The 72089-nt window shown below is 39.4% G+C and overlaps 1 pseudogene; it reads left to right on the top strand.

The window, feature by feature from the left end:
- Positions 1–43936: 43936 nt before the first annotated feature.
- LOC111171790 (inosine-5'-monophosphate dehydrogenase 1 pseudogene) lies at positions 43937–45467 on the top strand (annotated as a pseudogene).
- Positions 45468–72089: the final 26622 nt, after the last annotated feature.

Genomic DNA, 72089 nt, shown 5'->3' with positions numbered 1-72089 from the left:
GGTAGTATCCTAAGAAATATGTTAAATTTGTGATTCAAAATAACATCTATTCAATATAGGAAAAAAAGACACTATTTTTCCTTTCAAGTACAATATTTATAAATGTTTTAAAATTACCGATTAAATGTTCAAATTGCAGCCTTAGAGTTGTGATGTATGTATCCAAACCCATCACAAAAACTGCTTTTTAAAATTAAGTTATACATTCAAATATATCAAATTTCAATGGCTATAACTTCAACCTATAAATATTAAGCTACATGTCAATACATGTTTAAAGGATGTGGAGAAATAAATTTATCTAGGACTTTGAAATAATCATGCAATATATATACTATATTTGTGAAGTCTGGATTATAGGATTATAGTGTTATGTACAGCTTTATAAAAATTTTTATATTTTAAATGAGTGATTTAAGGATATACATAGATTATCTAAAAGTGTTAAAAATGTAATTGGGTTTTATTGTATATAAACCTAATCTTCAAAAATATGGACATTTTAGGGCTTCCCTGGTGGCGCAGTGGTTGAGAGTCCGCCTGCCGATGCAGGGGACACGGGTTTGTGCCCCAGTCCGGGAAGATCCCACATGCCGCGGAGCGGCTGGGCCCGTGAGCCATGGCCGCTGAGCCTGCGCGTCCAGAGCCTGTGCTCTGCAATGGGAGAAGCCACAATAGTGAGGGGCCCGCATACCCCAAAAAAAAAAAAAATGGACATTTTAGCACACGACCAGCAACCTTTAGATTGATATCTTGATGTTTGAGATGTACATGTTTTTCTATGCTATTTAATCAATATATTGGCATGTAGATTAATTTTATGTACTGAAGTGAAACAAATTTCAAGTTTGATGTTTTTTAATATATACTTGCATCTAAAGGTTGTATACATAATGGCTTTGGCTTCTGTATGAGAATATGGTGCTAAAAGTTGCTAGAGTCATGTAAAGATCATGAGAGGAAGGCCATGAGAATCTCAGAGACTTGTGTCTGAGTCCTAACACTGTTGAGCCTGAACCATTTTGGAAAAACTTAACTCCAGACTTCTTGTATTATGAGGTAATGTCTGTCTTAGTTAGTTCACTTTAGTTGGCTATTCTGTTATTTGCAGTGAAAGCCTTCCTAAGTGGTATAACCATATAACCATATAATTTTTTCTTGGAATGTAAGAATTTTTCTACTCAATCATCAATAGGTTAAAAGAGAAAATACTGAAAAGAAGTGACTGACAAAATACATATTCTTAAAGAAAATTCTTAGCCAACTGTAAATAGAAAGAAATTTCTTTAAAGTTAGCTTCTAGAAAACCATTCTTAAAGAAAGATCAGAACTATACTTGTTTTAGTCAAAACCAAAGAGGTATATCCACTCTCACTAGTACTTGCAACATTGCACTGGAGATCCTAGCCTCTGCAGTTACATATACACACATACACACACATAGAGACACACCAAAGAAATGAAGTATAAATAGAAATAAATAGACCAAACTCTCATTATTTGCAGGTGATTTTACAAAATCAAATACTTGGAAAATTCTAGAATACCTGCCAAGACACTGCATGACCACAGGCCTTGCTAATTTAAATACTACATGCCTGACACATACTTTTTTTTCACTCCACAAATATTTATTGACTCTCTACCATGTGTCAGTTACTGTGCTAGATCATGGAGATTCAAGTCAAGCAACACAGCACATTCCCTGACAATTATAAAACTGTATCTACTATGAGAGATAAACAAACATTAATCAAATATTTACACTAACATAAATCACAGAGTGTGTTAAGTCCCCTTAATAAAATGTACAGTGATCTATAGGGAAACCTAACAATCTGGGGAACTGAAGAAAAATCATCAATATAAGAGATTCAAAGAATGATGAAAAGTTAATTAGATGAGGCAGAGGAAGGAGAAGAAAATATTTCCAAAAGAAACACAGCACAAGCCGTGGCACCTGGAGGGAGCATAGCCCATTAGAGAGACTGAAAGATGGGCAGCATTGTTTACGGAAAATTCTCCATGGCGTTTATGGACATCTTGCATCAGCATATCAGCTCTTATGCTGGACCATATTCCCAAGGATGTTTGTTTAGCAACCATCTTGGAATATAGAGATAATATCTCGCTGTCTCTGGGGCAAAAGAGCATATTTTTTTCCTGACCAGAAAAATAAATATAATATCTTCCTCCAGGTCAAAGCTTGGACAAGTTTGCTAACAATGTACTTATAAGATAGAGGGTTTCCTAAGCTCAGGGAAACCCTGTGACACAGACCCACTGCGTGCATGGCATTCAGCTGAGCCTATATCCACATCACCCCCACAGAACTTGGGAGGCAAGAAGAACCAACATGAAACTGAGCTATGCACAGTGATATCCTTTGTCTCTGACCAAGGGATCTTGCGTCTTCTGCTAGCATCTATGAAACTGCTACATTGTTACTTTGTTAGCAGGCTACATTGTTAGCTTTCAAGTACTGTAGCATAAAACCTAAGCCCCTTCGCATTTCATGACAAGGGTGAGTGAAACAACTTGGAATGGCAAAGTATGAATCTGTAAAGAAAAGCAGGATCTTATAAGACATGGTCAGGAGAAATATTGCAATATATTTAACACCATCTGGTATACACACTAGCCAGTCTGAATAAACTCAAGAGAATCAGAAGAGCCATTAATAAACCAATATAGATTTAGTGCTGCATACCAGCTAAATATCAGGTTTAGCTATGGATATTTTATTTTTATCAATGAGATATCACCTCACACTTGTTAGAATGGTGACTATCAACAAAACAAGAGATAACAAGTATTGCCAAGGATGTGGAGAAACAGGAACCCTCATGCACTGTTGGTGGGAATGTAAATTGGTGCAGCCACTATGGAAAACTGTATGGAGGTTCCTGAAAAAATTAAAAATAGAACTACCATACAATCCAGCAATTCCACTCCTGGGTATTTATCTGAAGAAAACAAAAACGCTAATTCAGAAAGATCTAAGAACCCCCATGTTCACTGTAACACAGTTCACAATAGCCAAGATATGGAAGCAACCTAAGTACCCATCAATAGATGAATGGATAAAAGAGAATTTAGTATATATATGCAATGGAATATCACTCGCCATAAAAATAATGAAATCTTGCCATTTGGGACAACCTGGATGGACCTAGAGGGTATCATGCTAAGTGAAATAAGTAAGACCAAAAAGAAAAAAAACAAAAAACTTCATGATTTCACTTATATGTGAAATATTAAAAAACAAAACAAATGAAGAAACATAACAAAACATATACAGAGTTATAGATACAGAGAAAAATAACAGGTGTTTGCCAGAGGGGATGGGGGTAAGGAGAAGAAATAGGTGAAGGAGATTAAGAAGTACAAACTTCCAGTTGCAAAATAAATGAGACATGGATATGAAATGTACAGTGTGGGGAATACAGTCAATAACTATGTAATATCTTTGTATGGTGACATATTGTAACTAGACTTCTCATGATGATCAGTTTGAAATGTACAGAAATATTGAATCACTATGTTGTGTAACAGGAATTAACATGGTGTTGTAGGTCGATTATACATCAACAAACAAACAAACAAACTCATAGAAAAAGAGATCAGATTTGTAGTTACCAGAGGTAGGTGTGGAGTAGAGGGGGAATTGGACAAATGTAGTCAAAAGAGACAAACTTCTGGGGCTTCCTTGGTGGCGCAGTGGTTGAGAGTCCGCCTGCCGATGCAGGGGACGTGGGTCCGTGCCCCGGTCCGGGAGGATCCCGCATGCCACGGAGCGGCTGGGACCGTGAGCCATGGCCACTGATCCTGCGTGTCCGGAGCCTGTGCTCTGCAGCATGAGAGGCCACAGCAGTGAGAGGCCCGCATACCGCAAAAAAAAAAAAAAAAAAAGATACAAACTTCTAGTTATAAGATAAATAAGTATTAGCAGTGCAATGTACAGCATGATAAATATGATTAACACTGCTTATATTATATATGAAGTTAAGAGAGTAAATCCTGAGCTCTCATCACAAAGGAAAAAAATTCTTTCCATTGCTTTAATTTTTTTTCTTTTTTTTTTTTTTTTTACGGTATGCGGGCCTCTCACTGTTGTGACCTCTCCCGTTGCGGAGCACAGGCTCCGGACGCGCAGGCCCAGCGGCCATGGCTCATGGGCCTAGCCGCTCCGTGGCATGCGGGATCTTCCCGGACCGGGGCACGAACCCGTGTCCCCTGCATGACAGGCAGACTCTCAACTATTGTGCCACCAGGGAAGCCCCTATTGCTTTTAATTTTTACCTATATGAAATGTTGGGTGTTCAACTAAACTTATTGTGGCAATGATTTCATGATGTAAGTCAAATCTTTATGCTGTACACCTTAAGGTGCTGTATGTCAATTATATTTTAATAAAACTAGAAGAAAAGGCTTCCCTGGTGGCACAGTGGTTGGGAGTCCGCCTGCCGATGCAGGGGACACGGGTTCGCACCCCGGTCCGGGAGGATCCCACATGCCGCGGAGTGGCTGGGCCCATGAGCCATGGCCGCTGAGCCTGCGCGTCCGGAGCCTTTGCTCCACAACGGGAGAGGCCACAACAGTGAGAGGCCCACGTACCACAAAAAAAAAAAAAAAAAAAAACTAGAAGAAAAAACCAATATGCTTATCTTATTTTCAATAATAAAAACAAACTCCTAATCTGAAAAAAAAAAGACAGTATTAAGTGCTTGCAAGGATGCAGAGTAACTGGAATTCTCATTCATTGCTGGGGGTAATGCAAACGGTACAAACACTTTGGAAAAAAAATTGGCAATTTTTTTATAAAGTTAAACATATACTTAACACATAGTCCAGTAATTCCACTGCTCGTTATTTACACAAGGGAACTGGAAACTTTTGTTCACATAAAAACTTGTACACAAATGTCAATAACTGGAAGCAACCCAAAAGTTCTTTGGCTGGTGAATATATAAGCAAACCGTAGTACATCCAAATACTGGAATATTATTCAGAATGGAATAAAAGGGAACAAATTACTGGTTCATGTGACATGGATGAAGCTCAAATGCCTTGTGCTAAGTGAAAGAAGCCAGACTTAAAAGACTATGTTTTGTATGATTATATGACACTGTGGAAAATGCTAAATTATAGGAACATATCAGCGGTTGCCAGGGGGTGAATGTGGCTTGAGAAGCCAACTAGAAAAGGGCAGCTCAAGGAAATCTTTGGGGGTGAGGGAACTGTTCTGTATGTTGATAATGATGGTCTGACTGCATGCATTTGTCCTACCCATAGAAGTGGACACCAAAAACAGTGAATTTGACTGTATGTAAATTTAAAAAGGCGAATTAAAAAAAAAGAAAAATTCAAAATCATCATAGGATGTTTAACCAGGTAGTGATACTAAAAGATTTGGTCTTTTAAAAGATTACTCTGATGACAACTAAACACAATTTAGTGAACATGGATTGGATTCTGAACCAGAGGAAAAAATTATTGCACCAAAGATATTAGTGGGAAAAATGGAAAATTTGATCAAAGTCTGTAGACCAGATGATAGTATTATGTTATTATTAATCTCTGATTTTGATCATTGTACTGTGGTTATTTAAAATCATTTCTCATTTTTAAGAAATATACACTGAGGTGTTTAGAGGTAAAGAAGTATCGTGAGTGCAGTTTACTTTCAAACCGTTCCCCTCAAAAGGTATAAATATAAAAAGAGATAAAGAGAAAAGGGAGGGAAGGAAGGAAGGAAGGAAGGTGGGAGGTAGGAAGGACAAGAGAGAGAATGATAAATAAATGTGGTAAAATGTTAAGATTTGGGAAATCTCGATGAACATTACATGAGATGTCTTTATTTTTGAAACTTTTTGTAAGTCTAAAATTATTTCAAAATAAAAACCTTAAAAAGAGATTACCTTGTTTACAATATGAGAAATGTTTTAGAGGGAGTTATATAGTAGGCAAGCAAAGCATATGTCTAAATAATAAATTAATATAATCTGACATGTAAATCAAGCACAGTGTTGCCTGATTTAGTTGACTTTTACCTTCCCAACACAAGACGTGATACAGTCATCTGCTTTTAGTTGATGTTTTATTATTCAAACATTCTAAATCATTTTTAGTAGTTTTAATCCAGCCTTATATCTAAAAGGGATAAAGATTTTCCTTGCTCCTTTCTCAATTGTCACTGGAGAATTTTCCTAAAATCTCCATTTCTAAAAATTTATTCCACTTTGTCATTTAAATTTCCTAGCCTTCTCCCTACAGGTTCTTTTTTTTTTTTTGCAGTACGCGGGCCTCTCACTGTTGCGGCCTCTCCCGTTGTGGAGCACAGGCTCCGGACGCGCAGGCTCAGCGGCCACGTCTCATGGGCCCAGCCGCTCCGCGGCATGTGGGATCTTCCCAAACCAGGGCACGGAACCGTGTCCCCTGCATTGGCAGGCAGACTCTCAACCACTGCGCCACCAGGGAAGCCCCTTACATGTTCTTCTATTTCACATTCATGATCTAGCCTGGTTTCCACACTTAGTGACAGTCTCATCTGCTTCTCCATTGCTTTGTGCAGTTCCAAAATTAACTAACGTTATGTCTTGTTAGCTTGCCCAGCATAGTCCCATCTGCAGACTTAATGAGCAATCTCTCCATTCCATCACTGGGGAAGATGCTAATTATTAAATTATATGGTAGAGTATCAAGAATCAATCTCTCTCTCTCTCTCTCTCTCTCACACACACACACACACACACACACACACACACACACACACGCAAATACAGCTACATACAGGCTAATTCTAAACTCTGGAAAGAATAACTGAGAAGAGAATCTCAATAACAGCATGTCTGCTTTCTGAATGCCTTTGTGTTATGCTATTTGTGGTTATTCCACAGAACAAATGATAACAACAATTTTATAGATATACATATTTATGAGAATATATATTATATATGTGTGGACTCTGGACCTCCTGGAGCTATGGGAGAGTCTCACTCACACTTGATCAACAAAGATATTGCCATGTGCAGTCTATTTGCAGCTAGATTGTATCATGCTGAAAACCAGGCCAGCTGTCTAAGTGTCGGAGGCAAAGAGAGCTAAGCTGGCCTTTTTGGATCTCGTGGAGGTTGCAGAGATGCTGGAGGGGCCTGGGTCTTCAGCTCGCTTTCAGTATCACCCAGGAAACTTAAGTCTGGGTGAGGTTTTTCTCAGAAAGAAAAAATGAAGTTGACTCCTAGCTCCCCCTTTGCTTTTCTGCAATTTAAAAAGTATTATCAAGAGCACATTTTTACTGAAAGGAACCAAAAAAAAGGCTGTGAGGTCCAGAAGTCCCGGGTTCCAATTTCCTCCCGAGTCCCTGAGAATCGTTTATATATTGACAGGATACACTCGGCCTTAGGATGTTAGGAAAACTGAAGCAGAGAGGATTAGACAAAGGCCAAATGGATCTTTAGAAAGAAATCAGATAATTGTAGCATCTGACATTTCGATCACAATACCAGGTCATGGTTTTTGTTTTTGTTTTTGCGGTACGCGGGCCTCTCACTGCTGTGGCCTCTCCCGTTGCGGAGCACAGGCTCCGGACGCGCAGGCTCAGCGGCCATGGCTCACGGGCCCAGCCGCTCCGCGGCATGTGGGATCTTCCCGGACCGGGGCACGAACCCGTGTCCCCTGCATCGGCAGGCAGACTCTCAACCGCCGCGCCACCAGGGAAGCCCAGGTCCTGTTTTATTAGATGCCATTTCACCAGCAGTTATCAGTACTCTCAGTGAAACAAATGTCCTGCTATAGAATTTGCAGCTGAGGGACAGAGGCAGGAAATGGCATACAACCAAGCTCAGCAGAATAAGTATAATTAACACGAGTATTACATTTGGGTCACTCATGAACTGCACAGAGGTAGAGGGATAAAGTAGGTGACCTTTCACTCTGCCCTTCAGCCCTATCATTTTCTGATTCTGCAGAATGAGTGACTTCTCAGAAATAAATCTGACTTGAGCCATTAAAATTTGACCTCCAGCTACCATCCCTCTCGTGTCAAGTCCACGTCTAAAGGTAATACTCAAGAAAAGTTAATATGAGAGGCCATGTGTCCACTGACATGTAAGTAACTACAGCCATATTTCATTTTATTGTGCTTCACTTTATTTCACTTTGCAGATATTGTTTTTTATAAATTAAGCTTGTGGCAATCCTATGTTCAGCAAGTATATAGACAACATTTTTCCTACAGCATTTGCTCACTTTGTGTTCCTGTGTCATATTTTGGTAATTCTCACAATATTTCAAACTTTTTCATTATTATTATATTTTTATGGTGATCTATGATCAGTGATCTTTGATATTACCATTGGAATTGTTTTGGGGCACCACAAACTGTGCCCATATAAGATGGCAAACTTAATCGATAAATGTTATGTGTGTCCTGACTGCTCCACTGACCAACTGTTCCTCCAGCTCTCTCACTCTCCTTCGGCCTCCCTATTTCCTGACACACAACAATATTGAGATTAGGCCAAATAATAATTAGGCCTACAGTGGCCTCTAAGTATTCAACGGAAAGGAAGAGTTGCACATCTCTCACTTTAAATCAAAAGCTAGAAATGATTAAGCTTAGTGAGGAAGGCAAGTCAAAAGCTGAGAGAGGACAAAAGCTAAGCCTCTTGTGCTAAACAGCCAAGTGGTGATTGCAAAGGAAAAGTTCTTGAAGGAAATTAAAAGTGCTACTCCGGGGACTTCCCTGGTGGCGCAGTGGTTAAGAATCTGCCCGCCAATGCAGGGGACACGGGTTCGAGCGCTGGTCTGGAAAGATCCCACATGCTGCAGAGCAGCTAAGCCCATGCGCCACAACTACTGAGCCTGTGTGCTGCAACTGCTGAAACCCACGTGCCTAGAGCCCATGCTCTGCAACAAGAGAAGCCACTGCAATGAGAAGCCTGCACACCGCAATGAAGAGTAGCCCCCACTCGCCACAACTAGAGAAAGCCCCCGCACAGCAACAAAGACCCAACAGTTCCAAAAGTAAATAAATAAAATAAATTTTAAAAAACTTTTTTTAAAGTGCTACTCCAGTGAACACACAAATGATAAAAAAGAGAAGCAGCCTTATTGCTGATATGGAGAAAGTTTTAGTGATCTGGATAGAAGATCAAACCAGTCAAAACATTCTCTTAGTCCAACCGCTAATTAGAGCAAGGCCTTAATTCTCTTCAAGTCTATGAAGGCTGAGAAAAGTGAGGAAGCTTCAGAAGAAAAGTTTGAAGCTATCAGAGTTTGGTTCATGAGGTTTAAGGAAAGAAGCTACCTTCATAACATTGAAGTGTAAGGCAAAGCAGCAAGTGCTGATGTAGAAGCTGCAGCAAGTTATCCAGAAGATCTAGTTAAGATAATTAATGAAGGTGGCTACACCAAACAACAGATGTTGTAAGCAGACAAAACAGTCTTATATTGGAAGACGATACCATCTAGGACTTTTATAGCTATAGAGGAGAAGTCAATGTCAGGCTTCAAAGGACAGGCCAACTCTCTCTTGTTAGGATATAACTGATGACTTTAAGTTGAAGCCAATGCTCATTCACCATTCTGGAATTGCTAGGTCTCTTAAGAATTATGCTGAGACTTCCCTGGTGGCACAGTGGTTAAGAATCCGCCTGCCAATGCAGGGGACACAGGTTCGATCCCTGGTCTGGGAAGATCCCACATGCCACAGAGCAACTAAGCCCGTGCACTGAACTACTGAGCCTGCACTCTAGAGCCCGTGAGCCACAACTACTGAAGCCTGTGAGTCACAGCTACTGAAGCCCGCACACCTAGAGCCCGTGCTCCACAATAACAGAAGCCACCGCAGTGAGATGCCTGTGCACAATGAAGAGTAGCCCCCGCTCGCCACAACTAGAGAAAGCCCATGTGCAGCAACGAAGACCCAATGCAGCCAATAAATAAATAAACAAATAAATTTATTTTAAAAAAAAGAATTATGCTAACTCTACTCTGCTTGTGCTCTATAACAGGCCAACAAAACCTAGATGACAGCATATCAGTTTACAATATGGTTTAGTGACTATTTTAGCTGAATGTTGAGACTTACTGCTCAGAAAAAAATTCCTTTCAAAATATTACTTCTCATAGACAATGAACCTCATGAGCCAAGAGCTCTGATGGAGATGTACAATGAGATTACTGTGTTTTTCATGTCTGCTAACACAGTATCCATTCTGAAGCCCATGGATAAGGAGTCATTTCAACTTTAAAGTCTTAGTATTTAAGAAATATATTTTGTAAGGCTGTAACTGCCATAGATAGTGATTCCTCTGCTGGGTCTGGGAAAAGTAAATTGAAAACCTTCTGGAAAGGAGTCACCATTTTAGATGCCATTAAGAACACTTATGCTTCATTGGAAAAGGTCAAAATATCAGTATTAACAGGAGTTTGGAAGAAGCTGATTCCAAACCTCATGGGTGCTTTTGAGGGGTTCAAGACTCCTGTGGAGGAAGTACCTGCAGATGTGGTGAAAAGAGCAAGAGAATTAGACTTAGAAGTGGAGCCTGAAGATGTGACTGAATTTCTTCAATCTCATGATAAAACCTGAATAGATGAGGAGTCACTTCCTACAGAGCAAAGAAAGTGGTTTCTTGAGATGGAATCTACTCCCAGTGAAGACGTTGTGAAGATTACTGAAATGACAACAAAGGATTTATAATATGACATAAACTTAGTTGATAAAGGAGAAGCAGGGTTTGAGAGGATCGACTCCAATTCTGAAAGAAGATCAACTGTAGGTAAAACACTATCAAACAGCATGACAAACTACAAAGAAATCATTCATGAAAGGAAGAGTCAATCAATGTGGCAAACTTCATTGCTGCTTTAAGAAATGGCCATGGCCACCCCAACCTTCAGCAACTACCACCCTGATCAGTCAGCAACCATCAACACTGAAGCAAAACCCTCCCCCAGCAAAAGGATTATGACTAGCTAAAGCTCAGATGATAGTTAGCATTTTTTAGCAATAAAATATTTTTAGTCAAGGTGTATACATTGTTTTTTAGAAATAATGCTATTGCCCACTTAATAGACTACAGCGCAGCATAACTTTAATATGCACTAGGAAACCAAAGAATTTGTGTGACTTGCTTTATTGCCATACTTGCTCTATTGTGGTGGTCTGGAACTGAACCTGCAATATCTCTGAGATATGCCTATACTTCTAATAGATTATTATTATTTGCGGGTAAAAACCTGTCCATACCTGACAGCTGTTGGGCACTTAGTAAATTAATTAATTAATTAAATAGAAGAGAGCTTCTGAGTATCTCAGATCTACCTTTGTTAGTTGGATATTTTAGCCAAGGGCCTAACCAGTCAGCAAGGAGAACTTATGAAGCAGGAAAACTGATAAAATCTTGGGTTTTTGTTAGGATCCCAGAAATGTAAAAATTATTCCATAAATTATCTTACTTTTGGACCTTCGTGTTACCAGTGATGAGGAGGGGGTATTTTCTCCAAGCTGCCAAGTCGTCCCACCCCCATTTATCCCAAAGACTCCTTCTAGCCATAGGTAGCAGAATCATGTTCTAGGATTGTTTCCCTTCTAACACTGCAATTAACTACCGACCTCTGGTTTTCTAATCCTCTTTAACTAGATCAAGGGAAAACTGGAGTTCCGGGTACTGGACAACCTGGATTTCAAAAAGGCCATCATCTCTTCTTTTTTTTTTTAATTTACTTATTATTTTATTTTTGGCTGTGTTGGGTCTTCGCTGCTGTGCACAGGCTTTTCTCCGGTTGCAGTGAGCGGGGGCTACTCTTCGTTGCGGTGCGTGGGGGTCTCATTGCAGTGGCTTCTTTTGTTGCAAAGCACGGGCTGTAGGCACACAGGCTTCAGTAGTTGTGGCGCACGGGCTTAGCTGCTCGGTGGCATGTGGGGTCTTACTGGACCAGGGCTCAAACCTGTGTCCCCTGCATTGGCAGGTGGATCCTTAACTACTGCACCACCAGGGAAGCCCCATCATCTTTTCTTTAAATTCACGGCAGGCACTGATAAGCACAGTGGACATGGGAAATTCACATGCAATCCCTGTTCCTAACTCATCTTGCCAGTGGTCAGTGTCTGGACACATCTGTGCAGAAAACCCATGGCTGGTACACAAGAAACAGGGATTTCCCACTTATACCTTCATTTAAATAATTACAAACCAATTTTATTTATTTATTTATTCATTCATTCATTTATTTATTTCTTTAAGCCACACCCCATGATTTGTGGGATCTTAGTTCCCCTACCAGGCATTGAACCTGGGCCCTCGGCAATGAGAGCACAGGGTCCAACCATTGGACCACTAGGGAATTCCCCAAACCAATTTTAAATTGCAGAACATTGATCTCTGTTTGCAAGAAAATGACCATTCATCAAAGGAGTTCTCTGTCTCTCTGTTTAGATCCTTTTTCATTTTAACCTTTGTTTTCAATTTTTTTCCCTGCTACCTGTTGCTGAAGTTTTTTCACATTTCCAGTCCTGATTTAGCCACATTTAGTGCCTCTAACCTGAGCAGCCCCAACCCACAGGCTGCTCTTCATTAGCATCAATCATGTTCTCCAAGGCTTTCCTCCCAGCCTCCCCAATCTCACCTTTCTATTTCTGCCTGATTTTCCACTAACCTGGACCAGATGCTCCAACTCAGGGGCAGGTGTAGATTGAGGAGGCTTGATACCTTTTATATGTGAAGACTGAGAATACCGCCAAATTCTCAAAGTCAGGGAAATTGCACTGAGGACTGTGCTAAGCTCTTTCCAACTATATCTTATTTGTCTCCCCAACAGTGCTATGAAGTAGATGAAGATTATTAGTCTTGTTTCAAGATGAGAAAAACTGCAGCTCGGAGAAGTTAAGTGTCTTCCTCTAAAGCACATGGCTAGTTAAGAGACAAATCTAGTTCCCAGATGCCAAACTGCATGCTTGCCTTATCTCACTAAGTTGTCAGTTTGTTCTGTAGGACTGGAGATATCTCCCTTCAATAGTTAGGCCACAAATCAAAAGCTGTTTTCTAGAAGATTTTTGTGATTAACCAAGATCGCTAACTATACTATCAAATCTCATTTCCAAAGCAGTTCACTCTCCACTACGTCAGCATTCATGGATTTGATCCTTCTCACTATGCTATAAATCCTTTGAGAACAAAAGTCTTATTTAAACTATAACAACTTCTGTGTCCTTCAAACAGGGCCCAGCTCAGGATAGCCAGGGACTCAATGGATAACAAGAATGTCACGTTCTCAAGCAGACTTTTCTGTCATTAGGTGTGTCAAGCACGTTTTCATGTTTATTTCCACTATAACATCAAATAAAAGGGTTCTTATTTTTTAATTGCTCTATAATTGGCAGTGGATTCCTAATTCTTTAATTTTCTCTGCCCTGTTTTCTCTGACAAATAGTTAATCATGCGTAAAATAAGCAGATGTACTTTTAGAGCTGGCTTTTGGAAGCAATCCCTCGGCAAATCCATTCAGTAAACTAATAATCACTTATGAAAAAAATCCTTCAATTTCATTTTTGCATGTAGATTTTCTTATACTGGTTTTCATAAACCAGGGAACTCCCATGGTCTAGATAAACTTTGGTGCCCAGAAAGGATCACTTATCTTATCAGCACAGAACTCAGTGGAAAATGAAAGAAAATGGAAATCTGAATTTCCACAAAGTCTAACAAAAACACTTCAGAAAATTAAATTCTGTTTACTGGTGTTTTCCACTCCCATGGCAGATTATGGTGCTAGAAAAGTATCATCATGAAATTATATTTACTTCATACAGTTGGTTTAGAACAAAGCAAGGTAAATAAGGAAATGCTATGACACATTGACAACAGCAAAGGATATATCATATGTGCCAGAGAAGTATGAGAGAAACATTATCAAGATGGAACATAATAGTCAAAAAACTACTTTGGGAGGGACCTTAAAGATGGCGGAGGAGTAAGACTTGGAGATCACCTTCCTTCCCACAAATACATCAAAAATATATCTACACGTGGAACAACCCCTGCAGAACATCTACTGAATGCTGGCAGAAGACCTCAGACCTCCCAAAAGGCAAGAAACTCCCCATGTACCTGGGTAGGGCAAAAGAAAAAAGAAAAAACAGAGACAAAAGGATAGGGATGGGACCTGCACCAGTGGGAGGGAGCCGTGAAGGAGGAAAGGTTTCCACACACTAGGAAGCTCCTTCGCAGGCGGAGGTTGCGGGTGGCGGAGGGGGGAAGCTTCGGAGCCACGGAGGAGACAACAGCAACAGAGGTGCGGAGGGCAAAGCGGAGAGATTCTCACACAGATGATCAGTGCCGACCAGCACTCACCAGCCCGAGAGGCTTGTCTGCTCACTCGCAGGGGCGGGCGGGGGCTGGGAGCTGAGGCTCTGGCTTCAGAGGTCAGAACCCAGGGAGAGGACTGGGGTTGGCTGCGTGAACACAGCCTGAAGGGGGCTAGTGCACCACAGCTAGCCGGGAGAGAGTCCAGGAAAAAGTCTGGACCTGCAGAAGAGGCAAGAGACCATTGTTTCAGGGTACGCAAGGAGAGGGGATTAAGAGCACTGCCTAAACGAGCTCCAGAGACAGGCGCGAGCCACGGCTATCAGTGCAGACACCAGAGATGGGCATGAGACGCTAAGGCTGCTGCTGCTGCCACCAAGAAGCCTGTGTGCGAGCACAGGTCACTATCCACACCACCCCTCCCAGGAGCCTGTGCAGCCTGCCACTGCCAGGGTCCCGTGATCCAGGGACAACTCCAGGAAGAACACACGGCACGCCTCAGGCTGGTGCAACGTCACTCCAGCCTCTGCCACCACAGGCTCGCCCCGCATACCATACCCCTCCCTCCCCCCAGCCTGAGTGAGCCAGAGCCCCCAAATCAGCTGCTCCTTTAACCACTTCCTGTCTGAGCAAAGAACAGATGCCCTCAGGTGACCTACACACAGAGGCGGGGCCAAGTCCAAAGCTGAACCCCAGGAGCTGTGCGAACAAAGAAGAGAAAGAGAAATTGCTCACAGTAGCCTCATGAGCAGCGGATTAAATCTCCACAATCACCTTGATGTACCCTGCAACTGTGGAATACCTGAAAAGACAAGGATTCATCCCAAAATTGAGGCAGTAGACTTTGGGAGCAACTGTAGACTTGGGGTTTGCTTTCTGGATCTAATTTGTTTCTGGTTTTATGTTTATTTTAGTTTCATATTTAGAGCTTATTATCATTGGTAGATTTGTTTATTGATTTGGTTGCTTGCTTCCTATTTTTTTTAATATATATATTTTTTCCTTTTCCTCTTTTTGTGAGTGTGTATGTATAGGCTTGTGTGGTTTTGTCTATATAGCCCTGCTGTTACCATTTGTCCTAATGTTCTGTCTGTCCTTATTTATGTTCGTTTTGTATACCTTTTAGCACTTGTTATCATTGGTGGATTTGTTTTTTGGTTTGGTTGTTCTTACTTTCTCTTTTTTTTTATTACATTTTTATTTTTAGTAACATTCTTTAAATTTTAATTATTTTATTTATTTCCTTCATTCTTTCTCTTTTTATCTCCATTTTATTCTGAGCTGAGTGCCTGACAGGGTATTGGTGCTCTGGCCGGCTGTCAGGCATGGGCCTCTGAGGTGGGAGACCCGAGTTCAGGACATTAGTCCACCAGAGACCTCCCAGCCCCACGTAATGCCAAACGGCGAAAGCTCTCACAAAGATCTCTATCTCAATGCTAAGACTCAGCTTCACTCAACAACTAGCAAGCTACAGTATTGGAAACCCTATGCCAAACAACTAGCAAGACAGGAACACAACCCCACCAATTAGCAGAGAGGCTGCCTAAAATCATAACAAGTCCACAGACACCCCAAAATACACCACCGGACACGGTCCTGCCCATCAGAAGGACAAGATCCAGTCTCAACCACCAGAACACAGGCACTAGTCCCCTCCACCAGGAAGCCTACACAACACACTGAACCAACCTTACCCACTGGGGGCAGACACCAAAAACAATAGGAACTACAAACCTGCAGCCGGTAAAAAGGAAACACTAAACACAATAAGTTAAGCAAAATGAGAAGACAGAGAAACACACAGCAGATGAAGGAGCAAGGTAAAAACCCACCACAATAAACAAATGAAGAGGGAATAGGCAGTCTACCTGAAAAAGAACTCAGAGTAATGATAGTAAAGATGATCCAAAATCTTGGAAATAGAATGGAAAAAACAGAAGAAATGTTTAACAAGGATCTAGAAGAACTAAAGAGCAAACAGACAATGATGAACAACACAATAAAAGAAATTAAAAATTCTCTACAAGAAATCAAAGCAGAATAACTGAGTCAGAAAAATGGATAAGTGACCTGGAATATAAAATAGTGGAAATAACTACCACAGAGCTGATTAAAGAAAAAAGAATGAAAAGATTTGAGAACAGTCTCAGATACCTCTGGGACAACATTGAATGCACCAGCATTCGAATTATAGGGGCCTCAGAAGAAGAAGAGAAAAACGGAAGGTTCTGAGAAAATATTTGAAGAGATTATAGTTGAAAACTTCCCTCACATGGGAAAGGAAACAGTCAATCAAGTCCAGGAAGCACAGAGATTCCCATACAGGATAAACCCAAGGAGAAACACACCAAGACACATATTAATCAAACTATCAAAAATTAAATACAAAGAAAAAATATTAAAGTAGCAAGGGAAAAAAAACAAATAACATAGAAGGGAATCCCCATAAACTAAACAGCTGATCTTTCAGCAGAAGCTCTGCAAGCCAGAATGCAGTGTCAGGACATATTTAAAGTGATGAAAAGGAAAATTTTACAACCAAGATTACTCTACCCAGCAAGGATCTCATTCAGATTCGACGGAGCAATTAAAACCCTTACAGACAGGCAAAAGCTAAGAGAATTCAGCATCACCAAACCAGCTTTACAACAAACGCTAAAGGAACTTCTCTAGGCAGGAAACACAAGAGAAGGAAAAGACCTACAATAACAAACCCAAAACAATTAAGAAAATGGTAATAGGAACAAACATATTGATAACTACCTTAAATGTACATGGATTAAGTGTTCCAACCAAAAGACACAGACTGGCTGAATGGATACAAAAACAAGACGCGTATATATGCTGTCTACAAGAGACCCCCTTCAGACCTAGGGATACATACAGACTGAAAGTGAGAGGATGGAAAAAGATACTCCATGCAAATGGAAACCAAAAGAAAGCTGGAGAAGCAATTCTCATATCGGACAAAATAGACTGTAAAATAAAGACTATTACAAGAGACAAAGAAGGACTCTTAAGGTAAATGCTAGCAAACATAAAAGGGGAAATCGACAGTAACAAAACCATAGTAGGGGACTTTAACACCCCACTTTCACCAATGGACAGATCATCCAAAATGAAAATAAATAAGGAAATACAAGCTTTAAATGATACATTAAACAAGATGGGCTTAATTGATATTTATAGGACATTCCTTCCAATAACAACAGAATATACTTTCTTCTCAAGTGCTCATGGAACATTCTCCAGGATAGGTCATACCTTGGGTCACAAATCAAGCCTGGGTATTTTAAGAAAACTGAAATCATATCAAGTATCTTGTCTGACCACAATGCTATGAGACTAGATATCAATTACAGAAAAAGAATCTGTAAAAAATACAAACACATGGAGGAAACAATACACTACTAAATAACCAAGATATCATGGAAGAAATAAGAGAAGAAATCAAAAAATACCTAGAAACTAATGGCAATGAAAACACGACGACCCAAAACCTATGGGATGCAGCAAAAGCAGTTCTAAGAGGGAAGTTTATAGCAATATAATCCTACCTCAAGAAACAAGAAATATCTCAAGTAAACAACCTAAACTTACACCTAAAGCAATTAGAGAAAGAAGAACAAAACAACCCCAAAGTTAGCAGAAGGAAAGAAATCATAAAGATCAGATCAGAAATAAATGAAAAAGATATGAAGGAAAATAGGGCAAAGGTCAAAAAAACTAAAACCTGCTCCTTTGAGAAGATAAATAAAATTGATAAACCATTAGCCAGATTTATCAAAAAAAAAGGGAGAAGACTCAAATAGAATTAGTAAGGAAAAAGGAGAAGTAACAACTGACACTTCAGAAATACACAGGATCATGAGAGATTACTACAAGCAACTATATGCCAATAAAATGGACAACCTGCAAGAAATGGACAAATTCTTAGAAAAGCACAACCTTCCGAGACTGAACCAGGAAGAAACTGAAAATATAAACAGGCCAATCACAAGCACTGAAATTGAGACTGTGATTAAAAATCTTTCAACAAACAAAAGCCCAGGACCAGATGGCTTCACAGGTGAATTCTATCAAATACTCAGAGAAGACCTAACACCTATCCTTCTCAACCTCTTCCAAAATATAACAGAGGGAGGAATACTCCCAAACTCATTTTGCAAGGCCACCATCAAAATAAAGAAAACTAAAGGCCAATATCACTGATGAACATAGATGCAAAAATCCTCAACAAAATACTAGCAAACAGAATCCAACAGCACATTAAAGGGATCATACACCACGATCAAGTGGAGTTTATTCCAGGAATGCAAGGATTCTTCAATATACGCAAATCAATCAATGTGATACACCATATTAACAAATTAAAGGATAAAAACCATACGATCATCTCAACAGATTCAGAAAAAGCTTTCGAGAAAATTCAACACCAATTTATGATAAAAACCCTCCAGAAAGTAGGCATAGAGGGAACTTACCTCAATATAATAAAGGTCATGTATGACAAACTCACAGCCAGCATTGTTCTCAATGGTGAAAAACTGAAACCATTTCCTCTAAGGTCAGAATCAAGACAAGGTTGTACACTCTCACCACTATTACTCAACATAGTTTTGGAAGTTTTAGCCACAGCAATCAGAGAAGAAAAAGAAATAAAAGGAATCCAAATCGGAAAAGAAGTAAAGTTGTCACTGTTTGCAGATGACATGATACTATACATAGAGCATCCTAAAGATGCCACCAGAAAACTACTAGAGCTAATCAATGAATTTGGTAAAATAGCAGGATACAAAAGTAATGCACAGAAATCTCTTGCATTCCTATACACTAATGATGAAAAATCAGAAAATCAGGAAACGCTCCCATTTGCCATTGCAACAACAACAAAAAATACCTAGGAATAAACCTACTTGAAGAGGTAAGAGATCTGTATGTAGAAAACTATAAGACACTGATGAAAGAAATAAAAGATGATACAAATGGATGGAGAGATATACCATGTTCTTGGATTGGAAGAATCAACATTGTTAAAATGACTATACTCCCCAAAGCAACCTACAGATTCAGTGCAATCCCTATCAAACTACCAATGGCATTTTTCACAGAACTAGAACAAAACATTTCAGAATTTGAATGGAAACACAAAACACCCCAAATAGCCATTGCAATCTTGAGAAAGAAAAGCGGAGCTGGAGCAATCAGGCTCCCAGACTTCAGACTATACTACAAAGCTACAGTAATCAAGACAGTATGGTACTGGCACAAAAATAGAAATATAGATCAATGGAACAGAATAGAAAACCCAGAGGTAAACCCATGCACATATAGTCATATTATCTTTGATAAAGGAGGCAAAATATACAATGGAGAAAGACACTCTCTTCAATAAGTGGTGCTGGGGAAACTGGACAGCTACATGAAAAAGAATGAAATTAGAACACTCCCTAACACCATACACAAAAATAAACTCAAAATGGATTAAAGACCTAAATGTAAGGCCAGACTATAAAACTCTTAGAGGAAAGCATAGGCAGAACACTCCCTGACATAAATCACGGCAAGATCTTTTTTGACCCACGTCCTAGAGAAATGGAAATAAAAACAAAAATAAACAAATGGGACCTAATGAAACTTAAAAGCATTTGAACAGCAAAGGAAAATAAACAATATGAAAAGACAACCCTCAGAATGGGAGAACATATTTGCAAACAAAGCAACTACAAAGGATTAATCTCCAAAATATATAAGCATCTCATGCAGCTAAATATTAAAAAAACAAACAACCCAATCCAAAAATGGGCAGAAGACCTAAATAGACATTTCTCCAAAGAAGATATACAGATTGCCAACAAACACATAAATGGATGCTCAACATCACTGATCATTAGAGAAATGCAAATCAAAACTACAGTGAGGTATCACCTCATATGGGTCAGAATGGCCATCATCAAAAAATCTACAAACAACTAATGCGGGAGAGGGTGTGGAGAAAAGGAAACCCTCTTGCACTGTTGGTGGGAATGTAAATTGTTACAGCCACTATGGAGAACAGTATAGAGGTTCCTTCAAAAACTAAAAATAGTTTTACCATATGACCCAGCAATCCCACTATTGGGCATATACCCAGAGAAAATCATAATTCAAAAAGACACACGCACCCCAATGTTCATTGCCGCACTATTTACAATAGCCATGTCAGGAAAGCAACCTAAATGCCCATCAACAGACGAATGGATAAAGAAGATGTGCTACATATATACAATGGAATATTACTCAGCCATAAAAAGGAGTGAAATTGGGTCATTTGTAGGTATGTGGATGAATCTAGAGACCATCGTACAGAGTAAAGTAAATCAGAAAGAGTAAAACATATATTGTATATTAACGCATATATGTGGAACCTAGAAAAATGGTACAGATGAACCGGTTTGCAGGGCAGAAATTGAGACACAGATGAAGAGAACAAACATATGGACACCAAGCATGGAAAGTGGCGGGGTGGTGGGTGGTGGTGTGATGAATTGGGAGATTGAGATTGACATATATACACTAATATGTATAAAATGGATAACTAATAAGAACCTGCTGTCTAAAAAAATAAATAAAATTTAAAAAAAAAACCCAGGCAGACTCCAAGTATAATATTCATAATCTCATTATATTCACTATAAAGATAAAGATTAACAGATTATTAAGAAACTATTTCTTCCTTGAGGGATTCTGGTGGGCGGGGGGGTAGGTAAGGGAGACAGACAGAAATGCAAATAAGTGCAGCAGCCTTGCAAATGGTAGAATAGAGATGGTTTAAAACGCTAGGGGAGACAAGAAAAACCATATGGTGCCTGGGAAGGCACACCTGAATAAAGTCAGATGGATTGGAGTTTACCAAGTCAGCATGATTTGTAGGGGAGAGAAGGGAGAGAAGGTCAATCTAGGAAGAGCTAAAAGCATTGCGAAAAAAAAAAATCTACAAACAATAAATGCTGGAGAGGGTGTGGAGAAAAGGGAACCCTCTTACACTGTTGGTGGGAATGTAAATTGATACAGCCACTATGGAGAACAGTATAGAGGTTCCTTCAAAAACTAAAAATAGTTTTACCATATGACCCAGCAATCCCACTACTGGGCATATACCCTGAGAAAACCACAATTCAAAAAGAGTCATGGGGCTTCCCTGGTGGCACAGTGGTTGAGAGTCTGCCTGCCGATGCAGGGGACACGGGTTCGTGCCCCAGTCTGGGAAGATCCCACATGCCGCAGAGTGGCTGGGCCCGTAAGCCATGGCCGCTGAGCCTGCGCGTCCAGAGCCTGTGCTCCGCAATGGGAGAGGCCACAGCAGTGGGAGGCCCACATACCGCAAAAAAAAAAAAAAAAGAGTCATGTACCAAAATGTTCATTGCAGCTCTATTTACAATAGCCAGGACATTGAAGCAACCTAAGTGTCCATCTACAGATGAATGGATAAAGATGTGGCACATATATACAATGGAATATTACTCAGCCATAAAAAGAAATGAAACTGAGTTATTTGCAGTGAGGTGGATGGACCTAGAGAATGTCATACAGAGTGAAGTAAGTCAGAAAGAGAAAAACAAATACCGTATGCTAACACATATACATGGAATAAAAAAAAAATAGTTCTTAAGAACCTAGGAGCAGGACTGGAATAAAGACGCAGATGCAGAGAATGGACTTGAGGACACAAGGGGGAAGGGTAAACTGGGACCAAGTGAGAGAGTATCATTGACATATATACACTACCAAATATAAAATAGATAGCTAGTGGGAAGCAGCCGCATGGCACAGGGGGATTGGCTCGGTGCTTTGTGTCCACCTAGAGTGATGGGATAGGGAGGGTAGGAGGGAGACGCAAGAGGGAGGAGAAATGGGGATAAGTGTATATGTATAGCTGATTCACTTTGTTATACAGCAGAAACTAACACACCATTGTAAAGCAATTATACTCCAATAAAGATGTTAAAAAAAAAAAGAAAAGCAAGGGAATGGTATCACAAAAGTTAGATAGTGTTTGCCTGTGGAAAGACAGGGGCTGTGATGGGAGGGGATACAGGAGGCTTTCAATCACAGGCTCTGATCTGTTTCTTAACTTGGGCGGAGGTCTTCAGGGGTCAATTTTCTACTTCTTCTTTAAATTGTGTGTGTGTGTGTGTGGGTGTGTGTGTGTGTGTTTGTAGCCTCCATACTCTTTGACATATTTTACAATATATATAGCAATACACAGTGTGTAATAAAATGTTTCCATACAAACTACAAAAAAAAAAAAACTATTTTGCTACATTTAAAGTTGTCAGAGTGGATGAAATGGGAAGATATTTGACGTTTGATCTTCTTTTTCCCTTCCTAAATGAAAAACCAACCTGTAATAGTAAACACCTAATTTATTGGATTATGTTTTACTCTTACACAACTTCCAGAAAATTGAAAAGGCATTTATCACCCCAGTTTCCTGCAGTGTACATTACTGAACTGTTTCTCTTTTGCTGTGTTGTAGCAAAAAGTATTTAAATATTGACATTTGCATTTTGATTATGTCTGACAGGCAGCTTTATACTGATAGCTCAACTGGTTGCATTTTTTTTTTCCGCAACTTCCGATATTATTAAACTTTGTGGCTGTTGGCCTGCTTTGAAAGAGAGCATCTTGTCAGTAAATCTTTTGGATTTGCTCTATGTGAAATTAGGAGGACAAGGGAAGGGCTGAAGGAGAGATAATATATGAAAATACTTAGTATAAGTTTCCTGCACTAATAACCACTCAATAAATGGTAGCTACTAATACTATCAATTTCATTACTTTAGGGAAATAAACATCTTATTCCGGGAGACCAGCAATGAGCCTGATTAAGCCTGCAGTGTTACGGCTGGAGAGAAAGGGACAATTTTGCCAGCAGTAGTCTCTTCAAGTCCTTTAGAAAGGATAATCTGATTCAGTCTTTGAATTTAACCTCTAATTCTCAATGAATAGCAAAAATTGAGAGTAACGTTTCCTGGGTAATAAAAAGGAGTTGCTTTTTAAGTACAAATGACAAGAGTGGTGACTGAAATCTAAAAAATATCTATATACTAATTATGTATTTGCTACATACCTTAACCTTGGGAGGCACTTAGCGTTATTGAGGCACTACGTAATTGTCTTTAAAGGAAAACATAAAAGCTACTCAACCTCATGCACTACATGATTGATTTTTTTACCAATACCCAGAAAAAAACAGCTTCTAGTTTGAAGCTATTGCGTAAGTCTACTTAAATGTTAAAATAGTGGGCTTGCTTGCTGTTCCATTCTTGACGAAAGCTAATTGTTATTAACAAATAGCATTACCTAAAATTTTAGAGGTGTATCTGTTATAATTTTAAAATGTTTTTAAATCAGGGAAAATCTAAAGTCTTCAAGTGAGAAAATTAGGGAATATGTTGAAAATTGATCATAAATTCATTTATGTTTTACTTATATATGTTTTAATCTGAGAAAAATTAGTATCAAAAGTTATTCCTTTCCCTTAAAAAATTTGCTAAGTGCATGCTATGTGGTAGGCTTGGCAAAAAAAAAAAAAAGTGAAAAAGACAGTCCCAACTCTTAAAATGTTTATAATCTGATAGCATATTTAGCAGTAAATTTACATTTTCACATAGTTATGTGATGTTTTACAAATTTTTTTTTGAAAATTCAGGTAGTCAGTTTGGAAATATCTCTGTTTTCCCTGAATAATAAAGTGCTGAATTATAAAATGTAGGTCCATCTTATTGTGTGACACTTACCTACAATGTTCAGTGTGTAACTCTTGATTTTAACTTGACACTGTACTCTCATTCCTAAAGCCTATTCAAGTGATCAGAATGTTTTTTGTAAAAGAACAAATAGAATAAGAAATTTCATTGGTAACAGCAGAGGTGGAAACACATAATACAGCCTAGAAACATGGTCATGGAAACATGAGTTTTAAATAATTCTTCCTCAGCATTAAAAATGGAGTCAACTCATAGAAATCACATAAGTAAGTAATTATTTGTACCAAAGGCCATAGAAGGTATTGATTTTATTGAGCTTTATATGAAATGTGGGCACTAGTTTCTTTAGAACTCAATTGTCATAACCTGACTCTCCAGAGTTCTGTCTTAGACCATATGTTAAATTTCAAATTGAAGAAACGCCAAACACTGAGTTTCAAATGTGCAAGAGGAGCAAGAGGTGGGCGACAGGAGAGGGAAGATGGGCTTAGGAAGGAGCAGAGAGTCCAGGTAACAATGACCAAGAGAATTTGTGTTCATTTCAGCTATCATCTCACCACTAACAGGAGTCTAGCTCAACCTATAACACTTCCAGTCTACAAAGTATAACACAGAAATATAGTTTATAAGGAAACCTGGTTGCTGGGTAGTTTGTTCTTATATATGGCTTCATAGAGGGATGCATTAAATACCAACATAAATACTGACCAATTTACAAACTGCTGCTAATTTAGTATAGATTCCAATGTCACTCTGTATATCCTAAAGTATATTAATTAGTAAATTGCAGTGCGATTCATGTGAAAATATTCATTTTCTCTCAGTAAATACATTAGAATTAGCCCACCATACCAGAAAATTCCTCCCAATTCTAATTAAGGCATATTAGATATGCATGAATTAACATGGGCATGATAAATGCCAAATAAATTAATAACTATCGACCACTAATATATGAAGAGACAGCAGAAAAATTGAAAAAGATTAAAATACACTTTGGGAAGAGGCAGTTCCCACCTTGTTTATTCAACCATGGAGAGCTGAGTTGTTTTTCCTCATATTTTTGAGATTCACATAAATTTATATCATCCATATGTTCAACAGCTCACCATCAGCTTTAAGTACAAATGACAAGAGTGGTGACTGAAATCTAAAATCAGTTTCTTCTTTACTTGATTCTCCTTTATTCTTTTTGAAATTGAAGCTTGAGACATACCAAAGTATGGATGTAAACCCTTCAAAAATATTTTTTTAATTATTATATCTCTAGGAGCATAAATAACTCTCCCATGATGATTATTTGCCAGTGTTAAAGTGTATTTGCCAATAGTGGTATTAAAAACAAAACCAGAAAACACATAAAAAGGCTGTGTAGATATTAGAAACAGTCCTGGGGGTGAGTGGAAGATATAAAGTGAACATTTGAATATCAAATAAGGTTTCATGACAGTATATCTACATATAAATTTTAGGCCTTAGAAAGCAATAAATATTGCACTTAAGATTCCCAACAGGGCTTCCCTGGTGGCGCAGTGGTTGAGAGTCCGCCTGCCGATGCAGGGGACACGGGTTCGTGCCTGGGTCCAGGAGGATCCCACATGCCGCGGAGCGGCTGGGCCCGTGAGCCATGGCCACTGAGCCTGCGCGTCCGGAGCCTGTGCTCCGCAATGGGAGAGGCTGCAACAGAGAGGCCCGCGTACCGCAAAAAAAATAAAAAAAGATTCCCAACATGAGCTTCAAAGACAATTTTGCTTTTGGCTGGATGCTGTCTCCACACATACAAAGTCCCAGTGAACTTCCTGAAAAAGGCGGATCCAAGGAACGACCTATATTTGTTTTTGCACACTGAAGTAAAAACTCACACGTTTTTTAAATATACCATTTTATTGGTAATTTTTTACCAACCGCAAGAATATGAATGTGTTTAAGCACCCACACACTGAGTATAATTCATACTAAGAATTAGCTTAAATCTCAAGATCCATGAAAGAGATGTTTTTAAGCTCCAATCTCCTCAATTCTCTAATTGCATTTGTAATAAAGCTGTTATCATGCTTTTAAGTTGCAATTATAGCTATAAGATACATACTTATTGATTGATCTTGATAATTAAGGGGCACTAAACCATGAGACACTCACAGAGTTGACCTGGTTCAGAGTTTTTTAAATTATTTATACTATAGGCTGCACAAAAGAAGACACCACGTTTACAAATATGTGCACCAAAACTAGGGCCACTGACTGGGACTTATAAAAAGTAATTATCCCTACGCAGACTATTATGCACAAATCTAGTATCTCTTAGCACTGTTAATAAAATATTAGTTTATTTTAAACTCTTACTTAGATATTTCATTGTAAATACAAATGCTCAAATTTTTTTCTTTTCTGATGCAATGTTCATGAGTCTAGTGATAGAACTTTGAAAGAGCCATGTGCCCGTGGCTAACTACAAATTTTGGAATATAAAAGCAGATTCTATCAAAAGTTTGTCCTTCGGACAGACTCAGTAAAATGTTCAATTTGTAAACTTCTGCTCATCGTATAAATTACTGAAAAGGTGACACAGAGTTAACATTACATGGTGGCAGAAATTCTAAAACTTATTTTCAAAATATAAGAATGTAACTGGGCAGAATTGCCTATAATTCTTATAAAAAGTCATTAGCTTCCTGCCACTTTCAGTGTCACCTTAATAAACTAACAGTTTCCATGTGATCACAGATGCTTACATGTTTATGTGCTGGAGCAAACTCACACCAACCACAGAGAAGCTTGAAATGTACCTTCCCTTTTTTTAAAATTAATTTACTTATTTATTTTTGGCTGCACTGGGTCTTCATTGCTATGCATGGGCTTTCTCTAGTTGCAGCGAGCAGGGGCTACTCTTCGTTGCGGTGCACGGGCTTCTCATTGCGGTGGCTTCTCTTGTTGCGGAGCACGGGCCCTAGGCATGTGGGCTTCAGTAGTTGTAGCACACAGGGCTCAGTAGTTGTGGCTTGTGGGCTCCAGAGCGCGGGCTCAGCAGCTGTGGTGCGTGGGCCCAGCTGCTTCGCGGCATGTGGGATCTTCCCGGACCAGGGTTTGAACCGGTGTCCCCTGCTTTGGCAGGCAGACTCTCAACCACTGTGCCACCAGGGAAGCACTACCTTCCTTTTAAAGCAAACAAAAGGTGGCTTTCCAGGAGTTCTGAGGGATCACAGCACACTCCCCAGAATGCACACACACACCTTTCTGAATGACTTGGACAGCAAAACACCCCTTCCTCCACCATAAGTCCTACTTGTGGCTAAGAAGCTTTAAATCCCATGGCCCCCTTTCCACATGCGACTTCATGCAGTAAGGGCCTGTATAAAGCTGCACCATCATTTGGTCTAAGCAAGCTGGACATTTAGGTCACACTGCATGAGTTTAAGTCACCACTGTGCTATTTATTGGCTGCATAATCTTCGATATGTCACTTCAACTCCCTGAACCTCAGTTTCCTCTCTCTACAAAAATATATAATATTAACTATCTCATAAATATGTTATGAGAATTACATAACCTTAAATATGAAAAATTCTTGGCACTAGGTAAATGATAAATAAATGCTAATTATTGCCTTTTCTCCCTCTCTGTATGTATGTGCATATAAATACTGTTGTTAAAATATGTATGTTTATTTAAATATGAATCTATATATTTATATATCTTTATACATGTATAGATATGATACACAGACATATATGCATACATGTGTGTGTATATATATATATATATATATATATATAGTATATCAGTGATCAGCAAACTTTTCTGTAAAGAGCCAGATTGTAACTAGTTTAGGATTTGAGGGCTACGCATTCTTCATGGCACCTACTCAACTCGGCTACTGTTGTGCAAAGGCAACCATAGATAAAACATAAGCAAAGGACAGGGCCTCCCTGGTGGGACAGTGGTTGAGAGACCGCCTGCCGATGCAGGGGACACGGGTTCGTGCCCCGGTCCGGGAGGATCCCACATGCCGCGGAGCTGCTGGGCCCGTGAGCCATGGCTGCTGAGCCTGCGCGTCCATAGCCTGTGCTCTGCAACAGCAGAGGCCACAACGGTGAGAGGCCCGTGTACCGCAAAAAAAAAAAAAAAACAAAAACATAAGCAAAGGAGTTTGGTTGTGTTGCAATAAAACTTTATTTACAAAAATAGGTGGAGACTAGATTTGGCTGATAGATTGCAAACCCCAATACAGACAATATGTGTAGTGCGGATGCTGCATATATTGTGCATGTACTTATGGGTATACAGATAGATAGATACAGATTAAATATGGTTTTTCTAAAATTTGATTTAGTATATTTTTATGGGCTTGTTGGATATCTGTATGTTTGTGTGAGAGGGTCTTGTGAATATTTCCCCAAATGAACCTTGGAGAAATGTGTCTGAGTATTTTATTTATAATGGAAATTTCTTTCACAAAGCACAAGTTCTCTGCTACATAATTTGCCAAGTACAAATATTTTTTATAGTCCTCTGAAGATGCAAAACTTCCCCACATTGGTAATGATAATAAAATGTGAGTAATAATCATAACCATAATTTTTTAGCATGTACTATATGCTAGATGCTGTATTAAGACTGACGTACATTACATAGATGCTAACACCTACAGTGCAACTAGACACTGTCCCAATTTTACAACAGGAAATAACAGCTACTCCAACAAAGAATTGATGCAAGGAGCAGCTCTGTTTTCTGTTTACACAGTCACAGGGTTTTAGAGCTCTAAAATACTTAGCTTATTCTCTAGATCAAAATTTGCTTTCTTCTCCCCTACTCCATTACTCCATTTTGCACATGAGGAAACTGCAGCCAAGAGAGGTAAAGTGATTAGTCCAAGATTCCTAGGCTAGTGAAAGGAAGATCTGGGACTTAAGTTCATTGCAAGTTTTACATGTAATTGCAATGGACTGAGCTTTTAGTCAAATGTAATGAATGAGAATTCTTCATTTCATATCAAAACTACAAGGTCTGGTGCCTAGCTTGATTTCACTTATCCAAAGTTATAGAAAGTTTAAAGCCATACAAACATGCAAGGAAAAAAAAATCGGTCTTCATCAGATTTTAAGATTTCTTTGGAAGCCACAGCACCTATTTGAAAGAATATTCCTTTAGGCCCTCTTTTAAATTCTCACTGTATTTATTTCTTCTTCATTCAATAGCTGATCTTCTATAGGACCTTGTATAGAATTAATGCAGCCTCTTGGCCTGACTGTAGACCCAGGTCCCACTACTCTGATAAGAGCATCTCTTTGAAGGCATTAGTGTCCTCTCTCAGAACCTGCCACTGCCCCCAAGCAGCATAATGAACCCAGGCCTATTTACACTCGCGTCTCTGATCTTTGCAGCTACGCAACAAGAGTATTTCTCAACAATTAGCCTGCAGCCCATTAGCACTCTGTCTTTAGAAAATCCCTGCAGAGAAAGAAAAAAATCACTCTGTTGAAGAAACTGGAATATTGAACTTGTTGCCTCTTTCTTTACCTACTGATTGAGAGTCATTCATTTCCTTGATGTTCATTGTACTACTGTTAATTCAAATATATCAAAAATAGTTTAATTAAAAGTGTGAGAACCGGCGGACCTTCAAGACGGCAGAGGAGTAAGACGTGGAGACCACCTTCCTCCCCACAAATACAGCAGAAATACATCTACATGTGGAACAACTACTACAGAACACCTACTGAACGCTGGCAGAAGAAATCAAACTGCCCAAAAGGCAAGAAAACACCATGTACCTGGGTAGGGCAAAAGAAGAAAGAAAAAACAGAGACAAAAGAACAGGGACAGGATCTGCCCCTCTGGGAGGGAGCTGTGAAGGAGGAAAAGTTCCCACACACTAGGAAGCCCCTTCACTGGCAGACATGGGGTGTGGCAGGGGAGAAGCTTCGGAGCCATGGAAGAGAGCACAGCAACAGGGGTGCAGAGGGCAAAGCTGAGAGAATCCCGCACAGAGGATCAGTGACGACCAGCACTCACCAGCCCGAGAGGCTTGTCCGCTCACCCACCGGGACAGGCGGGGCCTGAGAGCTGAGGCTCCAGCTTCGGAGGTCAGATCCCAGGGAGAAGACTGGGATTGGCTGCGTGAACACAGCCTGAATGGGGCTAGTGCGCCACAGCTAGCCGGGAGGGAGTCCGGGAGAAGGTCTGGACCTGCAAAAGAGGCAAGAGACCATTGCTTCAGGGTGCGCAAGGAGAGGGGATTAATAGCACCGCCTAAAGGAGCTCCAGGGACAGGCGCCAGCCACGGCTATCAGCGCGGACACCAGAGACAGGCATGAGATGCTAAGGCTGCTGCTGCAGCCACCAAGAAACCTGTGTGCAAGCACAGGTCACTATCCACACCTCCCCTCCTGGGATCCTGTGCAGCCCGCCACTGCAAGGGTCCTGTGATCCAGGGACAACTTCCCCAGGAGAACACACGGCGCTCCTCAGACTGGTGCAACGTCGTGCCGGCCTCTACAGCAGCAGGCTTGCCCCGCACTCCGTACCCCTCCCTCCCCCAGCCTGAGTGAGCCAGAGCCCCCTAATCAGCGGCTCCTTTAACCCCGTCCTGTCTGAGAGAAGAACAGACACCCTCAGGTGACCTACACGCAGAGGCAGGGCCAAATCCAAAGCTGAACCCCAGGAGCTGTGCTAACAAAGAAGAGAAAGGGAAATCTCTCCCAGCAGCCTCAGGAGCAGCAGATTAAATCTCCACAGTCAACTTGACACTTGATGTACCCTGCATCTCTGGAATACCTGAAAAGACAATGAATCATCCCAAAACTGAGGCGGTGGACTTTGGAGGAACTGTAGACTTGGGGTTTGCTTTCTGCATCTAATTTGTTTCTGGTTTCTGGTTATCTTAGTTTAGTGTTTAGAGTTTATTATCATTGGTAGATTTGTTTATTGATTTGATTACTCTCTTCCTTTTTTTTAATATATAGATATATTTTTTTTTTCATTTTTCTCTTTTTGTGAGTGTGTGATTTGGTCTGTATAGCTTTGCTTTTACCATTTGCCCCAGAGTTCTGTCTGTCTGTCTTTTTGGTTATTTATTTTAGCATAGTTTTTAGCACTTGTTATCACTGGTGGATTTGTTTATTGGTTTCGTTGCTCTCTTCTTTCTTTCTTTATCTTTTTTATGACTTTTTAATTTTTTTAATAATATATATATTTATTATTTTAATAAATTTATTTTATTATTTTTTTCGGTCATTTTTTTTTCTCCCTTTTCTTCTGAGCCATGTGGCTGGCAGGGTCTTGGTGCTCCAGCTGGGTGTCACACATGTGCCTATGAGGTGGGAGAGCTGAGTTCAGGACACTAGTCCACCGGAGACCTCCTTGTTCCACATAATATCAAACGGCAAAAGTTCTCCCAAAGATCTCCATTGCAACACAAAGACCCAGCTCCACTCAACGACCAGCAAGATATAGTGCTCGACACCCTACGCCAAACAACTAGCAAGACAGGAACACAACCCCACCCATTAGCAGAGAGGCTGCCTAAAGCATAATAAGGTCACAGACCCCCAAAACACACCACCAGACATGGGCTTGCCCACCAGAAAGACAAGATCCAGGCTCATCCACCAGAACACAGGCACCAGTACCCTCCACCAGGAAGCCTACACAACACACTGAACCAACCTTACCCAGTGGGGGCAGACACCAAAAAGAACGGGAACTATGAACCTGCAGCCTGCAAAAAGGAAACCCCAAACACAGTAAGTTTAGCAAAATGAGAAGACAGAGAAACACACTACAGATGAAGGATCAAGGTAAAAACCCACCAGACCAAACAAATGAAGAGGAAATAGGCAGCCTACCTGAGAAAGAATTCAGAATAATGATAGTACAGTTGACCCAAAATCTTGGAAACAGAATGGACAAAATAGAAGAAACATTTAACAAGGACCTAGAAGAACTAAAGAGCAAACAGACAATGATGAACAACACAATAAAAGAAGTTAAAAATTCTCTAGAAGAAATCAATAGCAGAATAACTGAGGCAGAAGAACAGATAAGTGACCTGGAAGATAAAATAGTGGAAATAACTACCACAGAGCAGAATAAAAAAAAAAAGAATGAAAAGAATTGAGGACAGTCTCAGAGACTTCTGGACAACAATAAACGTACCAACATTCGAATTATAGGGGTCCCAGAAGAAGAAGAGAAAAAGAAAGGGACTGAGAAAATATTTGAAGAGATTATAGTTGAAAACTTCCCTAATATGGGAAAGGAAATAGTCAATCAAGTCCAGGAAGCGCACAGAGTCCCATACAGGATAAATCCAAGGAGAGACACACCAAGACCCATATTATTCAAACTGTCAAAAATTAAATACAAAGAAAAAATATTAAAAGCAGCCAGGGAAAACAACAAATAACATACAAGGGAATCCCCATAAGGTAAACAGCTGATCTTTCAGCAGAAGCTCTGCAAGCCAGAAGGCAGTGGCAGGACATATTTAAAGTGATAAAAGGGGAAAACCTACAACCAAGATTACTCTACCCAGCAAGGATCTCATTCAGATTCGAAGGAGAAATTAAAACCTTTACAGACAAGTGAAAGCTAAGAGAATTAAACATCACCAAACCAGCTTTAAAACAAAGGCTAAAGGAACTTCTCTAGGCCTACAAGACTTACAATAACAAACCCAAAGACCTATAATAACAAGAGAAGTAAAACACCTACAATAAATAAAACCCAAAACAATTAAGAAAATGGTAAAAGGAACATACATATTGATAACTACCTTAAATGTAAATGGATTAAATGCTCCAACCCAAAGACACAGACTGGCTGAATGGATACAAAAACAAGACCCATATATGTGCTGTCTACAAGAGGCCCACTTCAGACCTAGGGACACATACAGACTGAAAGTGAGACAATGGAAAAAGATATTCCGTGCAAATGGAAATCAAAACACAGCTAGACTAGCAATTCTCATATAAGACAAAATAGACTTTAAAATAAAGACTATTAGAAGAGACAAAGAAGGAAACTACATAATGATCAAGGGATCGATCCAAGAAGAAGATATAACAATTGTAAATATTTATGCACCCAACATAGGAGCACCTCAATAACATAAGGCAAACGCTAACAACCATACAAGGGGAAATCGACAGTAACACAATCTTAACAGGGGACTTTAACACCCCACTTTCACCAATGGACAGATCATCCAAAATGAAAATAAATAAGGAAACACAAGCTTTAAATGACACATTAAACAAGATGGACTTAATTGATATTTATAGGATATTCCTATCAAAAATAGTAGAATACACTTTCTTCTCAAGTGCTCATGGAACATTCTCCAGGATAGATCATATCTTGGGTTACAAATCAAGCCTTGGTAAAATTAAGAAAATTGAAATTGTATCAAGTATATATATATATTTTTTAATATATTTATTTATTTATTTATTTTTGCCTACATTGGTTCTTCATTGCTGTGCGTAGGTTTTCTCTGGTTGCGGTTAGCAGGGGCTACTCTCCGTTGTGGTGCGCAGGCTACTCACTGAAATGGCTTCTCTTGGTGTGGAGCATGGGCTCTAGGCTCATGGGCTTTGGTAGTTGCATCACGTAGGCTCAGTAGTTGTGGTGCAAGGGCTTAGTTTCTCTGTGGCATGTGGGATCTTCCCGGACCAGCGCTTGAAACCATGCCCCCTGCATTGGCAGGCAGATTCTTAACCACTGGGTCAACAGGGATGTCCCAATCAAGTATCTTTTCCGACCACAATGCTAAAAGACAAGATGACACTTACAGGAAAAAAATCTGTAAAAAATATAAATACATAGAGGCTAAACAATACACTACTAAATAACCAAGAGATCACTGAAGAAATCAAAGAGGAAATCAAAAAATACCTAGAAACAAATGACAACGAAAACACGATGACCTTGGGCTTCCCTGGTGGCGCAGTGGTTGAGAGTCCACCTGCCGATGCAGGGGACACGGGTTCGTGCCCCGGTCCGGGAAGATCCCACATGCCGCGGAGCAGCTGGGCCCGTGAGCCATGGCCACTAAGCCTGCGCATCCGGAGCCTGTGCTCCGCAACGGGAGAGGCCACAACAGTGAGAGGCCGCGTACCGCAAAAAAAAAAGAAAACACGATGACCCAAAACATATGAGATGAAACATAAGCAGTTCTACGATGGAAGTTTATAGCAATACAATCCTACCTCAACAAACAAGAAATATCTCAAATCAACAACCTAACTTTACATCTAAAGCAATTAGAGAAACAAGAAAAAAAAACCCAAAGTTAGCAGAAGGAAAGAAATCATAAAGATCAGATCAGAAATAAATGAAAAAGAAATGAAGGGAACAATAGCAAAGATCAATAAAACTAAAACCTGGATCTTAGAGAAGATAAACAAAATTGATAAACCATTAGCCAGACTCATCAAGAAAAAAAGGGAGAAAAATCAAATCAATAGCATTAGAAATGAAAAAGGAGAAGGGAAAACTGACACTGCAGAAATGCAAAGGATCATGAGAGATTACTACAAGCAACTATATGCCAATAAAATGGACAACCTGGAAGAAATGGACAAATTCTTAGAAAAGCACAACCTTCCAAGACTGAACCAGGAAGAAATAGAAAATATAAACAGACCAATCACAAGCACTGAAATTGAAACTGTGATTAAAAATCTTCCAACAAACAAAAGTCCAGGACCAGATGGCTTTACAGATGAATCCTATCAAACATTTAGAGAAGAGCTGAAACCTATCCTTCTAAAACTCATCCAAAATATAACAGAGGGAGGAACACTCCCAAGCTCATTCTACGAGGCCACCATCACCCAGATCCCAAAACCAGACAAAGGTGTCACAAAGAAAGAAAACTACAGGCCAGTATCAATGATGAACATAGATGCAAAAATCCTCAACAAAATACTAGCAAACAGAATCCAACAGCACATTAAAAGGATCATACACCATAATCAAGTGGGGTTTATCCCAGGAGTGCAAGGATTCCTCAATATACCCAAAACAATCAATATAATAAACCATATTAACAAGTTGAAGGAGAAAAACCATATGATCATCTCAACAGATGCAGAAAAAGCTTTCAACAAAATTCAACACCCAATTATGGCAAAAACCCTCTGGAAAGTAGGCATAGAGGGAACTTACCTCAGCATAATAAAGCCCATATATGACAAACCCACAGCCAGCATCATTCTCAATGGTGAAAAACTGAAATCATTTCCTCTAAGATCAGGAAAAAGACAAGGTTGTCCACCCTCACCATTATTATTCAACATTTCTTTGGAAGTTTTAGCCACAGCAATCAGAGAAGAAAAAGAAATAAAAGGAATCCAAATTGGAAAAGAAGAAGTAAAGCTGTCACTGTTTGCAGATGACATTACACCATACGTAGAGAATCCTAAAGATGCTACCAGAAAACTACTAGAGCTACTCAATGAATTTGGTAAAGTAGCAGGATACAAAATTAATGCACAGAAATCTCTTGCATTCCTATACACTAATGATGAAAACTCTGAAAGAGAAATCAAGAAAACACTCCCATTTACCACTGCATCAAAAAGAATAAAGTACCTAGGAATAAACCTACCTAAGGAGACAAAAGACTTGTATGCAGAAAATTATAAGACACTGATGAAAGAAAGTGAAGACGATACAAACAGATGGAGAGAAATACCATGTTCTTGGACTGGAAAAATCAACATTGTGAAAATGACTATACTACCCACAGCAATCTACAGAGTCAATGCAATACCTATCAAACTACCAATGGCATTTTTCAAAGAACTAGAACAAAAAATTTCACAATTTGGGTGGAAACACAGACGACCCCGAATAGCCAAAGCAATCTTGAGAAAGAAAAACAGAGCTGGAGGAATCAAGCTCCCTGACTTCAGACTATAATACAAAGCTACAGTAATCAAGACAGTATGGTACTGGCACAAAAACAGAAATATAGAACAATGGAACAGGACAGAAAGCCCAGAGATAAACCCACGCACATATGGTCACTTTATCTTTGAAACACAGGAGGCAAGAATATACAATGGAGAAAAGAGAGCCTATTCAATAAGTGGTCCTGGGGAAACTGGACAGCTACATGTAAAAGAATGAAATTAGAACACTCCCTAACACCATACACAAAAATAAACTCAAAATGGATTAAAGACCTAAATGTAAGGCCAGACACTAACAAACTCTTAGAGGAAAACATAGGCAGAACACTCTATGATATAAATCACAGTAAGATTCTTTTTGACCCACCTCCTACAGAAATGGATATAAAAATATATATATAAGCACATGGGAACTAATGAAAGTTAAAAGCTTTTGCACAGCAAAGGAAACCATAAACAAGACGAAAAAACAACCCTCAGAATGGTAGAAAGTATTTGCAAATGAAGCAACTGACAAAGGATTAATCTCCAAAATTTACAAGCAACTCATGCAGCTCAATATCAAACAAACAAACAACCCAACCCAAAAATTGGCAGAAGACCTAAATAGACCTTTCTCCAAAGACGATATACAGATTGCCAACAAACACATGAAAGAATGCTCAACATCACTAATCATTAGAGAAATGCAAATCAAAATTACAATGAGGTATCACCTCACACCAGTCAGAATGGCCACCATCAAAAAATCTACAAACGATAAATGCTGGAGAGGGTGTGGAGAAAAGGGTACCCTCTTGTACCATTGGTGGGAATGTAAATTGATATGGTCACTATGGAGAACAGTATGGATGTTCCTTGAAAAATTAAAAATAGAACTACCATACAACCCAGCAATCCCACTACCGGGCATATACCCTGAGAAATCCATATTTCAAAAAGAGTCATGTACCACAATGTTCATTGCAGCTCTATTTACAATAGCCAGGACATGGAAGCAACCTAAGTGTCCATCGACAGGTGAATGGATATAGAAGATGTGGCACATATATACAATGGAATATTACCCAACCATAAAAGGGAATGAAGCTGGGGCATTTGTAGAGACGTGGATGGGCCTAGAGACTGTCATACAGAGTGAAGTAAGTCAGAAAGAGAAAAGCAAATATCGTATATTAACACATGTATGTGGAACCTAGAAAAATGGTACAGATGAACCGGTTTGCAGGGCAAAAATAGAGACACAGATGGAGAGAACAAACGTATCAACACCAATGGGGGAAAGTGGTGGCGGCGTGGTGGTGTGATGAATTGGGAGATTGGGATTGACATGTATACACTGATGTGTGTAAAATGTATAACTAGTAGGAACCTGCTGTATAAAAAAATAAATTAAATTCTAAAATTAAAAAAAAAATCATTCTGAAGAACCTAAGGGCAGGACAGTAATAAAGATGCAGACATAGAGAATGGACTTGAGGACACGGGGAGAGGAAGGGTAAGCTGGGACGAAGTGAGAGAGTGGCATGGACATATATACACTGCCAAATGTAAAATAGATAGCTAGTGGGAAGCAGCTGCATAGCACAGGGAGATCAGCTCAGTGCTTTGTGACCACCTAGAGTGGTCGGATAGGGAGGGTGGGAGGGAGACAAAAGAGGGAGGAGATATGGGGATATATGTATATGTATAGCTGATTCACTTTGATATAATGCAGAAACTAACACACCACTGTAAAGCAATTATACTCCAATAAAGATGTTAAAAAAAAAAAAAAAATGAGCCACCAAGATAGTTCATGCCGTAAATAAAAAGTAAGAGAACCCATAGGATAAAACCAATGGACCAATGCATTTTTTAATTAGTAAGAAATAAATATTCCCATAAGAATTTCAGTATGTTTAGCTATTAAATGTACACTCCATTAAGAAACACACAAACATATTATATAGTCTTTGAACATTAAAATGATACTTAGAATTTAAGTTTTTATATGCTTTATGTTTCACATTTATTAAAGAATAAAGTCAACTTTTTCTATATTTCTCTCCTGAAGTAACTTTCACTTTGTCAGAAGTTCAATTATTATGGCACACAGTCCCTACTTTTGGTGTTATAAACTGGGCTTTTCAATCTATATTCCAGCTCTAGTTTGACCTTAAGCTATAGTAAAGTTTTTCCCTCCGTACACAAGGATTTGTTTCTATTATATACCAGTAGCACCCAGGCCTCTAACTGCCTTCCTGAAGACGACTTATAATACCCTAAAAATCACCCCTACTAAAATAATCAGGAGACCAAAGCAAACTAAGCACATTTGCCATTGTTTTTCAATATTATTGAATCCTTAACATAGCCCTGAAAAAGTTTTAGTAAACATGCTTTTTTTGCAGTAGTTGACAATTTTAGAGAAAAAGAAGTGCTCCCCACCCCACTACCATCCTCCTTTGTTAATAGAGAGCTTTTGGTTTTGCTTTTGTTTCTTTTACTTGCTTATGTTATTTATTTGCTTTGTTTTGATTTTCTTATAAGCATTTTGAATATCTTTCATTTTGGTTATACATTAGATCTTAACTTTCTCAAATTTTAATCAAAATGCTATTTTCGGTGTTATTTTAATTATAAACAAACTCTTACTCCTTGGCCTGTTTTCTACCAAAGTGAAACAAGTTGTGGCATTTAATATTTAATTAAAAAGTACTTTGGGGCTTCCCTGGTGGCACAGTGGTTGAGAGTCCGCCTGCCGATGCAGGGGACACAGTTCGTGCTCTGGTCTGGGAAGATCCCACATGCTGCAGAGCGGCTGGGCCCATGAGCCATGGCCGCTGAGCCTGCGCGGCCGGAGCCTGTGCTCCACAACGGGAGAGGCCACAACAGTGAGAGGCCCACGTACCACAGAAGAAAGTACCTTGAACTACATTGTATACCTTTAAACTGGTTTCTCACTCTCCCAGTTAGCAACACATCTTGCTTGAACACTGTGATTCTCAACTCACAAAAATAAAGTCCTAAAAAGATATTTTACCAGTTACCCAAATATTTATTCTATATTTAATTCATTTTTTCAACAAATATTTCTTGAATAATTATCATATGCAAGGCACCATGCTAAGCACCAGTCATTCTGGGAATAAAATAAACGTGGTACCCTCCTCTCAGAGTTTACAAGCCAATGAGAAAGAGAAAGAATAGTCAAGATAACTAATAAATAAATATAAATTTTCAAACTGTAAAAATTTCCGTGGGGGGAATTTCAGTGACAGAAAAGTGGGGACTTAACACAAATGAAAGTATTAGAAAGTGGTGCTGATCAGGTATCACTTGAACTGAAACTGAAGGGATGGAAAGGAGTTAGTCATTGAAAACAGGAAGTAAAAGAGCTTCAGGAAAAGAGAGTCACCTGTACAAATAGATGTCCCCAGTGTGGATTACAGCTGGGCATCTCTGAAACATTAAAGATGTCCAGGTTGATAGGGACATGGTAGTCAAGGAACGAGGAGATAAGGTTGAAGAGGTCAGCAGGGAGTCTGTAGTTTATTATAAAGGATTCAGATTTTTTTTTCCCCTAAGTACAAAGTAAACCTTCGGAAAATGTTTTAAGTTGGGAAGTGACATAACCAGATTCACACATCCAGATATAAAGTTGTAGATATGTACACATACATACATATATTAAATTTTTAATCACTATACTTGTTCTTTGGAAATGGATTGGAGATAGACAACTATGGAAGCAGAGAGGCCTTTTGGGAGACTATTCTAGAAGTTCTGCTGAGAGATCATGGGCACTTGGACAAGGATGGTGGCAGCAGGGATGGGAGGAATAGACCAAATTCAATAGATATTTTGGAGGCAAAAATTAAAGAAATTTCTGAGAGATTGGATGTGGAAGATGAGGGAGAGAAAGGAAACAAGGGACACTGTATCTTTCATCCACTTGGATCGGAAGAGATTGAGTGACTATGAGGCTGAGACTTAAAAATTTAAAAAGAAGTATGTAGAGTTTGGAGTTGTAGAAGGAAAAGCAGCTGTCCTTTAGCAAAAGAAATGTTCTCCTAATGTCTGCATTAAATACAAGGTGAAAATCAGTAACAAGAGCCTTCTTAGTTTGAATTTGCACCTTAGCACCCAAGTTTGCAGTTCCTTCAGCCACTCTTAATGATTTAAAGAACCTTGGGAATTCCCTGGTGGTCCAGTGGTCAGGACTCGGCACTTTCACTGCCAGGCCCAGGTTCAATCTCTGGTTGGGGAACTAACATCTCACAAGCCACGGGGTGCAGCCACAAAACTAAAAAAAAAATAAAGAACGTTTACACAACTCTGATATCAAGAGTCACGGCTACCCAAAAGGTAAGGAAGTGCTTAAAAAAGGTTGGGGACAAAAAAAAAAAAAAAGGATGGGGACATGTCAAAAGAACAAATGAGGCTCTGCAGCAAATGTGTCCTTTCTTTTTTTAAGTTAGAGTTGATATGGCTAACATAATATGGGTTCCCAAGGATGCCCACATCCTAATCCCTGTGAATATGTTGCTTTACACGATAAAAGTGATTTTTCAGATGTGATTAAGTTAAACATTTTGACAGTGGGAGATTATCCTGGATTATGCATGTGGGCCCAACATAATCACAAAGGCTTCTTAAGAGGAAGGCAGGAGGGTCAGGATCAGAGAGGAGATATGACAACAGAGGCAGAGGTAGGATTGATGCAGGGCCACAAGCCAAGGAATGTGGTCAGCCTTTAGAAGCTAGAAAAGACAATAAAACCAATTCTCCCCAAGAGCATCCAGAAGGAACGCAAGCCTCCTGATGCCTTGATTTTAGCCCAAGATTAATTTTTGGACATCTGACCTCCCGAACTGTAAGAGAATAAATGTGTGTTGCTTTAAGCCACTGAGTTTGGGATACTTTGTTACAGAAGCAATAGGAAAGAAAGCAGTTAGCTTTCTGGCACATGACTGAAAGCCTCCTAATCCTATGAACAATTCAAAACCAGGTATGCAGTAAGCAGATCGACCTCCTGGATAGATCCCCACGCTCACGAAAAAATACAGAGCCTCTGGAGTGAGGTTATTAAAAATGTGATTGCAGTTTCAAATTTGATTTTTAAATGGAATCGAGATTGACTTTTTTTTTTTTGGGTTCGCGGGCCCCTCACTGTTGTGGCCTCTCCCGTTGCGGAGCACAGGCTCTGGACGCGCAGGCTCAGCGGCCACGGCTCACGGGCCCAGTCACTCTGCGGCATGTGGGACCTTCCCAGACCGGGGCACGAACCCGTATCCCCTGCATCGGCAGGTGGACTCTCAACCACTGCGCCACCAGGGAAGCCCGAGATTGACTTTTGATGGTATAGTTATTTTGAGTATATTTGACCACCACAGAACAATTGTTCTTCCAAACAAAATAAAGGTGCTCCTATTGGAACCAATATAGATTTCCTGCAGATCTTGTTAAATATCTACATTGATAATCACCACAAAGTCAAAAAAGTACAGAAGAAAACTCCTATAGGGCATTTACTAAAAATGTTAAGTTGATTAGAGGAATGTTTTAAGAGTATGAGGTCAATCAAGAATGTAAACTTTAGGGGCCTTGCCTGGTGGCACAGTGGTTGAGAATCCGCCTGCCGATGCAGGGGACACGGAGTCGTGCCCCGGTCCAGGAAGATCCCACATGCCGCGGAGCGGCTGGGCCCGGTGAGCCATGGCCGCTGAGCCTGCGCGTCCGGAGCCTGTGCTCCGCAACGGGAGAGGCCACAGCAGTGAGAGGCCCGCGTAATGCAAAAAAAAAAAAAAAAAAAAAAAGAATGTAAACTTTATAATGAATGACCTCAAGGTTGACTTCTAGTTTTCTTTTATGTTGACCTGTCATTCAAAGGAAAGTAAGACAATTTTTTAGAGTAGAAAGAGGCAAGTGTTGGGAATATTGGGGAACAGTCTTCTAATAGAAAGAACATGAAGGGAAAAGTCAGTCATGTATCCATGGCTTGAAGGGAAAAGAGAGTAAATTAGAGAGAGAAGGACTGGAGTTGTATACCTCACAACCCTGCCCATGAGTCCTCTGCTTGGCCATCTGTCCCCTTCCTCAACTCTTATCTCAAATTTAATGTGGAAAATAAGAAAAAAAGACCAAGAGGTAAAGAAGAAAAAAATAGCATGATGGAAGGATAATTCTATTTATTTTCAGCAACTTCAATTTGGACAAGGCTGCCCTACCAAAGCACTCAATTGGTTGAAGGGAAAAAGTGAACAAAGGAAGAATCTAAAGGACAGTAGAAGCATAAAAGATCAATTAACTTCCTCATACAGTCTAGAAACAATGAATCTCAAAGGAATAATCCAGAAATACTCTTTTATTTGTTCATTTAGCAGTATGTCCAGTTGTTACTATCCCAGAGGCTGGGGACATGGGGAGGGGGAAGATTGAGATTAGGGAGTAGACAAGCTAGCCCTTCCCTGTGGGAACAGGGACCTGATCATTCTTATTCACCGTTGCATACCCAGCACCGAGACATAACAGGTGCTCAAGAAACATGGGCTAAATGAAGAAGAAATACAGTGAAGTCAAGGCTAGCCATTCTTACAGAGAAAAGACAGAAAATGAAAGAGTTGATACAACACATGATACTGATCAAGTCAATGATACAGGTAATATTTATCTTGGGGTAAGAGAGCAGAGAATTTTGTTGTTTCACACCTGAAATAGCAGTGTTTAGTAGCCATTCCCCTACAATACATGTTAACCTAGCAGTTCTCACTGTATTGGGAGCACTGCTGGTATGTCAGTGCCTAAAATGGCACTGTCCAATACAGTAGCCATTAGTCACAGATGGCTATTCAGATTTAAACTAATTAACATTTAATTTAATTTAAAATTCTGTTACTCATTTGCATTAGCCACAGTTCAATAGCCACAGGAGCCTAGTGGCTACTATCATCATAGAAAATTCGATTGTACAGCTCTCTTCCATACCATGCTACATTAAAACATAAAAGTAGCCAGAATTTTATAAATGAGAGAAATAAGACATGATGCATACATACATACACACACACACAGAGAGAGAGAGAGAGAGAGAGAGAGAGAGCGCTAAATCGTTCCATATCAACTCAGCATCTAGAGGAGGCAAATCAACTTTGTTTCTGATAAATCTCACTTCCTCCCAAATACAGCTGAACCTTGAACCACCCAGGTTTGAACAGCATGGGCTTACTTATATACAGATTTTTTTCAATAAATATATTGGAAAATTTCTTGGATATTTGAGACAATTTGAAAAAAATTCATAGACAAACTATATAGCCTAAAATATCAAAAAATTAAGAAAAAATTAAGTATGTCACAAATGCATAAAATATATGTAGGAACTAGCCTATTTTATCATTTACTGCCATAAAATATACACATATCCATTATTAAAAAGTTAAATTTATCAAAACTTATGCACATAAACACTTACAGATTATTAATTCATTAGTGTATGTGCTAGGCTACCATGAAGCAACTGTGTAAATTACTAGGCTACCATAAAGCAATCATGTAGCTGCTTCTTCATTATCAATGCAAGAATCATTATACCTGTAAATAAATATGAATTTCTTTTTCACATTATTTTTTTTTCATTGTTTTTTTTTTGGTCGTGCCACACAGCATGCCTAATCTTAGCTCCCCGACCAGGGATCAAAAAAGTGCCCCTTGCAGTGGAAGCTCGGAGTCCTGACCACTCGACCACCAGGGAATTCCAATTTATTTCATTTCTGATGTCTAGTGTTAGTAGTACATATAACATCTACAGTTTTTTGTATCATTTAAGACAATAACGGGAGCTACAGTCGACAAGATGCTAGCAGGGGGCATGAGGATGGTTCAGTCCTCTCCCCACCCCCTGTGATGCTTCCCCTGGAGTGGCAGACCCTTCCCTTTTCAGGAACCCCTCCTCACCCAGTAATATTCACTTTCCTCTCTTCCCAGAGATTTCCTGATTCTCCGAGGATTCATAGACTTCACAGCTGATGAGGTGGACCTGATTTCAGCCCTGACTTGGAAGATCATGCTGAAGACGCCACTCATCTCCTCCCCCATGGACACTGTGACAGAGGCTGACATGACCATCGCAATGGCTCTGATGGGCAGTATCGGTTTCATTCACCACAACTGCACTCCAGAGTTCCAGGCCAACGAGGTCCAGAAGGTCAAGAAGTTTGAACAGAGCTTCATCACGCCTGTGGTGCTGAGTCCCTCACACACCGTGGGCGAGGCGCTGGAGGCCAAGATCCAGCATGGCTTCTCCGGCATCCCCATCACTGAGACGGGCACCAGCAAGCTGGTGGGCCTCGTCACCTCCCAAGACATCGACTCCCTCACCGAGAAGGACCACACACCCTCCTCAGTGAGGTGATGACACTGTGGAATGAGCTGGTGGTGGCTCTAGTGGGTATGACACGGAAAGAGGCAAATGAGATCCTGCAGCACAGCAAGAAAGGGAAGCTGCCCATTGTCAATGATCAAGACGAACTAGTGGCCATCATTGCCCGCACCGACCTGAAGAAGAACCAGGACTACCCTCTGGCTTCCAAGGATTCCCACAAGCAGGTGCTGTGTGGGGCGGCCATGGGTACCCATGAGGATGACAAATACCACCTGGACCTGCTCACCCAGGCGAGTGCCGACATCATAGTGCTGAACTCATCCCAAGGGGACTCTGTGTATCAGATCGCCATGGTGCACCACATCAAGCAGAAGTACCCCCACCTCCAGGTGACTGGGGGAAATGTGACAGCAGCTCAGGCCAAGAACCTGATTGACGCTGGTGTGGATGGGCTGCGTGTGGGCATGGGCTGTGGCTCCATCTGCATCACCCAAGAAGTGATGTCCTGTCGTCGGCCCCAGGGCACTGCCACATACAAGGTGGCTGAGTACACCCGGCGCTTCGGGGTGCCAGTCATAGCCGATGGTGGCATCCAGACCGTGGAGCATGTGGTCAAGGCCCTGGCCCCTGGAGCTTCCACAGTGATGATGGGCTCCCTGCTTGCCGCCACCACGGAGGCCCCTGGAGAGTACTTCTTCTCGGATGGCGTGAGGCTCAAGAAGTACCGGGGTATGGGCTCGCTGGACGCCATGGAGAAGAGCAGCAGCAGCCAGAAGCGCTACTTCAGCGAGGGAGATAAGGTGAAGGTCACGCAGGGCATCGCACGCTCCATCCAGGACAAAGCCTCCATTCAGAAGTTCGTGCCCTACCTCACAGTGGGATCCAGCACGGCTGCCACGATTTTGGTGCCCGTAGCCTGTCTGTGCTGAGGTCCATGTACTCAGGAGAGCTCAAGTTTGAGAAGCAGGCCATGTCAGCTCAGATGAAGGGTGGTGTCCACGGCCTGCACTCTTACAAGAAGCGGCTGTACTGAGGACGGTGGTGGAGGCCAAGGCGGCAGAGGGCTTGTGTCCCAGGGTCCCTCTTTGGGCACAGCCTCCCTCCATAACTGAGATGTCCACAGATTTGCACTACTGGTTACCCAGCACCTTTCCAGGGAGACAGGAGGGGAGGCCCTGAGGCTCTGTGGCCCCTCTCTGGGCTTCCGCCACAGGTTCAGGACTGCTCCCAGGCCGGGCTGCCCTGGGAGCCCCCCCAGGTTCCTCCTTCTTCAGTTCCCCTGAGCCCAGCCAGCCTAGGCTCTCAAGCCCTGCGCCTGCCTCAGGTCTTTCTCATTGCAGTCTGCTCCAGCTCGGCTCCCACCCCGGGACAGGTGGCCCCCCCGGCTTCTCCTATAGGGCACCTCCCTCCCTAGCCCCACCCCAGAAATGGTGCTCTCCTGGCCCTGCCTCTGGCCCCTTCCTGGGCTGCTGCCCCCTCAGCCATGTGGCACTTCTGGGTTCCTGACCTAGGCCAGAGGAAGGTCTCTGCCCCCTTCCCCTGGCCCTGGACTATCCAGGCCCTGCTCCTCAGGCCGCCCCATCCCTGGCCCTGATTCACCCCCGTGCCCAGGTGTACCATTCCTGTCCTCTCCTCTCAGCTGCAGCTGAAGGTTTTAACTTTGCACACTTTGGGGTCACAGTTGCATCATTGTATGTTAAATAATCTGAATAAATCAAGAGGTTTCAATGCCTCCACAAAAAAAAAATAATAATAATAATGAGGTAGGTACTAACAGATGATTCATCTTGTAAACAGATGACATAAACCTATGGTATCGCTAAATACAGTACAGTACAATAAGGGCATTTTCTATTCCTTATAATTTTCTTAATAACATTTCCTTCTCTCTAGCTTACTTTATTGTAAGAATACTGTATATAATACATGTAACATACAAAACATGTGTTCACAGACTGTTTATCAGTAAGGCTTCCGGTCAACAGTTGGCTATTAGTAGTCAAGTTTTGGGGGAGTCAAGTTATATATGGATTTTCGACTGCACAAGGGGTCGGTCCCTCTCACACCCACATTGTTCAAGGGTCAAATGTATTTTTATTTATTAAGTTAGTAAAGATAATTTTGTACACATAGGTCTAGCAACCACTGGGAAACACCAGAACTATATATTATCACGTATTTTTACCCAGTCTTTCAAAACCCAATACCATCTTGTTTTTAAACATCATCTGTCATTCTTTTTTTAAAAAATTTTATTTATTTATTTGGCTGCATCAGGTCTTAGTTGCAGCAAGCGGGATCTTCATTGCAGTATGTGGGATCTTTCTTTGCAGTGCACAGGCTTCTCTCTAGTTGTGGCACGCAAGCTCAGTAGCTGCGGTGCGTGGGCTTAGTTGCCCTACAGCATGTTGGATCTTAGTTCCCTGACCAGGGATCGAACCCACGTCCCCTGCATTGGAAGGTGGATTCTTAACCACTGCACCACCAGGGAAGTCTCCCAATACAATCTTATCAAGCAATATCTGCCAAATCCTGACATTTGTGGACTTGCATACACCTGTTATGGACCCTGGTTGAAAACCTTGTAGCAAGTTGACAATTCACCTTTAGAATTCCCTGTGTGCTGGAATTTAGTAACTGATCTGTCAAGCTACAATTACCAAGCCAAAGTTGCATTTTATTTCCAAATGCCCATAGAAGCATTTTTATTCAAACTGGCAAGTCTCTGGTTTAAAAAAGTTATTCCTTAGATTCTGCACTTCATGAGGTTATCTAATAAACAGACATTGGTTCACCAATTAGATGAAATCTGCATTTTTCCTAAACCATAAAATGAGCTGACTGAGGTTTCGTTAGCTGGAAATCCCTTGGTAAATTATAAAAAGTGAGACATAAACAGGACAAGCACCATTGCATAATGACTAATTACAAAAGTGAATGACTTTATGACAAAATGAGAGGTTAATTTGAAAACGCACCTGGAAATGAAAAACAAAACAAAGCTTAAAATAAAAAGAAATATAATACACTAACTTGGATATATGTGTGTGTATATATATATATATGATTTAATAGCTGTATTTGTTAAATACAAAAGGAAAAGAGGATCAGACTATGAGTAAATCTGGAAATACTTGCATATCCTCTTTGCCTTAATTAACTCATCCCTACAATGGATATCAGTGAGTTCTCTCTTCTTAATAAGGATTAAATAAGACCACCATGGAAATAAACTTGGGAAAGGATATAACCTTTGGAGAAAGTAGCACTAAATTATTTACAAACTGTCCAAGTTAAAAACAGTAGAAGATAAAGAACTCTAATTATGCAAGAGGTCAGTAGCTCTTTTGCAAACATGAACATAAAAGGACTTCCACAGGGACTGGCAAATCCTGGACCATTAAACATTCTCCTAAAAACCTAAAACCCTCACTTTGCAGAGGGAACACCAAGTGACCATTCTTTTTTTTTTTAAAAATAGATCTTTATTGGAGTATAATTGCTTCACAATACCATGTTAGTTTCTGTTGCACAGCAAAGCAAATCAGCCATATGCATAAGAAAGCACAAGAGATCATATTTTCAAATGGGCAATGTAATGAATGATATGATAAAGGTTTTTCATGCCTTACTAATTTTGATAATACACGTCACATTTGATTAGCCTGGTTAAGTGTCCATTGTCAAGAGCAGCTTAGGTAGAGAGAAATGTCCTGTCTTACTGTCAAATTGTCACTTAGATTTATTTAGAATTTCATCCCTATTTAAAGTTCTCAGATCAGGGTAAAAATTAAAGGCCTTCCCGGGCTTCCCTGGTGGCGCAGTGGTTGGGAGTCCGCCTGCTGATGCAGGGGACACGGGCTCGTGCCCCGGTCCAGGAGGATCCCACATGCCGCGGAGGGGCTGGGCCCGTGAGCCATGGCCGCGGAGCCTGTGCGTCCGGAGCCTGTGCTCCGTCCGCAACGGGACAGGCCACAACAGTGAGAGGCCCACATACCGCAAAAAAATAAATAAATAAAATAAAGGCCTTCCCCCAAATGCTTTAAATACTGGAAGGGAACTCCAATATATAGTTATTGAAGGCAAAAAGGAATTTTAGTAACTTATTTTATAAAAATTTGACTTCGCATTTCTATCAAGAGGTAGAAGCAAGAACCTTGCCCCAAAGATTTGTTGTTAAAATACAGAACATGATACTTTCCTGCCAATGGACCTGCCTAGATGGCAGGGGGAAAAGAAACAACTAGAGTTCCTGCTATCCAATATTTGAGGCTAACTTAAATAAATCTCACTGGCATATAATAAAACAGTTTGTTTTATGCTCAACCACTATAACTCAAAAATAATAATAACTATCATTCATTGAGCAGTTAGTTTATGCCAGGCACAAGATTGAGTGCATTGCAAATATAATTAATGGCTGTATTAGATGGTTATTATTATCCCAATATTCAGATAAAAATATTGAGACTCAGAGTTTAAAACATACAGCATGGCCAAATCACTGGAAACCAGCAGAGATGGGATTTATCTAACACAGTCAAATCCCGACTCTAAAGTTTGGTTGTTCCTATATTGTTTCTTAAATTGTCCACAAAACATGTTTATGCATTTTTTTTTAATTTAGGAGGAAAACAGATTTTTATTCCCCAGTTTCCTTGCTGTAAAGATGATATTGGGAGAATTCCCTGGCAGTCCAGTGGTTAGGACTCCACAATTCCACTGCAGGGGGCCTGGGTTTGATCCCTGGCCAGGGAACTAAGATCCCATAGGCCACCTGGGGTGCAGCCAAAAAAAGAAAAGAAAAGAAAAAAGAAAACTTCAAAAATAAAATGGTATTGGTACTGTCTTCTTCGATTGATTCTCATGTAGGTTAAAATTGAAGTAGATATGTAAACCTGCTTTAAAAATTAACTTTTTGGGCTTCCTTGGTGGCACAATGGTTGAGAATCTGCCTGCCAATGCAGGGGACACGGGTTCGAGCCCTGGTCCAGGAAGATCCCACATGCCCCAGAGCAGCTAAGCCCGTGCGCCACAACTGCCGAGCCTGCGCTCTAGATCCCACGAGCCACAACTACTGAAGCCCACGCACCTAGAGCCTGTGCTCTGCAACAAGAGAAGCCACTGCAATAAGAAGCCCGCTCACCGCAAGGAACGGTGGCCCCCCGCTCGCCACAACTAGAGAAAGCCTGCACACAGCAACACAGCCAAAAATAAATAAGTAAAATAAATTAATTTAGTTAAAAAAAATTAACTTTTTCACAGGTCCTACGAAGGTCTTCTGCCCATCTCAATTCCCCTACAAAAAATGGTAAGGTTTGTTACCTCCAAGACGGAAAACAGCTGGATGTTAAGAAAGGGTAGAAAGGAAGATTTTCATTACATGCCCTTTTACTCTTCTGAACTACTTTAATCAAAAAAATAAATAAAATTTAATTAAAAATAATTTCTTCAAATGATCCATGTAGTAATAGATTATAGCTTGAGACATCAGTATGAATTCATGCCTGGCTTAATATAGGTACAGATGGTTACATATAGAAATATTCACAGATATGTGTATATACACAGCTTAGTATGCACGCATATATTTTTTGCTCTGTCAACTTAGAGGGCCTAAAAAAAGTAAAGATACCCCTGTAGCAACAAGCATACCTAGTGCCCAGGTCTTGGTTTCTGATATGATTTTGCAATAAAAAGAAAGGGCTCCTTCGAGAAATGGCTGATTCTAAGACTGGGGCAAGAATTACAGAAGATGAGCCTAGAGCATTTTGTACTGTCAGAAAGTAGGGAAGTACTCAAAAAACCCAAAAAGCCACATAGATGGGTGTATATCGAATTAGTACAGAAACGAGTTCCCAGTGGCCAAAGCTGAAACAATTGGTAAAGAAAATAAAGTAGTACTGGATTATAAAGCAAAGTATAAAATAAATATCCAAGAGTCTACACTAACATAAATAAATGACAGAATAAAGTAACAAATGAGGGAGAAGAGACAAGTCTTTTGTGCAGAAGAATTCCAAATAATTTATGTAGATATTCTGCCCTGAAGGAGGGGGAATACACCTCCCCGTTCCTTAGGTGAGGACTGCAAATAGTGGCTTCCTTCCAAAGAGTACAGCATGGAAAGTGGGGAAAAGAATAACTTTACAGTAGAAAAACCTGAGAAACAAACACTACTTCAGCCAGGTGATCAAGCTCAACATCAACAGTCACAAATCATGTCAATAGTATGTAGCCTTGCTATGGTGAGATGACCACTTTACCTCTGTGGTCTTTCTCCCAGTAACCCACAATCCCAGTCTTATCATGAAAAAAATATCAAAGTCCAATAGTAGAACATCCTACAAAACATCTAACCAGAATTTCTCAAAAGTGTCAAGGTAATTGAAAACAAGGAAAATTTGAAAAGCTGCCATAACCAAGAGGAGTCTAAAGAGATATGACAACTAAATGTATGTAGAATCCTGAATGGGGTCCTAGAAAAGGGACATCAGGTTAAAAACTAAAGCAATATAAATGAACTATGAACAACAGTTAGTAGTCATGTATTGATATTGGTTCATTAATTATGACAAGTGTATTGTACTAATGAACAATAGTAATAACAGGGGAAACAAGGTGTGGGGTATTGGACTATCTACAATATCTACTATCATCTCAATTTTTTCTGTAAATCGAAAACTATTCTAAAAAATAAAATCTGTATTTAAAAATGAGAAAACATAAAACAATGGTTTTCAGATATTGGAAAACAGGCGTCACAGGGCAGTGACACTTGAGAGAAGGTAGACAAACAATGTAAACCCTAAGATTTCCCACCGCTCTTCCTACAGAGTATGTGCAAGCTGCAGCTCAGGAAGGGAGACCCTAACAAAAGCCACAGGTCCCTTGAGTCAAAGAGACTAAGTTCAGAGACTGGGGACTCCAAGATAGCTAGAATGTACAGAGCAGATCAGAGGGAGCTTCAGAGATCTGTAGAAAATTGCCCTTGATTTATCAGTTGTGTACTGATTAGAACATGTGTGGAAGAAGACTATCCAGAGCAAGGGAAAGAATACCAGAAGGAACAGGTAAAACAATACTACTCAAAACCATCTAAAGATTCAATGCAATCACTATCAAAATTCCTATAGCATTTTTTACAGAAATAGAAAAAACAATCTAAAAACATCTAAAATTCATATGAAACCAAAAGACCCTGAATAGCCAAAGCATCCTGAGAAAGAAGAACAAAGCTGAAGGCATCAGATTTCTTGATTTCAAACTATATTACAAAACTATAGTAACACTATGATATAGGAGTAAAACAATATGATAATGGAGTAAAAAGGGACACAAAGACCAATGGAACAGAATTAAGAACCTCAAAATAAACCATGTATTTACAGTCAACTAATATTTGACAAGGAAGCCAGGAATACTCAATGGAGAAATAATGGTCTCTTCAATAAATGGTGTTGGAATAAATGGATAATCACATGCAGAAAATAAAATTGGATCCCTGTCTTATACCCGTCATAAAAAAAATTAACTCAAAATATATTAAACACTTTTTTATAAGAAAATGGTTTAATTTTTATTTTATTTTTTATACAGCAGGTTCTTACTAGTTATCCATTTTATACATATTAGTGTATATATGTCAATCCGAATCTCCCAATTCATCACAACACCACCACCACCACTCTCCCCCCTGGGTGTCCATACGTTTGTTCTCTACATCTGTGTCTCACTTTCGGCCCTGCAAACCAGTTCACTTGTACCATTTTTCTAGGTTCCACATACATGCATTAATATATGATATTTGTTTTTCTCTTTCTGACTTACTTCACTCTGTATGACTCTCTCTAGATTCATTCACGTCTCTACAAATGACTCAATTTCGTTCCTTTTTATGGCTGAGTAATATTCCATTGTATATACGTACCACTTCTTCTCTATCCATTCGTTTGTCAATGAGCATTTAGGTTACTTCCACATCCTGGCTACTGTAAATAGTGCTGCAATGAACACTGAGGTGCATGTGTCTTTTTGAATTATGGTTTTCTCTGTGTATATGCCCAGTAGTGGGGTGGCTGGGTCATATCGTAATTCTATTTTTAGTTTTTAAGAAATCTCCATACTGTTCTCCATAGTGGCTGTATCAATTTACATTCCCACCAACAGTGCAAGAGGGTTCCCTTTTCTCCACACCTTCTCCAGCATTAGTTATTTGTAGATTTTCTGATGATGCCCATTCTAACTGGTGTGAGGTGATACCTCATTGTAGTTTTGATTTGCATTTCTCTAATAATTAGTGATGTTGAGCAGCTTTTCAGGTGCTTCTTGGCCATCTGTATCTCTTCCTTGGAGAAATGTCTATTTAGGTCTTCTGCCCATTTTTGGATTGGGTTGTTTATCTTTAATATTGAGCTACATGAGCTGTTTATATATTTTGGAGATTAATCCTTTGTCTGTTGATTCGTTACAAATATTTTCTCCCATTTTGAGGGTTGTCTCTTCGTCTTGTTTATAGTTTCCTTTGTTATGCAAAAGCTTTTAAGTTTAATTAGGTCCTTTTTTTTCTTTTTTTTTTTTTTTGTAGTACGCGGGCCTCTCACTGTTGTGGCCTCTCCCGTTGCGGAGCACAGGCTCCGGACGCGCAGGCTCAGCGGCCATGGCTCACGGGCCTAGCCACTCCATGGCATGTGGGATCTTCCCAGACCGGGGCACGAACCCGTGTCCCCTGCATCAGCAGGCGGACTCTCAACCACTGCACCACCAGGGAAGCCCAAGGTCCTATTTTTTTATTTTTGTTTTTATTTCCATTACTCTAGGAGGTGGATCAAAAAAGATCTTGCTGTGATTTATGTCAAAGAGTGTTCTTCCTATGTTTTCCTCTACGAGTTTTATAGTGTCCAGTCTTATATTTAGGTTTCTAATCAATTTTGAGTTTATTTTTGTGTATGGTGTTAGGGAGTTTTCTAATTACATTCTTTTACATGTAGCTGTCCAGTTTTCACAGCACACTTAGTGAAGAAACTGACCTCCATTGTATATCCTTGCCTCCTTTGTCATAGATTAGTTGACCATAGGTGCGTGGGTTTATCTCTGGGCTTTCTATCCTACTCCATTGATCAAAATTTCTGTTTTTCTGCCAGTACCATACTGTTTGATTACTTTACATTTGCAGGATACTCTTGAAGTCATGGAGTCTGATTCCTCCAGCTCCGTTTTTTCCCCTCAAGACCGTTTTGGCTATTCAGTCTCTGGTGTCTCTACACAAATTTTAAGACTTTTTGTTCTGGTTCTATAAAAATGCCATTGGTAATTTGATACGGATTGCATTGAATCTGTAGATGGCTTTGGGTAGTATAGTCATTTCCACAATGTTGAGTCTTCCAATCCAAGAACATGGTATATCTCTCCATCTATTTGTATCATCTTTTATTTCTTTCATCAGTGTCTTATAGTTTTCTGCATACAGGTCTTTTACCTCTTTGGGTAGGTTTATTCCTAGGTATTTCGTTGTTGTTGTTGCAATGGCAAATGGGAGTGTTTCCTGATTTTCTTTTTCAGATTTTTCATCATTAGTGTATAGGAATGCAAGAGATTTCTGTGCATTACTTTTGTATCCTGCAACTTTACCAAATTCATTGATTAGCTCTAGTAGTTTTCTGGTGGCATCTTTAGGATTCTCTATGTATGGTATCATGTCATCTGCAAACAGTGACAGTTTTACTTCTTCTTTTCCACTTTGTATTCCTTTTACTTCTTTACCTTTGATTGCCGTGAATAGGACTTTGAAAACTATGTTGAATAATAGAGGTGAGAGTGGACATCCTTGTCTTGGTCCTGATCTTGGAAGAAATGCTTTCAGTTTTTCACCATTGAGAATGATGTTTGCTGTGGGTTTGTCGTTTATGGCTTTTAATATGTTGAGGTAGGTTCCTTCCATGCCCACTTTCTGGAGAGTTTTTATCATAAATTGGTGTTGAATTTTGTCAAAAGCTTTCTCTGCATCTATCGAGATGATCATATGGTTTTTATTCTTCAATTTGTTAATATGGTGTATCACACTGATTGATTTATGTACATTGAAGAATCCTTGCATCCCTGGGATAAATCCCACTTGATCATGGTGTATGATCCTTTTAATGTGTTGAGGATTTTCGCATCTATATTCATCAGTGATATTGGTCTGTAGTTTTCTTTTTTTGTTCTATCTTTGTCTGGTTTTGGTATCAGGGTGATGGTGTCCTCATAGAATGAGTTTGGGGGTGTCCCTTCCTCTGCAATTTTTTGGACGAGTTTGAGAAGAATGGGTGTTAGCTCTTCTCTAATTGTTTGACAGAATTCATCTGTGAAGCCATCTGTTCCTGGACTTTTGTTTGTTGGAAGACTGTTAATCACAGTTGCAATTTCATTCCTTGTGATTGGTCTGTTCATATTTTCTAATTCTTCCTGGTTCAGTCTTGGAAGGTTATACCTTTGTGAGAATTTGTCCATTTCTTCCAGGTTGTCCATTTTATTGGCATAGAGTTGTTTCCAGTAATCTCTTAGGATGCTTTGTATTTCTGCAATGTCTATTGTAACTTTTCTTTTTCATTTCTAATTTTATTGACTTGAATCCTCTCCCTCTTTTTTTTGAAGCATCTGGCTAATGGATTATCACTTTTGTTTATCTTCTCAAAGAACCAGCTTTCAGTTTTATTGATCGTTGCTATTGTTTTCTTTGTTTCTATTTGATTTATATCTGCTCTGATATTTATGACTTCTTTCTTTCTACTAACTTTGGGTTTTGTTTGTTCTTATTTCTCTAGTTCCTTTAGGTGAAAGGTAAGATTATTTATTCGAGATGTTTGTTGTTTCTTGAGGTAGGATTGCATTGCTATAAACTTCCCTCACAGAACTGCTTTTGCTGCATCCCATAGGTTTTGGATCATCATGTTTTCATTGTGATTTGTCTCTAGGTATGTTTTAATTTCCTCTTTGATTTCTTCAGTGATCTCTTGGTTAATTAGTAACGTATTATTTAGCCTCCATGTGTTTGTGTTTTTTATGTTTTTTTCCCTGTAATTGATTTTCTAATCTAATAGTGTTCTGGTCAGAAAAGATGTTGCTATGATTTCAATTTTCTTAATTTAATGAGGCCTGATTTGTGACCCAAGATGTGATCTATCCTGGAGAATGTTCCATGCACACTTTAGAAGACAGTGTAATCTGCTGTTTTTGGATGGAATGTTCTATAAATGTCAATTAAATCTATCTGGTCTATTGTGCCATTTAAAGCTTCTGTTTCCTTATTAATTTTCTGTTTGGATGATCTGTCAATTGGTGTAAGTGACGTGTTAAAGTCCCCCACTATTATTGTTACTGTCGACTTCCTCTTTTATAGCTGTTAGCAGTTGCCTTGTGTATTGAGGTGATCTTTTGTTGGGTGCATATATATTTAAAATTGTTATATCTTCTTGGATTGATCCCTTGATCATTATGTAGTGTCCTTCCTTGTCTCTTGCAACTTTCTTTACTTTAAAGTCTATTTTATCTGACATGAGTATTGGTACTCCAACTTTCTTTTGATTACCATTTGCATGGAATATCTTTTTCCATCCCCTCACTTTCAGTCTGTATGTGTTCCTAGGTCTGAAGTGGGTCTTTTGTAGACAGCATATATATGGGTCTTGTTTTTGTATCCGTTCAGCCACCCTGTGTATTTTGGTTGGAGCATTTAATCTATTCATATTTAAGGTAATTATCAATAATTAATATGTTCCTATGACCATTTTTTAACTGTTTTGGGTTTATTTTTGTAGGTCCTTTACTTCCCTTGTGTTTCCCACTTAGAGAAGTTCCTTTAGCATTTGTTGTAGAGCTGGTTTGGTGGTGCTCAATTCTCTTAGCTTTTGCTTGTCTGTAAAGCTTGTGATTTCTCCATTGAATCTGAATGAGATCCTTGCTGGGTAGAGTAATCTTGGTTGTAGGTTCTTCCTTTTCATCACTTTAAATATGTCATGCCACTCCCTTCTGGCTTGTAGGGTTTCTGCTGAGAAATCAGCTGTTAAACTTATGGGAGTTCCCTTGTATGTTATTTGTTGTTTTTCCCTTGCTGCTGTGAATAATTTTCCTTTGTCTTTATTTTTTGTCAGTTTGATTACTATGTGTCTCAGCGTGCTTCTCCTTGGGTTTATCCTGTATGGGACTCTCTGCACTTCCTGAACTTGGGTGGCTATTTCCTTTCCCATGTTAGGTAACTTTTCGACTATAATCTCTTCAAATATTTTTTCGGGTCCTTTCTCTCTTCTCCTTCTGGGACTCTTATAATGTGAATGTTGTTGTGTTTAATGTTGTCTCAGATGTCTCTTAGGCTGTCTTCATTTCTTTTCATTCTTTTTTCTTTATTCTGTTCCACAGCTGTGAATTCCACCATTCTGTCTTCCAGGTCACTTACCCGTTCTTCTGCCTCAGTTATTCTGCTATTGATTCCTTCTAGTATAGTTTTCATTTCAGTTATTTTATTGTTCATCTTCTTCTTTCTTCTTTAATTCTTCTAGGTCTTTGTTAAACATTTCTTGCATCTTCTCGATCTTTGCCTCCATTCTTTTCCCTGAGGTCCTGGATCATCTTCACTATCATCATTCTGAATTCTTTATCTGGAAGGTTGCAATCTCCACTTCATTTAGTTGTTATTCTAGGGTTTTATCTTGTTCCTTCATCTGGTACATAGCCCTCTGTCTTTTCATCTTGTCTGTCTTTCTGTGAATGTGGTTTTTGTTCCACAGGCTGCAGGATTGTAGTTTTTCTCGCTTCTGCTCTCTGCCCTCTGGTGGATGAGGCTATCTAAGAGGCTTGTCCAAGTTTCCTGATGGGAGGGACTGGTGGTGGGTAGAGCAGGCTGTTGCTCTGGCGGGCAGAGCTCTGTAAAACTTTAATCTGGTTGTCTGCTGATGGGGGGTGGAGGGCTGTGTTCCCTCCCTGTTTGTTGTTTGGTCTGAGGCAAGCCAACACTGGAACCTACCTGGGCTCTTTGGTGGGGCTAATGGCGGATTCTGGGAGGGCGCACGCCAAGGAATACTTCCCAGAACTTCTGCTGACGGTGTCCTTGTCCTCACGGTGAGACACAGCCACCCCACACTTCTGCAGCAGACACTCCAACACAAGCAGGTAGGTGTCCTTCAGTCTCCTATGGGGTCACTGCTCCTTCCTCTGGGTCCCGATGCCCACACTGCTTTGTGTGTGCCCTCCAAGAGTGGAGTCTCTGTTTCCCCCAGTCCTGTGGATGATTGTTCAGAAGTTAGCTGTGATTCCACTGTTCTCACAAGAGGGAGTGAGAGCATATCCTTCTACTCCACCATCAAATCAGAATTTGCATTTTAACAAGATCCCCTGGTGACTGGGGTTATTCACATAATCATGAAAGTTTGAGAAGCCCTGCTTACAACTGCCATCCATAAACCAAGCAGCTCTTCGTTGGTCAGTTGAGGACTGTTTATAAGGCACTGTCCAAATGATGACAGAATGTGGTGGCTCCTCACAAAGACTCAAAGTCAGTCCAGACACCAAATCTGCTGACACCTTGATCTTGCACTTCCCAGGCTTCTGAAATTCGCTTATTGTTTCTGTTATCTCTTGTCTGGTTGGTGATGGCCATTCTAATAGATGTGAGTTGATATCTCATTATGGTTTTCCTTTGCATTTCCCTGATGATTAGTGATGTTAATCACCTTTTCATATACCTGTGGATATCTGCATGTCTTCTTTGGCAATATGTTTCTTCAGTTCCCTTGCCCATTTTTCAATCAGATTGTTTGGATTTTGCTATTGAGTTGTATGAATTACTTATATATTTTGGATATTGATCTCTTATCGGATAGGTAGCTTGCAAATATTTTCTCTCATTCCATTGGTTGTCTTTTCATTTTTCTGATTGTTTCTTTTGCTGTGCAGATACATTTTACGTTGATGTAGTCCAACTTGCTGATTTTTGCTTTTGTTACTTTTGCTTTTTATGTCATACCCAAAAAATCTTTGCCAAGACCAATGTCAAGGAAATTTTTCCTTATGTGTTCTTCCAGGAGTTTTATTGTTTCAGGTCTTACGTATAAGTTTTTAATTTGATTGGTTCAAGATGGCGGAGCAGAAGGATATGCTCTCATTCCCTCTTGCAAGAGCACCGGAATCACAACTGACTGCTGAACAATCATCGACAGGAAGACACAGGAACTCACCAAAAAAGATACCCCACATCCAAAGACAAAGGAGAAGCCGCAATGAGATGGTATGAGGGGTGCAATCACAATAAAATCAAATCCCATAACTGCTGGGTGGGTGACTCACAGACTGGAGAACACATACCACAGAAGTCCACCCACTGGAATGAAGGTTCTGAGCCCCACGTCAGGCTTCCCACCCTGGGGGTCCATTAATGGGAGGAGGAATTCCTAGAGAATCAGACTTTGAAGGCTAGCGGGATTTGATTGCAGGACTTCGAAAGGACTGGGGGAAACAGAGACTCCACTCTTGGAGGGCACACACAAAGTAGTGTGCACATCGGGACCCAGGGGAAGGAGCAGTGACCACAGGGGAGACTGAACCAGACATACCTGCTAGTGTTGGATGGTCACCTGCAGAGGTGGGGGGTGGCTGTGGCTCACCATGGGGACAAGGACACTGGCAGCAGAAGTTCTGGGAAGTACTCCTTGGCGTGGGCCCTCCCAGAGTCTGCCATTAGCTCCACCAAAGAGCCCATGTAGGCTCCAGTGTTGGGTCGCCTCAGGCCAAACAAGCAACAGGGAGAGAACTCAGCCCCACCCATCAACAGTCAAGCAGATTAAACTTTTACTGAGCTCTGCCCACCAGAGCAACAGTCAGCTCTACCCACCATCAGTCCCTCCCATCAGGAAACTTGCACAAGCCTCTTAGATAGCCTCATCCACCACAGGGCAGACAGCAGAAGCAAGAAGAACTACAATCCTACAGCCTGTGGAACAAAAACCACATTCACAGAAAGACCAACAGGATGAAAAGGCAGAGGGCCATGTACCAGATGAAGGACCAAGATAAAACCCCAGAAAAACAACTAAATGAAGTGGAGATAGGCAACCTTCCACAAAAATAATTCTGAATAATGATAGTGAAGATGATCCAGGACCTCGGAAAAAGAACGGAGGTAAAGATAGAGAGGATACAAGAAATGTTTAACAAAGACCTACAAGGATTAAAGAACAAAGAAACAGAGAGGAACAATACAATAACTGAAATGAAAACTACACTAGGAAGAATCAATAGCAGAATAACAGAGGCAGAAGAACGGATAAGTGACCTGGAAGACAGAATGGTGGAATTCACTGCCGTGGAACAGAATAAAGAAAAAAGAATGAAAAGAAATGAAGGCAGCCTAAGAGACCTCTGGACAACATTAAATGCAACAACATTCGCATTATAGGGATCCTAGAAAGAAATGAGAGAAAGGACCCGAGAAGATATTTGAAGAGATTATAGTCGAAAAGTTCCCTAACATGGGAAAGGAAACAGCCACCCAAGTTCAGGAAGTGCAGAGAGTCCCATACAAGATAAACCAAGGAGAAACACGCTGAGACACATAGTAATCAAACTGACAAAAATTAAAGACAAAGAAAAACTATTGAAAGCAACAAGGGAAAAACAACAAATAAGACACAAGGGAACTCCCATAAAGTTAACAGCTGATTTCTCAGCAGAAACTCTACAAGCCAGAAGGGAGTGGCATGACATATTTAAAGTGATGAAAGGGAAGAACCTACAACCAAGATTACTCTACCCAGCAAGGATCTCATTCAGATTCAATGGACAAATCAAAAGCTTTACAGACAAGCAAAAGCTAAGAGAATTGAGCACCACCAAACCAGCTCTAAAACAAATGCTAAAGGAACTTCTCTAAGTGGGAAACACAAGAGAAGAAAACGACCTACAAAACTAAACCCAAAACAATTTAAAAATGGTAATAAGAACATACATATCAATAATTACCTTAAAAGTCAATGGATTAAATGCTCCAACCAAAAGACACAGGCTTACTGAATGGATACAAAAACAAGACCCATATATATGCTGTCTATAAGAGACCCACTTCAGACCTAGGGACACATACAGACTGAAAGTAGCTGATGGAAAAAGATATTCCATGCAAATGGAAATCAAAAGAAAGCTGGAGTAGCAATATTCATATCAGATAAAGCAGACATTAAAATAAAGAATGTTACAAGAGACAAGGAAGAACACTACATAATGATCAAGGGATCAATCCAAGAAGATACAACAATTATAAATATATATGCACCCAACATAGGAGCACCACAGTACATAAAGCAACTGCTAACAGCTATAAAAGAGGAAATCGAAAATAACACAATAATAGTGGGGGACTTTAAGACCTCATTTACACCAATGGACAGATCATCCAAACAGAAAATTAATAAGGAAAGTCAAGCTTTAAATGACACAATAGACCAGATAGATTTAATTGATGTTTATAGGACATTCCATCCTAACACAGCAGATTACACTTTCTTCTCAAGTGTGCACGGATATATCACATCTTGGGTCACAAATCAAGCCTCAGTAAATTTAAGACAATTGAGATGATATCAAGCATCTTTTCTGACCACAACACTATTAGATTAGAAATCAATTACAGGGAGAAAAATGTGAAAAACACAAACACATGGAGGCTAACAATACGTTACTAAATAACCAAGAGATCACTGAAGAAATCAAAGAGGAAATTTAAAAAAACCTAGAGACAAATGACAATGAAAACAAGATGATACAAAACCTATGGCATTCAGCAAAAGCAGTTCTAATAGGCAAGTCTGTACCTATACAAGCCTACCTCAAGAAACAAGAAAAATCTCAAATAAACAATCTAACCTTACACCTAATGGTACTAGAGAAAGAAGAACAAACGAAACCCAAAGTTACCAGAAGGAAAGAAATCATAAACATCAGAGCAGAAATAAATGAAATAGAAACAAAGAAAACAGTAGCAAAGATCAATAAAACCTAAAAGCTGTTTCTTCGAGAAGATAAACAAAATTGATAAACCATTAGCCAGTCTCATCAAAAAAAGAGGGAGAGGACTCAAATCAATAAAATTAGAAATGAAAAAGGAGAAGTTACAACAGACACCGCAGAAATACAAAGAATCCTAACAGACTACTACAAGCAACTCTATGCCAATAAAATGGACAACCTGGAAGAAATGGACAAATTCTTACAAAGGAATAACCTTCCAAGACTGAACTAGGAAGGAGTAGAAAATATGAACAGACCAATCACAAGGAATGAAATTGAAACTGTGATTAAAAATCTTCCAACAAACAAAAACCCAGGACCAGATGGCTTCACAGGTGAATTCTATCAAACATTTAGAGAAGAGCTAACACCCATTCTTCTCAAACTCTTCCAAAAAATTGCAGAGAAAGGAACACTCCCAAACTCATTCTATGAGGCCACCATCACCCTGATACCAAAACCAGACAAAGATATGACAAAAAAAGAAAATTACAGACCAATATCACTGACGAATATAGATACAAAAATCCTCAACAAAATACTAGCAAACAGAATCCAGCAACACATTAAAAGGATCATACACCATGATCAAGTGGGATTTATCTCAGGGATGCAAGGATTCTTCAATATATGCAAATCAATCAATATGATACAACATATTAACAAATTGAAGAATAAAAACCATATGATCATCTCAATAGATGCAGAAAAAGCTTTTCACAAAATTCAACACCCATTTATGATAAAAAACTCTCCAGAAAGAGGGCATTGAGGGAACCTACCTCAACATAATAAACGCCATATGTGACAAACCAACAGCAAACATCATTCTCAATGGTGAAAAACTGAAAGCATTTCCTCTAAGATCAGGAACAAGACAAGGATGTCCACTCTCAACACTGTTATTTAACAGTTTTGGAAGTCCTAACCACAGCAATCAGAGAAATAAAAGGAATACAAATTGGAAACTAAGAAGTAAAACTGTCACTGTTTGCAGATGACATGATACTATACATAGAGAATCCTAAAGATGCCACCAGAAAACTACTAGAGCTAATCAATGAATTTGGTAAAGTTGCAGGATACAAAAGTAATGCACAGAAATCTCTTGCATTCCTATACACTAATGATGAAAAATCTGAAAAAGAAAATCAGGAAACACTCCCATTTGCCATTGCAACAAAAAGAACAAAATACCTAGGAATAAACCTACCTAGGGAGACAAAAGACCTGTATGCAGAAAACTATAAGACACTGATGAAAGAAATTAAATATGATGCTAACAGACAGAGAGATATACCATGTTCTTGGATTGGAAGAATCAATATTGTGAAAATGACTATACTACCCAAAGCAATCTACGGATTCGATTCAATCCCTATCAAATTACCAATGGCATTGTTTACAGAACTAGAACAAAAAATCTTAAAATTTGTGTGGTGACACAAAGACCCTGAATAGCCAGTGCAGTCTTGATGGAAAAAAATGGAGCTGGAGGAATCAGACTCCCTGAATTCAAACTATACTAGAAAGCTACAATAATTTAGACAATATGGTACTGGCTCAAAAATAGAAATATAGATCAATGGGACAAGATAGAAAGCACAGAGATAAACCCTCACACCTATGGTCAACTAATCTATGACAAAGGAGGCAAGGATATACAATGGAGAAAAGACAGTCTCTTCAATAAGTGGTGCTTGGAAACTGGACAGCTACATGGAAAAGAATGAAATTAGAACACTAACACAATACACAAAAATAAACTCAAAATGGATTAGAGACCTAAATGTAAGACCGGCCACTAAAACTCTTAGAGGAAAACATAGGAAGCACACTCTTTGACATAAATCACAGCAAGATCTTTTTTGATCCACCTCCTAGAGTAATGGAAATAAAAACTAAACTAAACAAATGGGACCTAATTAAACTTAAAAGCTTTTGCACAGCAAAGGAAACCATAAAAAAGATGAAAAGACAACCCTCAGAATGGGAGAAAATATTTGCAAATGGATCAATGGACAAAGGATTAATTTCCAAAATATATAAACAGCTCATGCAGCTCAATATTAAAAAATCGACCCAATCCAAAAATAGGCAGAAGACCTAGACAGACATTTCTCCAAAGAAGACATACAGTTGGCCAAGAAGCACATGAAACGCTGCTCAGCATCCCTAATTATTAGATAAATGCAAGTCAAAACTACAATGAGGTATCACCTCACACCTGTTAGAATAGGCATCATCAGAATATCTACAAACACCTAATGCTGGAGAGGGTGTGGAGAAAAGGGAACCCTCTTGCACTGTTGGTGGGAATGTCAATTGATGCAGCCACTATGGAGAACAGTATGGAGCTTCCTTAAAAAAACAAAACCAGAATTACCCTATGATCCAGCAATCCCACTACTGGGCACATACCCAGAGAAAACCATAATTCAAAACTACACATGCACCCCAATGTTCACTGCAGCACTACTTACAGTAGCCAGGTCATGGAAGCAACCTAAATGCCCATCGACAGATGAATGGATAAAGAAGATATGGGACATATATACAATGGAATATTACTCAGCCATAAAAAGAACGAAACTGGGTCATTTGTAGAGACATGGATGGATCTAGAGACTCTCATACAGAGTGAAGTAAGTCAGAAAGAGAAAAACAAGTATCGTTCTGCATATATGTGGAATGTAGAAATATGAACCAGTTTTCAGGGCAGAAATTGAGACACAGATGTAGAGAACAAATGTATGAACACCAAGTGGGGAAAGTGGCAGGGGGCGGGGGTGGTTGCGTGATGAATTGGGAGATTGGGATTGACATGTATACACTGATGTGTATAAAATGGATGACTAAGAAGAACCTGCTGTATAAAAAAATTAAAATAAAATTCAAAAATTAAAAAAACAAACAAAAAAAACCCACAAGAGATAACTAGTGTAGGTGAAGTTGTGGAGAAAAGGAAACACTGGTGCACTCTTGGTGGGCAGCCACTATGGAAAACATTATGGACATTTCTCAAAGAATTAAAACTAGAACTACCACATGATCCAGCAATTCCACTTCTGGATATATATCCAAAGGAAATTAAATCACTCTCTCAAAGAGATATCTGCATTCCCATGTTCATTTCAGCATTATTCACAATAGTCAGGATATGGAAACAACCTAAATATCCATCAATGGATGAACAGATATAAGAAGATGTGATATCTATCTATCTATCTATAAACAGATACACACACACACACGGAATATTATTCAGCCATGAGAAAGAAGGAAATCCTCCTACCATTTTCAAGAACATGGATGGAACTTGAGGGTGTTACACAAAGTGAATTAAGTCAGATAAAGAAAGAGAAATATTGTATGATATAACTTAGATGTAGATTCTTAAAAAGCTGAACTCATAGAAATAGAATGGTAGTTGCCATGGCTGCAGGGATGAGGGAAATGGAGAGATACTGGTCAAAGGATACAGACTTCTAGTTATGAGATGAGTAAGTTATGGGGCTCTAACATACAGCATGGTGACTACTGTTAACAAAATCCATCATATACCTGAAAGTTGCTAATTGAGTAAATCTTAAATGTTCTCACCACACACAGAAAAAAGAATTATATGAGGTGATGGAAGTGTTAACTAACCCAACTGTAGTAATTATTTCACAATATATACATGTACCAATTTATCATGTTATATACCTTAAACTTACAAAATTTTATATGTTATATATCAATTATATCCCAATAAAACTGTGGCGGGAAAAAAAGAATCAGGTGGAACAATCTCCAGAGCTTACATAAGGTCAGGAAGTGCCCATATTCCCATCAGTCAGCATGGAAAGACATCTTAATACATGATGCATGGAGTAGAGTTCCTCAGGAGGGTGTTGCCTCAGTGCTAGAACCAAATGTTCTGAAACCACCTAACAAACTTAAAAGCAAGCCTCAAAAAGATAAAATTGTTTACAGATAACTTAACTGCTTCCCAGAGAAAAAATGAACAAAAATATTTAAAGGAATACAAACAACTCCAGCACCAACAACATAAAATTCAAAATATATACCTGGCATCTGATCAAAACTTACAAAGTGTGCAAAGAAGCAAGAAAAAATATATATATATGACCCATAATAAAGAGGAAGGTTAATTATTGGAAATAGACACAGAAATGACAGAAATAAAAGAATTAATAGAGGGGTATCCCTGGCAGTCCAGTGGTTAGGAGTTGATGCTTTCACTGCCATGGGCCTGGGTTCAATCCCTGGTCAAGTAACTAATAAGATCCTGCAAGCCATGTAGCTCAGCCAAAAATAAATAAATAAATAATAGACAAGTTATTAACACAGCTATTAAAAATATACCCCACATATTAAAGAAGGTAAAGGTTAAGCGTGGTAAAGAGAGACAGAAAATATTTTAAAAGGCAGGAGTTGACTTCAAGAGATGATAAACTCAATACCTGAAAAGATAAAAAAGCGTTAGATGAAATTAACAGTAGACACTGCAGAAGAAAAGGTTAGTGAACTTGAAAAGACAGCAATAGAAAATAGGTAGCTATGTAGATAGATAAATAGATACAATAGATAAACAGAGCACAGAACATCAATGAGCAGTGGGACAACATCAAGAAGTCTAATAGGGCTTCCCTGGTGCCTCAGTGGTTAAGAATCTGCCTGCCAATGCAGGAGGCATGGGTTTGAGCCCTGGTCCAGGAAGATCCCACATGCTGCAGAGCAACTAAGCCCATAAGCCACAACTACTGAGCCCATGAGCCACAACTACTGAAGCCCATACACCTAGAGCCTGTGCTCTGCAACAAGAGAAGCCACTGCAATGAAAAGCCCACGCAGTGCAACAAAGAGTATCCCCTGCTCACTGTAACTAGAGAAAAGCCTGCACACAGCAAAGAAGACCCAATGCAGCCAAAAATAAATAAATAAATTTATTTTAAAAAAAAAAGACGCCTAATATACATGTAACTAGAGTACCAGAAGGAAAGGAGAGAAAAGAACTTTTGAAAAAATAACAGCAAAATTTTTTCTAGATTTGATGAAACCTCTTAACCCCCATATCCAAGAAGCTCAGTGAACACCACACAAAAAATATATATGAAGAAAATTACACCAAGGCACATCATAATCAATTTGATTTAAATCAGTTATATTAGTTATCTATTGTATCATATCATTTTATACCAAAACTTAATAGCTGGAACTTTTAAAAAACATTTGTTACTTCACAGTTTCTGAAGGTCAGGAGTCCAGGACTAGATTGACTGGTTTTTGGGATTTTTTGGCCACACAGCATGTGGGATCTTTCCCGACCCCACACCCCCTGCAGTGGAATCATGGAGTCTTAACCACTGGACTGCCAGGCAAGTCCAACGACTGGTTGGTTTTGATTCAGGGTTTCTCACAAGGTTGGAGTTAAGTTGTTGGCTAGGGTTGGGGGTCATCTGGGATTGGAGGATCTACTTCCAAGCTAAATCACATAGTTGTTGGCAGGCCTCTGTTTCTTGCTGAGTTGGCCAGATACCTCAGTTCCTCATGACTTGGGCCCCTCCATAGACTGACTGGGTCATCTTCATGACATGGCAGCTTCCTCTGAACTTCTCAGCAAGTGATGAGAGACAGAGGTAGAGACAGAGATGTGAGAGAGACACAGAGAGACAGAGAGAGAGAGAGACACAGAGAGAGAAAAACTACTTATGGTACAAGATGGAAACCAGTCTTTCTATATTCTAGTTTTGAAAGCGACATACCATCACTTCTGCCATATTCTATTTGTTAAAAATAAGTCATAAATTTTGTCTACACTCAAGGGGAGGTTAACTAATCTTCACCTCTTGAAGAGAAGTAACAAAAAAATTGTGGAATTTGTTAAAACCATGACAGAGTGATAAAGAGAAGATTTCCTAAAAGCAGCCAGAGGAAAGACACACAATGTAGCAAGGATGATAAGAATGACAGCAGGCTTCTCATTAGAAACACTGCAAACCAGAAGGCAGCAGAGCAACATTCTTAAAATACTGAAAAATAATCTTAACCTCAAATGTTTTAATCTGTGAAAATATATTTCAAAATAATTGTGAAATAACTTGTTTTTCAAATGTACGACAGCTGAGAAAATTCATCACCAGCAGACCACCCTCACAATGACAATTAATAAAACCCTTCAAGAAGAAAAATAATATCAGATGAAAACTTAGATCTATGTAAAAGAATAGTGAGGAAAAGAAATGGTAAATATAAAAAAAATTTTATTTTTTAAATCTTGTAAATAAAAAATAAAACATATTGAAGGATTTATGTCATATTTAAAAGTAAAATATATTAAAAAAATAGCAAAAGGCCAAGAAATATACTGTTTTGGTGTATATGCTAAGAGAAAGTATGTAGTTTAGGTGGAGTGGTATAATACTTGAAGTTCAGAGGGTGGTAATTCAACATATAAACTGCAAACCATAGGGGAAGGGGTGGATTGGGAGTTTGGGACTAGCAATGCAAACTATTACATACAGAATGGATAAATAACAAGGTCCTACTGTATAGCACAGGGAACTATATTCAAAATCCTGTGATAAACTGTAATGGAAAAGAATATGAAAAAGAATATATATAGGTATAACTGAATCACTTTCCTGTATAGCAGAAATTAATACAACATTGTAAGTCAACTATACTTCAATAAAATAAATTTAAAATAAAAATAATAAAAGTAAACTATAAACCATAAGGAATCACTTTAAAAAACTCTATAGAGTCAATATAATGTCAATCAAAATACAAGCAGGATTTCTGTGGAAACTGACAAACTGATTTTTATATAGAAATGCAAAGGAGTTAGAATATACAAGACAATTTTATAAAAAGAATAGCAAAGTTGCAGAATTGATCTAATTTTAAGATTTATTATAAAGCTATAGCAATCAAGACAGCATGATATTGACATTGAGACATATAGATCAATAGAATAAATACAAAGCTATAAAGAGACACACATATCTAAGACAGTTGATTTTCTACGAGGATGCCAAAGCAATTCAATGAGAAAAGTATAATCTTTTCAACTAATGGAGCTGGAACAATTAGAAAGTCATATGGAAAGAAAGGGGGCAAGGGGAGGGAGGGAGGGAGAGAAGGAACAAAGGAAGGAAGGAAGGAAGGGAAATCCAATCATTTCCTTATCAGTTCCTCAAACCATATACAAAAATTCCCATTTTCTCAAACAATATACATGTGGTTTCCTCAAAACCATATATAAAGCTATTAAACTTATACAAGAAAACATAGGGACTTCCCTGGTGGCCCAGTGGTTAAGCATCTGTCTTCCAACGCAGGGGATGCAGGTTGGAACCCTGGTTGGGGAACTAAGATCCCACATGCCAAGGGGCAAATAAGCCCACATGCTGCAACTACTGAGCCTATGCGCCACAACTACCAAGCCCGCAGTGCTCTGGAGCCTGTGCACCACAACTAGAGTGCCCACAAGCCACAACTAGATAGAAGCCCGCGCGCCACAACGAAAGCTCCTGCGAGCCACAACTAAGACCCGATGCAGCCAAAAATAAATAAATATACATTTAAATTAAAAAAATAAAACATAGAAGGGTGTCTCAATGATCTTAGATTATGCAACAATCTCTCAAATAGAACACAAAAAGCAAACTACAAAAGAAAAAAAATGGTACTTCAGACTTCGTCAAAATTTAAAACCTTTAGGGCTTCCCTGGTGCGCAGTGGTTAAGAATCCGCCTACCAATGCAGGTGACACTGGTTTGAGACCTGGTCCAGGAAGATTCCACATACCACAGAGCAACTAAGCCTGTGCGCCACAACTACTGAGCCTGTGCTCTAGAGCCCGCAAGCCACAGCTACTGAAGCCCGGACGCCTAGAGCTAGGGCTCCACAACAAGAGAAGCCACCGCAATGAGAAGCGCGCACACCGCAATGAAGAGCAGCCCCTGCTCACCGCAACTAGAGAAAGCCCGTGCACAGCAATGAAGACACAACACAGCCAAATAATAATAATAATAATAATAAAAAGAAATGCATGAATCTTGATTGTTTCATAGATTTAAAAAAAATTAAAACCTTTGTACTCTCAGTAACATAGAAAATAAAAAGGCAAGCTGAATACTGGACAAAATATTTGCAAAGTATACAATCTGACAAATGCTTTGTTTCTAGAATATATAAAGAATTCTTACAACTCAACAATAAGAAGAGAAATGACCCAATAAAAACGGGCAGAATATTTGAATGAACACTTCACCAAAAAGACACAGGAATGGTAAATAAGGCACAAAAAATGTTTAACATCACTTGTTCTTAGGAAAATGCAAATTAAATCATAAATGGTACTATTATGCACACTGTAAAATGGCTACAGCTAAAAAAGACTAACTATGCCAAGTGTTGGTCAGGACATCAAACAATGGAAGTATTTTTATGTTGCTGGGTGAATCTAAACACTACAAACAATTTGATAATTTAGCAGTTTCTTAAAGCTCAATATATATCAACTGTGTGATCCAGCCATTTCAAGAGAATTAAGAATATGTCCATACAAGGACGTGTACATAGACTTGTGCAAAGACTTGTACCTGTTCTTGGAAACTTTGTAATAGTCCCAAACTAGGAAAAAACAAATGTCCATCAATAGGTGAATGGGTAAACAAACTGTGGCAAATCAGTAAAACAGAACACTATTCAGCAGTAAAAATAATGAACTATTAATATACTCAACATCATGGATGAATCTCAAAATAATTACAGGGTAAAAGAAGCCAGGGCTTCTCTGGTGGCGCAGTGGTTGAGAGTCCGCCTGCCGATGCAGGGGACACGGGTTCATGCACCAGTCTGGGAAGATCCCACATGCCGCAGAGCTGCTGGGCCTGTGAGCCATGGCCACTGAGCCTGCGCGTCCGGAGCCTGTGCTCCGCAACGGGAGAGGCCACAACAGTGAGAGGCCTGCATACCGCAAAAAAGAAAAAAAAAAAAAAGAAGCCAGACCCCACCAAAAAATATACATCTGTACAATTCCATTTATATAAAATTCAAGAATAAAATGAAAACTAATCTATAATGTCAGAAATCAAATTAGTGGCTTCCTGAGGATGGGGGGAGAGGAAGTGAGAGAGACTGGATTTTTAAGAACTACAAGGAAAGTTGGGGTTTCATTTTATTGATTGCAGTGGTGGTTTTTTTCACTGTATATACACACCAGAACTCCTCAAACTGTATGCTTTAAATATATGCAATTTGTTATTTGTCGAGTACACCTCAATAAAGTTGTAATAAAATAATAATTAATGATAATAATATATTACAAGTAGTTCAATAAAATAAGAATTTATGAGTCCATACTGATATAAGTAAATAAATACAAAGAGAAAGCTTTATCTTAAGTCAAATTCCAACTAATAAATGTAGAAGGAATAATAGATTTAGAAAATTAATTCAGCAACCACCATTGTAATAAGTGATTCAGGCAAAAGATATCAATGGATGTTAAAATCACGGGGTAAAATTCTGATGAGAAAAGAAAATCCAAAATCTATTCATTCCTTATTAATGCACTTTAAAGTGGAGAAATATCATGGATACCATTTTGACCAAGTGACAAAAGTTAATATCCTTGGTAATGAGAAAAATTGATGTTGTGTGCCTCCTGATATGAGGCATTGAAAAGAAAACATCATCACTGCTGTGGTATTCACTTCAAAAAGTATATCCTGAATCTAGCCATGAAGAAACATCAGAGAGATCCAAACTGAAGGAAATTCTATAAAATAACTGACCTATACACTTCAAAAATGCCAAAATCATGAAACACAAAGAAAAACTAAGGAAGAACAGATTGAAAGAAACTAAACAGACGTGACAACTAAATACAATGCATGATTCTGGATTGGATTTTGAACCAGAAAGGAAAGGAGGGAAAGGCAGTAAGTTTGTTATTACTGTTCTTTTCTATACGTTACATTATTAGACAGCTGGAGGAATTTGCGTGGACTTTGTGGATTAGATAAAAGTACTGTTGCCATGTTAATGTCCTAAATTCAATGAGGGTACTGAAATTACATGTGAGAGTGTCGTTGTTTTTAGTCAATATACCCTGAAGTATTTAGGGGTAATTTGGCAACATATCTGCAATTTAATCTCAAATGTTTCAGAAAGAAAATAATGATATATGGGAGAAAATGAAAAGAAAAATGTAAACTGTTGATACTTAGGAAACCTGGGTGAAGGGTGTAGTTCTTTGTATCATTATTAATTTGTATTTGTCTTGCAAAACCCAGTTGTTCATACTCAACACAGATGCACGGGATGCCTATCCTGTGCCAGGCACTGTATTAGTGTCTGAGGACGTAGACTTGAATAGAACAGGCATGGTCTGGAGCTTGTTAGCATTAGGGAGTCCAAGGTGGCCAGCCACCTCCGTACTAAAGTCCTTGATGAAATCGAACAAAAGGAAAGGAGAATCTGCAGTAGTAGGCATCCCACTTAAATCTCTGGATAACAGCACTGTTGTTGTGTAAAGCCCTTAAGTACATCCAGTTATTTTCTGAAAATTACTTGTGCAGCATTTCATCTAGAAAAGACTCATCATCTAATTCCACATCACAAAATCTCATGTCCAATAGTGTCGCCTGTAGAAAGAAATAGCAACAACTTTATAAACAAACCTTAC

This window comes from Delphinapterus leucas, chromosome 4 (assembly GCF_059928025.1).
Source record: "Delphinapterus leucas isolate spDelLeu-1000000601 "Yukka" chromosome 4, BTC_Dleu_Yukka2, whole genome shotgun sequence".
NCBI lineage: Eukaryota > Metazoa > Chordata > Mammalia > Artiodactyla > Monodontidae > Delphinapterus > Delphinapterus leucas.
This window is presented reverse-complemented; position numbering and strand designations above follow the sequence as displayed.